Raw genomic sequence first — 72,089 nt, 5'->3', positions numbered from 1 at the left:
CTGCAGGTCTTTTCTCCACGCCGCTGTCTCAGTGAGGCCTCCCGCCATTCTCTCTAGAATCGCAGCTACTGGCCCTCCAAATTCCTTCTCCTTGCTTGCTTGCTTTCTCCTTTGCATTTACCACTATCTTGTTATTGTTGCTTTCCCTTGTGAAGTGTAAATTCCAGGAAGGTCAACATGTGTGTCTGTTCGGTTCACAGCCTCTTTTTGCCCAGTGCCTAGAATGATATTTGCACACAGTAAACTCTCAGTTAGTTCTTTTATTTATTAGAGAAGTTGAGGATTTACAGAACCATCATGTGTAAATACAGAATTCCTATATACCACCCTATTATTATTAATACCTTGCTTTGGTCTGGCACATTTGTTACAAGTGATGAAAGCACATTTTTCTAGCTGTACTATTAACCACAGTCCATGGTGTGATTTAGGGTCTATAGAGTGCAGTGTTTCGGGTTTTGTTGTTGCTGTTCTATTTCCATGTCTACAATGTAACATTTCCCCTCGTAACTATGCTATTGTAGGTTCACATGCTGTGCCGCCACCACCGCCATCCATTACAAACCATTCCCACCATTCCAGATAGGAAGCCTGGGCAGTTTCAGCCTTGACTTCCCATTCTCTATCCCACCCATCTCCTGGGAATCTGCACTCCACATTCTGACTATGACTTGGCTCCTAATTATTTCATGTAAATGAGATCATACGCTATTTGTCTTTTTGTGTCTGGCTTATTTCACTCAACATGATGTCTTTAAGGCTGAGGTACTATAAGAAAATTATTATTAAGACTGTGAATTCATAAACTTTCTAATCCATAGTCTGCTGTTTTAGCCTGGAATAGTGAGTGATTAACTTGTCCTTTGTCCTTTGGAAAGTTATAATACTGCTATGCAGGCAACCCCATTATCCATTACCCCAAAAAAATGTTTGAAAGGAACAAATTACCAGACGTGTTTGTATCTCCTGTAAAACTAAAAGCTGAAAACTTTCATGGTCCTGTTCAGTGCACCACGAGTGGGACAGAGCAAAGACCCCCAGAGACACCGCGCCCCCGCTGGGCGGATTCGGTTGCTTTCAATGGGTCACTCTTCATGAGTTGCAAGACTCATTGGAGTTCTGAGGTTGGAACCCCTTAAAAGGGGTAGCCCCCAAGCTGCCAGTCGGAGGCTCACCCAGGAGGGGCGCTCTGCCCGGGGCCGTGTTTCCAGTCAGGACTCTGGTCAGCCACAGAGGGACTTCCCGGCCTCGTGAGAGCTCGGATGCTGTGTTTCCCCCATGTGACGAGTGGTTGTATATACTTCCATTCTTTCCTGTGTCTCTAATTAATTGCTCCTCTTTTCTGTGTTGCCCAATTGTTATAGCATTTGATAGAAACTCGTTTGACTGACTACCGCTGCCTTTGCAGAGCAGTTAGAGGTCTCCTTTTCCTGAGCAGAACAAAGGCTCGTCCATGTTGTCACAGGGATCAGAACTTCATCCTTGTTTACCACTAAATAATATCCCATTGTGTGTATATACCCCATGTTATTTATCCAATCATTGGTGGTTAGACACTTGATAATGCCGCTAGGAACATCAGTGTGCAAATATACTATCTGTTTGAGTTCCTGCTTTCAATTCTTTTGAGTATATACCTAGAAGTTGGATTGCCAGATCATACAGTAATTCTAGACTTAGCTTTTTGAGGAACTGCCAAACTGTCTTTCACAGTAGCTGCACCATTTTACAGTGCCGCCAGTGAGGAATGAGTGTTCCTATTTCCGCACATCCTCTACAACACCGTAATTTTCTGGGTTTTTTTAAATAGTAGTTATTCTAGTGGGTGTGGAATGGTATAACATTGTGTTTTGATTTGTACTTCCCTGGTGGCTAATTAATAATTACTTTTTGAATGAATAAATTAATTTATATATCTGAATTTTGATAGTCCTCAAATGCCACCATTTTGGATGCCATACTCTTATTATAATGATGCTGATACTATTGAAAATTTTCCTTCTAAATGATTATCTGCCTTCCTTATAATTTTAATGTAAGGTCTGTGAGGACAAGTACTTCAACATTTGCAGAACCCAAAACAAGGACAGGTGCAGAATAGCTGTATAACTATTGGTTTGATATGAAATTATTTTTGAAACTCCTCTTTTGGAACTGTATTCAAAACCAGCTCCAGCTTGGTCAAGCCAATCAGCCTAGTGTTTTCTTAGTCACACGTTGCCTTCAATAGACTGCTAGGCTTAGGGAGCTGGTCAATGGGTCCAGAGTTCCTGTTAGGGGGATGAGCAATTTTGAAAATAGATAGTGGTGATGATTGTACAACATTGTGGATGTAATTAATGTCACTGAATTACACACTTAAAAATGGTTATAAGGCAAGTGTTGTGTTATATATATAAGCCAATCAGCCTAGTGTTTTCTTAGTCACACGTTGCCTTCAATAGACTGCTAGGCTTAGGGAGCTGGTCAATGGGTCCAGAGTTCCTGTTAGGGGGATGAGCAATTTTGAAAATAGATAGTGGTGATGATTGTACAACATTGTGGATGTAATTAATGTCACTGAATTACACACTTAAAAATGGTTATAAGGCAAGTGTTGTGTTATATATATATCACCTCAATAACAGGACAAACCAAAAGAAAAATAATGCCCACATCACAACTTTGCTCATGGACAATCTTCCAGGCATCATATTTGGACAATAAAGGGTGGAGAGGGAAACAAAACATCTAAATCCTGTCAGGTGACAGTCTCACAAAAATTGGCTTCAATTTAATATCTAGGGCCATGTTTGGGTGATGAGCAGCTGGCAAGTGCCTTATATTTTGCTGAGGTGGGTAGCACAGAGTAGCTGAGATCTTAGCTTTTAAAAACCCTGAGGAAGAGAGCAAACATGAAATATTAGAAACCTTTAATGATGTCTCCTGAGTTCATTCTGCTTGAAGTCAGATTGTCAAAAATATTCCTACCTCTAACATCAATGTTCTTTTATTTTTAACTAAAATACCAGGAATGTAAAGCAAGTGTAAACCATGTTCGATGTCTTAACATGATTCATTTGATTTCTGCTCACTGCTGATAGTAACACATTTATATTTCATGGTTTCTGACTTCAAAATACTGTAATATTCAGATGTGGTTGACTGCTTTCAGGACCAGATGATAAACAGCATTGTCCCTTGAAGTTAGAAAGTGATACTGAAGAACAAGTCATTCAGCAGCAAATCAAAAGATTTATATTAAGTAGGAAAGTCATATTAATCTTGCCAAGGTATCCCTGGTATTGGAAACTTATTTGAAAGGAAAGTAGAGAGCATTTAGATGAAGGAAATGGTTTAGACTGTGGCCGGGAGGGAAAGTGGCATCAAAATAAGACGAGGGACAATATATAACTTTATACTAATATTTGAAAGCTAGATAAAATGGAAAACTTGGCATCCGTCTGGTTCAAAATCCATTACTCACTTCAGTTTTGCCAATCGGGAGGTAAAACATTTTGGAATGCCTCATGATCTAGAAAGAAGTCTTCGCTAAGGGCACAATGCTACTAAATTATAGCAAGCGCCCTCCGGTGAGTTTTCTGTAATCTGAAGTTTTTTAAGTGCCGTGGTGATGAAAATGCTCACACTAGATCACATGGCTCTCTGCTGCGGAGGATTATTTCCTATCATTGACACCCACGATTGCTGTGAACCTGACAACACTGCAGATAATGATCTAATTCATGCATGAGTGTTTTGAACAGACAGAAAGTTCTATAAGAATTCAAGGTATGGTGGTATTCTCTTTTGTATTTTAGTATACACTTATAAATATAAAAAGAGTGTTTTTATCATTTCCTTGCAGTGCAGTGTTAAGCCTGAAAAGAATATTTGGTCTTCAATCTTGGCAAGCATAGCTATAAAATCGATGGCAGGGGAGCTATGCAATAAGAAACTTCCTACTTGGATAATGAAGAGTGTCTAATGCTTTCCTGTATCATTATTAGTATATGTTTACATTCTCCTTTCCTAAAATAAAGTTAAATTAACTGTACTTGGTTTAGCTGAAACTCAAGCAGAGACCAGCAGTAGGATAAAGTCTAAGACAAAGTTTGCAAAGTAAAACTACATTTTCTTAGACAGCAACTCACAAGTCATCTTTTAAATCATGTTCTTAGGTCATCTCTTCTTTTTTCTTGGCACTTTAATCAATTCTGAGAAATCATCTTAGTTTAAGAGATCTTGATTGATCTCCCTTTTAAAAAATAAATCTCTCAAAGGAAAAAAAAGGAAAGAGGACACAAAAATAATCATAAATGAAAATTGGGATATTACCACTGACCTCACAAAAATCAAAAGGATCATAAGAGGATAGTATGAGCAACTGTATACCAAGAAATTAGATAACCTAGATGAAGCAGAAAAATTATTAAAAACACAAACTACCTACACCAACTGAAGAAGAAATAGAAGATCTCAAAAACCAATAACTTATTGAAAAGATCAAGTCAGTAATCAAAAACCTTAACAAAGAAAAACACATGAACAAAGGGCTTCACAGGGGAATTTTCCCACACATTCCAAAAAGAAATAACACCAATCCTGCTCAACCTCTTCCAAAAAAACAGAAGATGAAGAAACACTCCTTAACTCATTATATGAAGCCCACGTCATCCTCAACCAATGCCATATAAATTTACCAAAAGAAAACTGCAAACCAATCTCCCTTATGAATACAGGTGCAAATATCCCCAACAAATACCAAATCCAATAACACATCAAAAATAGTATATACCATGATCAAGTGGAGATTATCCCATGTATGCAAGGGTGGATCAACATAAGAAAATCATTATATACAATAACCACATTAACGGAACAAAGAAAACAAACCATAGGATCACCTCAAATTGGTACAGAAAAGGCATTTCACAAAATCTAGCACTCCTTCTTCACTAAAACATGTAGAAAACTAGGAGTAGAAGGAAAACTTCCTCAAGATAATAAAGGGAATACATGAAAAATCCACAGATAACACCATATTCAATTGAGAAAGATTGCAAGCTTTCCCTATAAGATCAGGAACAAGACAAGGATGCCTGCTCTCATCACTGTTATTCAACATTGGACAGGAAGTTATAGGTAAGGAAATTAGGCAAGAGGAAGAAATAAAAGGCATCCAAATTGGAAAGAAAGAAGTAAAACTTTTCCTATTTGTAGATGACTTAATTCTATTACAGAAAATTCTGAAAAATCCACACAAGAAAGCTACTGGAACTAATACACAAAATCAGCAAAGTGGCGGAGTATAAGATCAACATGCAAAAGTCAGTAATAGTAGTTCACATCCTAATAATGAACAATCAGAAGAAGAAATCAAGAAAAAATTCCATTTACAATAGCAACTAAAGAGTCAAATATCTAGAAATAAATCCATCCAAGGATGTAAAGGACTTATATGCCAAAAACTAAAAATATTGCTCAAAGAAGACCTAAATAAATGGAAGATTATTCTGTGATCATGGATTGAAAGACTAAATATTGTTAAGATGCCAGCCCTACCCAAAGCAATTTACAGATTCAGTGTAATCCCATACAAATTTCGAACAGCCTTCTTTACAGAAATGGAAACCCCAATCATCAAATTTATATGGAAGGGTAAGGGACCCCCAAATAGCTAAAGTCAGTTGAAAAAAAATCAAGTTAGGAGGACTCACACTTCCCAAACTTACAACTCATTCCAAAGCCACAGTAAACAAAATAGCATGGAACTGACACAAGGACAGATATGTAGACCAATGGAATTGAATTTAGAGTTCAAAAATCAACCCTCATGTGTAGGGCCAACTGATTTTGACAAGAGCACCAAATCCACTCAATAGGGAAAGAATGATCTCTCAAACAAATGGTGCTGAAAAAACTGGCTGCCCTTATGCCAAAGAATGAAGATGAGTTCCTACCTTACACCATATACAAAAACCAACTCAAAATAGACCAAAAACCTAAACAGAAGAAATAAAACTATAAAACTCCTAGAAGAAAATATAGGAAAGCATCTCCAGGACCTATACTAGGCAATGGCTTCTTAGACTTTATACCCAGAGCACAAACAACAAAAGAAAATATAGATAAATGGGACCTCATCAAAATTTAAAACATTTTTTTTTCCTCAAATGACTTTATATGAAAGTAAAAAGACAGCCTATTCAGTTGGGAGAAGATATTTGGAAACTATATATCCAATAAGCATTTAATATCCAGAATACATAAAGAAATCCTACAACTCAATAATAAAAATAATATCAACCCAATTTAAAAATAGGAAAAAGTGTGGGAAGGGGAGGGGGCGTGGTATATGGGAATCCCCTTATATTTTTGTTGTATCCTTTATGTAATCTAAAGCTTCTTTAAAAATAAAATTTAAGAAAATGAGGCAAAACATTAAAAAGAAAGCTTTACAATATTTTTCATTTTTATTAATGCACCAATTTATTTTTACTTTATCTTAGTGTTGCTAAATTAGTATATATTTCTAATCTTTAAACCCATCACTATATTTCATTTTCCTATTAATTGAGTTTGGCAATATATTAGGTTTCATTGTTGAAGAAATGTTGGACTACAGAGAGGTTGAACTATGGCAGGGGAGGAAAACTGGTGTGGGGTGTTATTGATGGGGGGCACATGGTTGGGAGGGAGTTCTCCAGGGCATGTACATAGGGGACATAATAATGTTCTGATGTATGTTGAGTATTTTCATAGTAGTTACAATTACAAATGACAACTGAAGGAGTGCTGAGTTCCTACTCAGGGGAGCTCTGTCTCTTTCCCCAATGGAACAGTAATAATCCCCCAAGTCCAACAGCAAAGACCAACAAGGAAGGAAGATCCAAATGATGAGCCCTTGATACTAATGAGGTTGTGTGCCTGAAATATGAACTAGGCCTAGAGCTGCAGGATGCCTAAGAGTTACCTCCTGAAAGCCTCCATGTTGCTCAAATGTGGCCATTCTCTAAGCCAATCTCAGCATGTAAATGCAATACCTTCCCCCCCAGTGTGGGACATGACTCCCAGGAATGAGCCTCCCTGGTGCTGAGGGATTACCACCAATCACTAACTGGTGATGCAGCTAGAAAGAGACCTTGAATAAAAGGGTCAACTCAGACCAGCAGAATATCTCAGCTACATGTATGATCATGTGTTAAAAATGGCTTTTTGACCTTGAATAAAAGGGGTAAATGGCAGAGAAATGAGTTTATATGGCTAAGAGTCTTCAAAAAAGAGTCAGGAGGTCATCAGAGGGGTCGCACTTATGCACACCTCAGCAGGACCCCAGAAACAGCTTAAGTAGATACAACCCTAGATACTGGTTCTCCTGAAGGCTACGGAGACCCACAGGGTCATAGCAGATTGATTATGAGTTCTGTACCATGTCAATGGGCCCTGCTATGGAATTTGTGCTCCTGAGAGTGATGGAGCTGGACTCAGATGTGACTTTTCTACACATGCCTCTACTGTCACTTTTACTGAACCTGTGGTTGGTGCTAGGGATGGTATATACTCAAGGAACTTGAATCTCTGGACTGCCTATGTAACAGCCAGTCCCTGAGCCTCAGAAGAGTTACAACCCCTACTCTCTGGTTCGTTGGACTTACCCAGGTCAGCTAAAAGGGAGGTGAAGATGGTCAACCACCACACCAGGGAACCGAGAGTGCCTACAACTGCAAACAGGAGAATTGCATCCATCAGCCATGTGGAATCTAAGCTCCCTCTTGATACAGAGGTAGAGTGGACATCACCATCCCAGGGTCCACAGAATGGAGGAAGGAAATATGGATTAAAGTGGATTTTCTGATATTCTACTATAAAACTATTGTGACTAGTAATAGAAGAAATTGTATCATTGACGTGGAGAAAGTGGCCATGGTAGTTGCTGAGGGCAGGGAGAGGGAAGATGAGATGTGATGAGGGGGCATTTTGGGGACTTGGAATTGTCCTAAATGATATTGCAGGGTCAGATGCTAAACACTATATATCCTGACATAACCCACTGAATGTACTGGGGAAGAGTGTGAACTACAGGGTAAACTATTATCCACATGGTGCAGCAGTGCTCCAAAATGTGTTCACAGAGTGCAATGAATGTGCCACAATGATGGGGGAGGTTGTTGGTGTGGGAGGAGGGGGTTGGGGGTGGGGGGTATACAGAACCTCTTATATTTCTTATAATGTAACCTTTTTTGTGATGTATGTATCTTCAAAAAAGTACAATTTACAAAAATGATGGGGGTGGGGCATGGGGAGTGGGTTATGTGGGAACCTCTTATGTTTTTTTAAATGTAATGGTCTATGTGATCTATTAACTTTAATAAAAAATGTGTTAATAAAAAAATTTTAAGAAAATGGACAAAAGACTCGAATAGACATTTCTCCAAAGAAGATATACAAATGACAAATAATCACATGAAAATATGCTCAACATCATAAGCAATTTGGAAAATGCAAATCAAAATCACTATGAGGTACCAGTTCATACCCCCAATAAAGACTATTTAAAAAAAGAAAATTACAAGTGTTGTAGAGGATGCAGAGAAATAGGAACACTTATTCATTGAGGGTGGCAATTCAAAATGGTGCAGCCACTGTGGAAGACAGTTTGGCAGTTCATCAGAAAGTTAAGTATTGAATTACCATATGACCCAACAATCCTACTTCTAGATATTTGCCTTAAAAAAAGCAGGGACTCAAACAGATATTTGTACACTGATGTTCACAGCAGCATTATTCACAGTTGCTAAAAAAGGGAAGCAACCCAAGTATCCATCAACTGAAGAATGGATAAATAAAATGTGATAGATACATACAATGGAATATTATTTAGCAGTAAAAAGAAATGACATTCTGATACATATGACAACATCAATGAACCTTGAAGACATCATGTTGAGTGAAATAAACAGACACAAAAAGACAAATATTGTATGATCTCACTGATAAGAAATGATTAGAATAAGCAATTCATAGAGTAAGAAACTAGATCAGTTTGCCAGGGGACAGGGTGGGGTTAATGGGAAGTTAAGGCTTAAATTGCACAGAATTTCTTTTTGAGGTTATTGAAAAGTTTTGGGACTAGACGATGGTGATGGTAGTAACATTACAAACATAATTAGCAGCACTGAATTATATATTTGAATGTGGCTAAAAGGGGGAATTTTAGGTTTATATATCTTACTAGAATAAAAATTTAGAAATAAAACATAAGACAGTATAACACAAACACTGAAACCTGTTGTAAACAATGAATTAGAGTTAATAGTACAATCGTAAAAATGTTCTTTCATGAACTGCAACACCGTCATGAAACACTAAAGCAAGGTGTCAGTCATGGGGGGTATATGGGAATTCTGTACTGCTCTATAAAGCTACAACTTCTCTAATTTCTAAACAAGAATGTTTATTCTGGTTATCCTGCTCAACCATTGTATCAGGTTGGGAGAAAATAGGTAACTAGTCTTTTCAGTTCAGGGATCTATGCATCAAGAGGCACCATGTTTGGACCTAATGAAGAAATCCTTGTGGATTTTCCCCACTTCCACATTTAGAGACCACCATACATTACCCAAAAATCATAGACTTTTACTTCCTATTGTGACTGGATAGAACTTCTGCATAAGTAACTTTTGAATGGAAGTCACATACATCACTGCTGGGCCAGAACATTTAATTGCCAAGACTTGATTATCCACAGGTCTTTTTTTCACCCTTCCATGACTAGTGACAATATTCCACCAGCCACCTGCTCTGAATCGAATGAGGTCATGCAAAGCAGAACCCTTCCCACCAAGATGGACCCGTTGCATGAGTGAGAAATATAACTTGGTAATTTTAAGTCCCTGAAATGTGGGGAATATTTGTTACTGCAAGCATGTTAACATTTCCTTGCTGATTTAAGGGGAATACTATTTTGACTTAAATTCTCTCCTTTTGCTAGTTTAACAAATGCTGTTTCATTAGGCTATCATAAACAACTGAAGAGATTTCATCTAAACTCTGTCGTGACAGATAAAGCACAAGAAATGTTTCCTGGATCTTTAGGAAATGTGAGGAAACACAAGTTGAGTGAAATCTATGGTGGGGGGTGCGGGGGTGAGATTTGTCCAAGAAAGGATAGCTTGATGTTTCCTTGCAATGTGCTCTTAGCTCACCCACCCCACTTTGCTCTTGTAACTTCTCTTTCTCTGGACTACATTCCTCCAGGAGTGGACACTGGGGACCAAGCCTTTTTAAGACTCTCTTTCATTTCTTGTAGTAGATGTGAGCATGCGCTTTCCCAATTTTAGTATGTTCTTTCTTTTCCCTTATTTTGTTATATTTACATATTTTTATAGATCTTTCTTTTCCTCTCATCTTAGTAAGAAGAAATCAGTCTCTGACTATAGAAAAGATACATAGATGTCACTGGATTGTTTCACTGTTGATTTGTGTGTTCTTACGTCAGATTACCTTCTCATACATTAATATTGGGCATATTAATGTGCCCAAAAATGTATTTAATTTCCAGGATGTAGCATGTCTTCATCCATAGTGCTACTTGTTTTAATAAACAGAAGGTAGAATTAGTCTTGATGAACTAATAGTCTGAAGCAATGGAATTCATGGAAAGCTATAATTTCTAGAAGGTACCATTTCCAATCAATTCCTCTTCCCAAATTCAATCTTTTATTGTGGTATAAACACTTCCACAAATATAAATAACCATTACTAGGTTTCCCTCCATCCTGCTCTGTTGTTTTCTTGAAGCTGTAGTCTTTAATAAATGTAGAAAGAGGTGCATGGGAACACAGGAGGAGGCAGACCAAAGGTCTGGTGGTCTCCAACAGCCGCTCCTGTGAGTGGCACTGGACCTTAGATTTTTGGGGGGTGCCAGCCAGGATTCGTCGCAGCAGCAGACACCGCCAGGTGAGGCTGCTCTGTTTCACAGAGCAGGCGGAATTCTCTTCTAATTCTAGTTTTCTGACAGACCTTTTGCTTGTATACACAACAGACATTTTTCCATTCTCCATTGCTAAAATAGAACCACGGTTGTGTGTGTGTGTGCACACGTAGCAGTGGACCTGTCCTTAGACTGTTTGTTGCTCATAACAGCTCTATTTACCTTTGAGGGGTTGTTCACGTGACCCAGTTCTAGGCAGTGACGTAAAGAGAAGTCTATGGCAGGAGTAGGAGAATATTTTTCCTCCCTAGTAAGGTAGAAGCATGTGAGAGAAAAGTCCCCTTTTGCCCCTTCCTCTTGCTTCCTGCTTGAGATGCTCCTGAATTAGAAGGTGACACTGGAGCTGTATCAGCTATCTGGGGACAAATGGGCCAAAAGGCCACGGACAAGATGCCAGCAGATGGAAAGCAGCAGTAAGAACACAGGGAAAGAAGCTGGTAGGGCCTTTGAAGTAACAGGGAACCCCTATCTTCAGGCTACTTAAGTAAATAAGAAATGTCCTTGTGGTTTAGACCACTGTTAGGTTATTTTATTATTTGAAACTGAACCCAACTCATAGAAATAAAATTATCCTCTGGCTTATCCAGATTTTGGCGATTTTTATTCTGAGTCTTTGTTTTCAATGCTGCTCCAGGGTTTCATCTTTTTTTCTTTACTTCCTCAAGTTTTTAGTGGAAATTTAAGAAAGTCTACACTAGCAGCCACTAGCCATGTGTCACTTTAAATTAAAATTCCATGGTTAATCTGTTTACTTTCAAAAGGATGTGAAAGTTCTGGAATAGGCTCTCCCCTCCTCCTCTCTTCCTCTCTCCCCTCTCTATGCACTCAGGCACAAATAATCATCCTGTCTTTCACAGGCCTAGTTCCTTACAAAGGGATTTGGCATGCATTAATGCAATCAGTCCTCATTTCAAATCAATCCAAAAATATTTATGGTATACTTAATCAGCGCAAGGCCCCGAGGTAAGTGCTGTGCAGATACAAAGGTGAGGTACAATTTTGCTTCCATGTAGCCTGAAGCTGGCTGAGCCAAGGATACACATAGACCCATCTCTAACATGACTGTGACCACAACACGTATAATCTGAAATATAAGCACAGTGCTTTCAAAGCCTGAGTTAGGAATTAATTAATTCTCCACAGGGGAAAATCAATGAGCTCACACCACAGAAGGATTTGCCATCCAGATATTAGCTGCCTGCTTGCCCTCGTTACCCCACCACTAAGAGTATATTCCTGCACATGCTGTAGTGAGCCATGGGGAGGGAGAGAAGACGACTGAGCGTCCCTGGAAGCAGTGCCCTCTATTGGCCCTGTGATCAGGCACGAGGTGCACAACCACGCTGGGCGCCTGTTTATTCATCGGCAACAAGGAGCCAACACACCTGCTTTTCAGGCTTGTCGCAGGATCAAAATAAGGAAGATGGGAAGCGGACTTGGCCCAAGGGATAGAGGATTGGTTTACCACATGGGAGGTCCAGGGTTCAAACCCAGGGCCTCCCCGCATAGGGGAGCCCCACACTTAAGGAGTACTTGTGCGAAAAAACCACAGCCTGCCCAGGAGTGGTTCTGCACACATGGAGAGCTGATGCAGCAAGATGATGCAACAAAAAAAGACACAGATTCCCAGTGCCACTGATAAGGATAGAAGCAGACACAGAAGAACACACAGCGAATGGACACAGAGAGCAGACAATGGGGTGGGGGGGGCGGGTAAGGGGAGAGAAATAAATAAAAAATAAATCTTAAAAAAAAATTAAGGAACATAAAATACTTAGTACATAGTTGTCTTATAGCAGGTCTTTTATTATTATTTGCATTGTTGTTGTCATTATGGAAATGATATTCTGTACAGAGAAGAGCAGCACATGAGAAACAGGTTCAAAATGTGAGGCTGGGGCCAAGAAATGAAGGAGAAAGTAAAGCAAAGCGAACAGGAAATTAATTAATTACACCCGGCCGGTGCACGTCTTCCTCTTCTCAGCTCAGCCCCAGTGCGGTCCTGCTCGCATGCTCTTTGAGGTGCCTGGGAAGGCCTTTATTCTACCAGTAAGCAATGGTATTCTGTAATACCCCCAGAGAGGCGGATCCAGAACCTTCCGTCCATTCTAGCTTGTTGCTCCTGCACCTGCTGTGATCTAGGAAACTAGAAGTTCAAACATAAAAATACGTGAAAAGTAAAAAAGAGATAGAGTTACAATGAGTGTGGGCTATTGGAAAAACTTTCCGGTTCTCAAGAATCAAGTACATGAGACCAAGCCCATACACTACTCTGCTCGGGAGTTTTGAGGTGCATTTCCTGTTTGCTGACATGTTTCAGATGATAGAAGCTACCAGTTAAGTGATTTACCTTAATTGGTGCCGTGTGTCACAGAAAATATCCCCATTCCATCTCGAGGAGCTCGTTCAAATCCACCCACCTGAAATGCTCAGTGCCCCTGTGGTGGGAACACACTTGCTGGCTCCAGACACCTAAGTGACCCCCAAACTGCACAACAATATTTTTGTCATTTTAGTTGCTCCTGAGCTGCGGAAGGCCCTCGGATCTTTTAACTTAAATTTCACGCAGATGACTACCCTGTGCCTGCAGCTATTTTCAACCCCATCACTGACCTGGGGAAGAGCGAGCTCTTCATCACACTCGCAGGTTACGTGGCCACCAGGGGGAAGAGAGGGGTGAGCCGCGCACCCTGAGAGTCAAAATTCGATTTCCCAACGACCCTGCAGCCCCAGGAGCCAGAAAGAAAAATGGTGACTTTCAACTAGTGCAAAAGCGCCTTTGAGATGAGAAGCGAAGCGCAACGCTCGAGATGAGCAAGAGCCGACGTGATGAAGCCCAGAGTGACAGGTGCATGGGCGACCTCCAGCAAAACCGGGCTCAGTGAAAAAAAGGGGGTTCTTCTTGGGATGCACAAACAGGAAGTAGCAGCACGAAGCACTCAAGGGCATTTCTGGACTTGGAACTAAATTAGTTCAAGGGGGATGTGCAGAATTTGGAGAGGATTCAAAGAGAGGAACTACATTTTGTTTTACTTTTTTGAAGCTAAAAAAAAACAAAATAGTTGAACTGTAAGAACAGAAAGTTCACTGGGATTCTCCAGTGCCGGCTTCTTCCATACCCAGAAGAATAATCGCCTGCAGGGTTTTAAGGTGCTCTTGCCAAAAAATATCTTCTGCCCCGTTGTCACAGATCTGCAATTCTACCACTCGAGCTTCTTATTCGTAGAACCACAAAACAATGGAAACCAATGCTCTCTGAAAGAATACACAAGAGATGAACTGTAGTTGGGTTTTCTAGAGAAAGAGCCAACACGAGGTGTGCGTGTGCATAAATATTTATGAGGGATTTATTTAAGGGATTGGTTCACACAGTTATGGGGCAGGCAGGCCCGAATTCCAGAGGGCAGGCTGGCTTCCAGGGGCAGGGGAGTCCCTGGGGGAGTCACGCTGAAACCTTGAGCCCTAACTCCTTAGGGGCCTCTAGCAGGTTGGAGATTCCAGGAAGGGTTGATTTTGAAGTCTGAGCCTGGTAGGGGAGGCCAGCAGGCTGGAACTGAGAGAGGAGTGGAGGGCATAGTCTTGGGCAGAATTTCTTCTTTTCTCTGGACTCTTCAGCACTTCACCCACCCACTTTATCAAGGGAAGTATTCTTTACTCAAAGTCAACTGACCTTGCGGGTACTGATTCCATTTACAACATGGTTCTGCAGCCGCCGCTGGGCCAGCGTTTGAGCCCACGATTGCGCATCATGACCAAGACAGGTTGGCATAGAGCACTAACCATCGGACTATCCCAAACTGCAGCCATCCAGCCCCTGGTCAGATGCCTCCGGTGATGGAGTGCTCACTACCTCATGGAAATGCTCCTGCCGCTGGTGATCGCCCTCATTCACTGACCGCCTGCCGTGGCTAGAAACTACTCTAGGTGTCTTACAAGCCTGGGGGCTGCCGCCTCAGCTGTGTGTGCCCCAGAAGCCGCGGTGGGCTCTGTACCCAGCAGCACAGCCCTGACAGGAGAGGAAGCCGCTGAGAAGGAGGCCATGGCTCAGGTATGGGGGCTGTGTCACCTTGGTGTTTTGTTTTTCTGGCCGCATGTTCCATGTATGGTGACTTGTGGTTGGGGGTTCAATGTCCTGGAAGCTTTCCATTTCATTCAAGAAATCTGTTCTATGTTAAAATCCTTGATTTAAGAGGACATTTTTATAATTTAAAAAAAAAAAAAAAGCATGAGAACATTCAATACTATTTTTCAATGGAGAAACTGGGTCCTAGAGCAGCCGGAGCACCTGCCTGAGGCCACACGTTGGTCAGCGATGGATGGGCATCGAGCGTGCACGCTCTGGTTTTAGGGGTCTTTCTAGTGCAGCTCCACTAGGTTGCTTCCCATCCAGTAGCAAGATCCCAGGCTGGGGGGAGCGACGGGACACGCCAGGGACCCTCTGCTGGTGGACCCCAGCGCTTGGACAACGGGCATCTAACCCCTGTGCACTCACCACCAGGCCACACTGCTCTCCTGCTGACATTCAGGAGCAATCCTCCCTCGCTGTGTCCCCCGACAAGCTTCTACTGTACAGAACTGTTATAATTTTTAGAACATGAAAGGCTCCTCATAAATTTCCGCTGAATAAATATAATTGAATTTATGCAATAGCAAGCTGTGTTAAGAAAGAATTATCATTATGAGAGCTATTGAAATTAAGGTCCGTGAAGAGAAACAAATCTTTTTGCTGCGCCATCTAAAGAAATACTCTATTTTACCACAATTTCCCAGGAAATTTACAGAATCCAAATCCTGTACAGTGATCTGTGTAACCTCAAAAGGGGTTACTGTAAAGCTCGTCCCTGGTGCACAGCTGGCTCGTTTAGTGCGTGGTGGCGGTTGTGATTAGGACAAGGCAGGGACGTCCACTGAGGAGCGGGCGGGCCTGGCCAGGGCACTGCACCTTCCCCAGAAGCTGCCGTCACCAATGTCACTCACTGTCAAGCCGGACGCCGACCGTGGCCCAGGAACCAAGACCTTCCAAACCTGCTCTCGGCCCTCAGTTGAGCCTGACTTGACACATCCTCAGCCAAGACAGCCACGTCCGAGTGTCTGGTGAAACACTCCCTTCCAGAAGAAATGTGAGTTGGAGAGCAAGGAAACCTAAAGGCAGATGAGTGGACTGTGAAATTCTCAAATAGAATTATAAACTCGAGAGTGTGTCTATTCAGTTCTGATCGGTGTATAATCACTTAACTAATAGAAAGAACTAATTTGCCCTTACAGCTGTTTTGAAATTCCTTGTAAAGGCAGAATCGCCGTGCACTGGGAATTGCAGGCAGGGAGCCACCGACTAGATTTCAGCTTTTTTTAAAAAAGATTGTTGCCATCTTGCTTCTCTATTAATAGTGACTACAAACAGTAACTAAAAACGGAATTAGCATTGAAGCCGTGCAGCAGCAGTGACTAAGTGAACACATTGTCACGATACTGCAAGCCTGTTTTGAGAACAGGCTAAGAACGACTTACAAAGCTTTGATAAGGTCGAGCTCGCGGAATTACTGTTTACTGTGGTCCAAAGTATTGGGAATGCTGGCAAAATTCCGTCTTATTCCTTTTATTTTTGCCAAGGAGAGCACACCTGTTTTTGAGAGCAAAACACCAGCTTACAACATTGACAAGTTAAGAGATGGTGGCAAGCAGAAGTAACTCAGTGTTCGATGCTCCTGATTCGGTGTACATTCACGCATGTAGAGTTAAGTGACAGATGATTCCTACTTCCATGTGCAAGGCAGCACCTTTACGTAAATCGACGTTAGAAACCAGGGCTTCGCAGCCTGGGTGCTGGGGACGCTTCGGGCCTGGTAACTCTTCGCCGTGGGCTGCCATGGGCCCTGCAGGGCGCTGAGCGGCGTCCCCGCCTCTGCCTGCTGGAACCCGTGCCGGACCCCTCAGCACCCCTCACAACATTGTCTCCCGACGTTCCCAGCCGTCCCCTGGGAGGCCGCCCCGCCCTTTGAGAACCACTGTGCCGAGGAATTCTATCCACATCAGCACTTGATGACAAATTCCAGGATCATCTCATTTTAAGTGATTGGATTAACAGCCACACATGATTTAATACCTTGGGAGAAAACTGATCAGTTATTATGACGACAACTTGAGAGTCTCAGGCATCTACTTACAGCCTGGGGCTAGTCATTTAGGAAACAGAGGTTAAAATAACCTTAGTGTCCAGCAGGGGAGGACCGGGCAGGCAGAGGGGTGGGGAATCGTGCTTCCCCAGTGACGACTGGTTGCAAAGGAGCTGACCGGCTGGGTGACTCCATGGCCCTTGACCTACACACCCAACTGCTATTTTCAAGTGAAGTCAACACTTTCTATTTTGAACTATAAGTAAGAAAATGTTAATCACACCATTCCTTCATTTTAAATATCACAGTCCATTCCCTTAGTCCTCGCAGCCTGTGTGCTGCTGAATCCAGAAGATAAAGCTGGTTTTTCTACACTGATTTATAACAGACTTTTTATGAACTTGAACTACTTTTCTTTATCTAAAGTCTTGCCCATCTTTTAAAAATTGAGCCAATAGCATCAACATATTCCCTTCTCCCTAACAGTGGTCACACATACCTTTCCTAGGACCTTGATAAGATATTTTAAAGTTCTCAGTGGTCAATGTAGAAATAAACTGCAATATGAAACTATCAAGTTATTCCACTATATAGACTGTTTAGAGAAATTCATAATGAATCAGTAAAACATGGCCAGTTTCTTCAAGGTGATGGTATGAATCCAATGCCTTCTGATCAACCAAACCAAGGTGTGAGATAGGGACAGTCACTTGCCCTAGATGTCAACAAGCCTTGGTAAGTCCTCATTCTACAACTGGCTGGCTACATAGACAGTCATAAGCTCTTAACCCTCACTTTCTCATTGTTAAAATTAAGTAGGCAGAATCAAGACTCTCCAAAGTGGTTTCCCACCCTGACAGCCCAGGGCTCCCTGTGTTTGTTTCCCTCCTGCCTCTGCTCACCACGAGTAGTCGTGTGGAAGGAAGAAGAGGAACGAAAGATCCTGCTCAACTACCTTGGAATCTTGGAGACATAAGACAAATGTCATGACCGAGAATGAGCAGAAGGTAACTGTTCTTTCATTAAGGAGTTTACTGAGTGTAACAGGAACCCAGAGAAAGGCGATGGCCAGGGCTGGAATGGTTCTCAAGCCTCCTCAGGTGGACGATGGGAACATGGAAGGCTCTTGGAGAGACCACCTGGTCACACCACAGGTGAGGAAACCGGGTCTGAGTCACAGGCTGCCTCACCCCAGCCACAGCTGGCGAGGGTGGAGCGAGAGCCCAAATCCCTGCCCCACTTGCCATTTATCTGAAAACTCTTCCCGATGAAAAGGCTGGTATAAACTTGTGGAATTTTTGACTCGATTATTCAGGAGAATGCATGGCCTCAGAATCAGGCCTAGGAAGATGCACAAGACGATGTGGACTATAAGAGGAGATACTGTTGAAAGAGTAACATGACTCTCTATTCCAGCCATAAGCCTGGAGACTTCCGTCATTCCAAATTCAGCTAACACTATCGTCACTGATTTTATTTGTGGAACGAAACGAAAAACAGTCCTCAAGTTCTGCTTTCTGCATATTTCGCAGTGATGACTAACTAGAAAATCAAACAAAGTATTCGTGTAGTGTGATTCGACTTAAGGCTCTCTACCTGGCTGCACGACATCCTCTCTTGTTGAGCCGCCACCTACGGCATGTGAAATGAGAATCTCTGGGTATTGGGCCAGGGAGTCTGTGTGTTTTGTTTTTTTTTTTTAAGATTTTTTTTTAATTTTATTTATTTAATTCCCCTCCCCTCCCCCGGTTGTCTGTTTTCTGTGTCTTTTTGCTGCGTCTTGTTTCTCTGTCCGCTTCTGTTGTCTGTTGTCGTCAGTGGCACGGGAAGTGTAGGCGACGCCATTCCTCGGCAGGCTGCTCCCTCCTTTGCGCTGGGCAGCTCTCCTTATGGGTGCACTCCTTGCGCGTGGGGCTCCCCTACGCGGGGGACACCCCTGCGTGGCACGGCACTCCTTGCGCGCACCAGCACTGCGCATGGGCCAGCTCCACACGGGTCAAGGAGGCCCGGGGTTTGAACCGCGGACCTCCATGTGGTAGACGGACGCCCTAACCACTGGGCCAAAGTCCGTTTCCTAGGGAGTCTGTATTTTTAAAGCTCCCACAATGATCTGATGCATGCCCCCCAATTAGGGACCATTGAATTCTATTTTTTAAATGTTTCCTTCAAATCCGGGATGCCTTGATTCTCTGTCTTTAAGTAGAATTGAGCGTGATTTCTCAGCGGTGTCCTGCCTGATAGGAGACAAGCAGTGGGCCAGCACAGGTGCAGGCTGGGAAGCTCCTGACTGGGACACTGTCCCTTAGGGAGACCTGCCTGGTGAGCTCCCAGCAGGGTGCCTGCAGGACCTCTGGGAAAGACCACTTGAAGGGTGGAGGCCTCCTGACATTTGGAAGGGTTAGTGCGTTTGCTACGTGCCGCGCCTCTGTGGTGAGAGCTTCTGACCCCCTCTCCCCATTACTTTTCACCAGAAACAAGATCCTAGAAAGAAAATCAGCAGGAAAGGGGGTCTGGGTGACAGGGAGAAACTGAGGCAAAAAAAAACGATATTACATGATCATACAGCTCCGAGTGTGAATCCCAAATCTAAGTTCTGCTTTTTCCTAGAGCAAGTTATTTAAATGATGTGGATCTCGGCTTCCTTGTCTAGAAAATTGAGAATAGCTCTGCTCCTACATGGTAAAATGGTTGTAAGAAACAAACGTAAGAGTTCCGGTGCCTCCACTCCACACTCTGCCCGCGCAGGCACCCTGCACGGACCATCATCGTTAACAGCACTGGACTCTCCAGGGAGGTAGGACACTGTGGAAATCCAGGGACCACATGCAGGACATGAGTGTGGAAGGCCAGCTAGAGGCAGCAAATGTCCCCCAAAACGTCATTCTGTCATCTTCACGGCTTAGCCGATCTTCTAAGTAAAGTCTTAACATTGCACGGCAGAGAGTCCCTTTCACTACTTACACACACTCATCGCCCTTCTCTCTACGATGAGGGCCCTCATCCTGGAGGGCCCAGGAAAGAAATAGACTACGGCATCGTTGAAGCCCAGCTAGTGCAGCTGGCAAACAACAAAGCCTTCTGCCCCCTGAGCCACCGCTGTGTTCGCAGAGGCTCTCGGGCGCAGGATCCCCAAACGATGCTGTCTAAGAGACAAAGCAGGGTCACCACCAGCAGGTGAAAGCAGAGGAAACGTGTCGTACACACGGAGCGCAGCGCTGACAGGAAAAGGCTGGGAGATTTCACCAACACTTCTGCAGCCACTCTGGCACGCAAACCTTAGAAAGACGGGGTTTTCTGATCCAAGACAATCAGCATCTTTGGTAGGTAAAAAGGCCGAATGCCAAGTGGCCACAGCTCGCAGTGTAGCTGCTGTATCCATGAGCCAAAGCACAAGGCAGGCACCCACTGCCAGCCTCAACCAAACACCTGCTAGTCTGCAGGAGAATATTTACAGGTACTAAAATTGTCATGTGCCAAGGTCTGCAGGCAAAATGCTTCCCGAGAGCACGTGGGCCTGCTGTCATCCTTGGGGAAACTTTCAGTGGATGAAGTTTGCTTTTGACAGTTATCCGCTGACATTTTTAACTCTGTGTAACTTGTCTTATACCCCCTCCTCTTCTCTCCACTTAAAAAGCATGCCTTTACTGGGCTCCTATTACTTGCAAGATGCCTGGGTGAGTGATAGGGATACAAAGACCAATAAGCCTTAGTTGTGGACCTTATTATATCCGTGGCATCCAAACAGACAGTGACAGTACAATGCAATATGTGCCCAGAAGAGGAAGAGTAAAGTGGGAAGGAGGGAGATTAATTCTGCCAAGGAAATCAAGTAGCCACCATGGAGGTAGACACTTCTGTGATGGCATTCAAGGAGCAAATGCATTAATGGCTGGAAGAATGGAGAAAGCCATCCAGGCAAACTCCCATAATGGGAGACTGACCACGTTCTAGATGGGATTTGGTACAGGAGTGTAGGACCCTGTAATGCAAGAAGTTTTGGGTTGCCAAGGCCTTAAATGTCCATAGGCTCCCACTGTCACGATCTGCCTCTTCATTTGCTCATACCTGCTGAGTGCGCCGCACGTGCCAGGAATGGTGTAACCCACAGCTGTGCATGGGTATTTGCAGTATCCCCATCCAGCCTTTCCTACACCTTCACACCCCCAGCTCAGTAAGATGCCCTCCTTGGACTTTCTGGAGCCTCAGTGGATGATTTCCTACGGCATTTGAAAAATAATAAACTTAGCTTCCTTATGGGCTTTTGCATTTTAGAAGGCTTGTATTGACCCAAATGGAAAAACGTGGATGGAAATTTTTTATTAAAAGAATCTTTCTGCCATTCTTAGCTTTTACTCTTAGATGTGACATCCTCCACTTAATATTATCTCCACACTAGAAGAGCCAAAGTCCACCTGCCTTTGGCACTCCTCCTTTAATCTTTAATTTCTCTCCATTAAAAGCTACATCAGTTCTTACAAGAGTTCAACAGATTCCTCCCTGGCCCTGCTACCTAGCCATGGTGCAGATGGAGCCCTGTGTAGTTACTGGACCGCCACGTGTGCTCCCTCCAACACGCTCCCACCTAAGGAAGCATATTGGAAAGAAAGCCAGGCGGGGGCGAGTATAGGAATGATCTTGATTTCACTCTTATTTGTAGAAGAAGGAAATTCTTAGCAAATGTTACTTCATTACTAGTATCACACTGCGTGGGACATGACTCTCTAGAGTGACACAACATCAAGTAGGAAAATCACCGGCAAATGTCCATCAGAGAAGTGTAGACACATTTCTTGCTAGTACACTCTGGCAGAGATTCATGTACAGCTCTCAGAGTGTCCAGGTTACTCTCAGAGAATACGTTGCCATGGTTCGCTCTGACTCATTATTTCACTACAGATAAATCATGGGGTTCTACCAAACTAAGATGCTAACCTTTTATTATCTTATGGAATTGTCTTTCAGTTGGAAATTTACTGTATATGCAGTTTCACCATCAGCAGGTGTTTTCTTCATTTTAACAAGGAAGAGTAAATTCCATTTAAATTGGCATATAAGCTGAGAAATTTTGGAATGTCATATTTAAATGACTGTTCTTTAAAAAGACAAATTAATATATGTATGTGTGCCATCTCTCCTGAGCAAAAATGCAGAAGTAATCTCAGACAAGGCCTCACGCCCTGCATCGGTCGACTCACTGTGCTGCAAACAACCCAAAAACCTCAGCGGATTACAACAGCAAACATTTATTTTCTGCTCCTGTGTCTGCAGCTGTGGAATGCATGAGGGTACGCAGCTCTGCTCCACTCTTTTCCAAACGTCCTTTCGTTCCAGGGCCGCAGGTAAAGGGGGAGACCTGTGCGGCAGGTGCTCGTCTTTACGACACAGACTAAGATCAGCACACGTCCCTGCCTTAGTCTCTGCACTGCCACGACAAATACCACCAGTGGGTTGGCTTACCTGATGGGCTCCCAAGCTGGGAGGCTGGGAGACTTGACTCGTCCTGGGTGGTAGCACCAGCTGGCAGTGCCTGGCTCCTCGGCGCTCCTGTCACGCGGTATGTCCTCTCCTTGCTTCTCCACGTCCCAGCTGGCTTCAGCCTCCACTCCCCCCACGGTGTCCCTGTTAGCCCTCCAGGAATATGTTCAGGACTCATCCTGATGCAGGTGCCGCCCTTAACCAAAAACGTCCCCAAAAGGTTCTGCTCACAGGGGGTTGCACCCACCAGAAGGGGAGTACGATTGAGAACGTGTGTTTCTGAGGCATGTAACTCGGTACAGCATAGTTCACCCCTGGAGCTCTTCCCACATGCAAAACACATCCATCCCATCAAAACATCCCAAGTGCCTTAAGCCATTTTAGAAAAACTCTAAATCCAGACTCATCAAAATCTGTTGGAGGCGTGGTGGGTGCTGGGACAAAATTCCTCTGTCTGTGGATCTGTGAAACCGAGGAAACAAGTTATCTGCCTCCAAAAGAGTGTAAGGTAAATAATCCTATTCCAACTACAAGGTGGACCACTGTCCATGTGGAGCAGCGACACTCCAGGATGTATTCGCCAGGAGCAGTGGATGTGCCGCGATGATGGAAGAGGTTGTGGATGTGGGAGGGGGGTGGAGGGGTGGGGGGTATATGGGGACCTCATATTTTTTTAATGTAACATTAAAAGAAAATAAGGAAGGAAAAAAATAATAATAATCCTATTTCAGAAGGAAGACATTGGGAGGAAAACAGGGGTCACGGGTCCCAGCAAGTCCAAACCCGAGCAGGGTGAACTCCACTGGAGTCAAGGTCTGAGAGTCTCTGGGGGACCAATGCTTTGTCCTCTGCGCCTCCTGGAGGGTCCCCACCCTGCCCAGGGCTCATGCGGCGGCCTCCAACCTCACGGAATGTTGGGCTGGCAGCTTAGATGGCCCAGGGGCAGGGGGCTGCCCCCTCCAGGCCCAGGGCGCACCTTACTTTTCCATGTTCAAGGGCGGGCCCATGCCCTGGCCCCACTCTCTTGGCCTGAGGAGAACTTTCCACCAAGGCCCTGCCCCCTAGTTCTTCCCTTGAAGTTATCCTTGCTTCCGTTCATTCCCTCCCTGTCCCCTTCAGTCCAGACAGGCAATGCTGCTGTTCATAAAATTTTGAAAAACCTGGCCAGCATTGCAAGCAGTGCGAGGAGGTCCACATCTTCACACAGAAGGCCTTTCCACACATCCTTGTCTGCTTTAGTTTCCCGGCTGTGGAACAAATACTATACTGCGGGTAGTATTTTGACTCACAGTTTTGAACCTAAAAGTCCAAAAACAGAGGCATCAGCAAGGCTATGCTTTCTTCCTGAAAGTTGTGGCGCTCTGGGGCTGGCTGCCAGCGATCCTTGGTCCCGGGCTTTTCTGCACATGGCCATGAGCCATGTCATGGTGGCATCTCCTTCCTCTGCAGGCCCCTTGACTTCCAGCTTCTCTCTTGTCTGGCTTTCCCTCTGTGTATACGTGACCCCAGCAATCTGGATTAGAGTCCCCCCTGGTTCAGGGGCCCTCACCTCATCTGGAGCAGCAGTTGGAGGAGATCTTACTCACAGTGGGCCCATTGTAGACACAACAGAAGATAGCTGAAGTCAACCGTATGTCAACTAGGTACACAATCCAACCCACCATGATTTCCAGTCCTGGCTTCCTTGGAGACGCATGACCAGATCCATTTCAGCTACACCCTTCTTAGGAAAGGCTGCTCGGCTGAACCCACACATGGAGACTTGTTCTCTGGGGGCTAGCTTCCAGAAGCACAGGGGTCCTGAGTCCCAGAGCATGCTACTGCTAGGCTGAGAACCTCCCAAATCAACAGCTGGATCCTTGGTGTCGAAGAGTTCATTTCTTAGCTTATCCCTTTCTCTTGAATGCTAATATAAGCTGCAAGGGGAAACCTGGTTGCACTTTCCATACTTAGTTTGGAAATGTCCTCAGCTAACAATTGCACTTTTAATCTGATATCAGAACACAATATTGCCAAATTCTCTGCTACTTTTTAACAAGGATTGCCTTTACGCCCATTTACAAAAACACATTCATCATTTCCTTCTACGGACTCATAGAGGTAGCCTTAATGCCCATATTTCTATCAACAGTGTCTCCAAGGAAATCTAGGCTTTTTTTATTATACTCCCCACAAGTCTTCTAGCATTTGCCCAGTACCCAGTTCCAAAGCTGTTTCCACATCTTCACTTATTTGTAATGTCAGCAACCTAGTTGCTGGTACAAAAACAAAAAGCAAACCACAAAAACAACAACAACAAAAGCTGTGCTCACTTCCTGGCTACTGTGACAAATGCCACACAAGGAGTTAGTTGGCTTAAACAATGGGAATTTTTTGGTGAAGCCATTTCAGAGCCCAGAGGCTTGGGTCCCCGTGAAGCCGGCGGCAGTCCCGCTGCCTGACAGTCCTGGGGTTCCCTGGCTGTCCTCTCACTGGCCATGGCCTCTCCTTTCTCCTCAGGCTTGCTCACTTCAGGCATCCAGCTCCTCCCAGTAACCTTCTCCGTATGAGGCATCCAGGCTTAGCTTTAAGACCAAGAGAGTCCACAGCAGCAAGCAGAAGAATTCCACCCATCAGCCACGTGGGAGCTAAGCCCCCTCTCGACTAAGAGGTGGAGTGGACATCGCCACCCCAGGGTCCACAGGATGGAGGAATAAAATATGGTTTAGAGTGGACTTACTGGTATTCTGATATAGAATTATTGTGACTCTAGCAATAGAAGACATTATATCATTGATGTAGAGACGGTGGCCACGGAAGTTGCTGAAGGCAGGGAGAGGGATAAAGAGGTGTGATATGGGGGCATTTTTGTGACTTGGAGTTGTCCTGAATGATATTGCAGGGACAGATGCAGGACATTGTAGCAGTTTGATATTATTAATGGATTCCATAAAGAAATATTGGATTATGTTTGGAAACTGATCTTTTCCTCTGGGCATATTAGAGTATATTGGGTTCAGAGGTTTATTTGCTTAAGAAATCAGATAAACCTCTTGTGCCAATAGGGAGCTCAGTCCCCACCCCTTGGTGGGTGGGGATTCACAGATAAAAGACATGGCAAAGGACAGAGTTGGAGGGTTTTCGATGTTGGAGTTTTAATGTTGGAGTTTGATGCTTAAGTCTTGAGCTGGAACATCAGGAAGTAAACACACAGAAGAAAGAAAAGCAAGCCCTGGGAAGAGAAGAACCCTGAGCCCAGAAACAAGCAAGACCCTGGAAGGGAGGAACCCTTACAAAAGTAGGCAGCCATCTTGCTCCAACACATGGAAATAGACTTTGGTGAGGGAAGTAATTTATGCTTTATGACCTGGTATCTGTAAGCTCCTACCCCAAATAAATACCCTTTATAAACACCAACTGATTTCTGGTATTTCGCATCAGCACCTTTTTGATTGACTAATACAGACAATTCTATATCCTGCCATAATCCACTGAATGGATTGGGAGAGAGTATAAACTACAGCATAAACTCTAATCCATGCTGTGTAGCAATGCTCCAAAATGAACTCATCAAATGCAATGAATGTACCACACTAATGAAAGAAGTTGTCAATATGGGAGGAGTGGGAGGTGTGGGGAATGGGGTATATGGGAAACTCTTATATTTTTTAATGTAACATTTTGTGTCATCTATGTGTCTTTTTTTAAAACAGATAATAAGAAAAAAAACCTATCTTGTAAAAAAAAAAGACCCATCCTGACTCAGTTGGCCATGCCTAAACTAAAAATAACATCTGCACAAAGACCTATTTACATCCACAGGAATAGGATTCAGATTAAGAGCATGTTTTTTTCTGAGGTACATCACTCAATCTGCCATCATCTCAGTGAGTCATATCCTATTGGCATAGTCCAACATCAATTGAGCAAGACAATACATTCTGCCCGTGGTGGAAAAGGGAAGTAAATATTTGTAAACAATAATACAACCTATCACAGAACACCTTCTGTGGATATTCACTTCCCTTCCTTTATCATGCACAACTACTCACCCAATTCCCAAAACATACACCCTAAAGTCTTGTCTCATTATGGCATCAGGTTCAAAGACATCATAGTTTCCAAATCTGTTATAAAACCATCCGTGCACACCCACATACAATGGTGGAACAGAGACAGAGCTACAATAAACACCCCAATTCATAAAGAGTTGGGGCAAGAGCCACTCAGCACTGACGGGTGGGCAGCAATTTTGAAATCCTCCTGGACAAACACGGAAGCCTCCAGCGCTCCGGCAGCAGGCCCCAGTTCTGCAGCCCGGGGGAGCTCTCCAGTCACTGTTGGGTCTGTCCTCCAGGAAAGAGTTTCCTTTCCATTATCCCTGTTGGATGGATGCATCTAGGTCATTGGAGATTATACAATCCCAGGGGGAAAATCAACTTTCTCCCTCAGCTTCTTGCCCAAGAAAGTTGTGGTAAAAACAGTACCCAAGAGTCACAGTGTCTTTTAATTCAGGATGATAGTGCTTTTGGCAGTACAACTCCTGCACAGATTTTGTTAGCCATTTATCTGTGTGGTTCAGTTTCCATGTGCTACCACACAGTTATTCCATAGACCTGCATTTTTCTCTAGACTTAACTAAGAGTACTGTGGACTTCGCCAGCTACTGCAGAATCATATCTTTAGGAATAGTGGTCATACCCATAACGACCACAATGAGGTTATGGCCTAATCACATTGTGGCTTAAAGTAATTTTCAATTATACTTTTTTCCAGTTGAAAATTAAAAACTGTTCCATTTTTCAGTCCTGAAATGCAAAAATTTGGAGCTCTCTATTTTCTCTTTCATCCCTTCCTACAAACAGGTCAGTTATTTTATGGATTACTTCATTTATTCAAATACCTTATCAAATGCACTTAATAACAACCAACTCACACTAGTATTATTCTTTTTAAGTACCTTTCCAGCCAACACTACAAGTTCATTAGTTACATTTGCTGCCTTCCAGGTTATTGCCACTATAAAAAGCTAAACCAAATTTTTAAGTTTCCTTGAACAATTTTCTCTCCACTTACAGCTCTATCCTGAAGCAATCACCATACATTTTTGGTTTTTATACAACAGCACAGCATTCCTTGCATCAAATTCTATAGTATTCGGCTTACTTAAGAAACAGCAGCTCAGAACTCCAGTAGTTACTACTATAAACACATTTCTCGCCCATATTCCATGTCAGCAACTGCCACTTGACTCTGAACACTTTGGCTCTGTTCCACATACCTCCACATTCAGGGTCCCCAGCTGAAGGGGCAGCCACAACACACGGCATACTCCTTCTCAGGGCAGAGGGGAAGAGCAAGAGGCATTAGATCCCTTGAACGGAGCACAGCTCCTTCTGCTCACATCCCATTGGCCAAGCTCAACATGCATGGAATGGGGAAGGGTTTTCTTCCCATTGGGATGAAGGTAGAGCAAGTATTTTTAAACAATATTACTATCTACCGCATGCCTTCCTGAAAAACCACAGCCATAAAACCTCAGAGTTGGATTTGTGCTAACCAAAATCCAAACAATTAGTTGAGTGACCAGTATTTTTGTGAGATCAATGATTTATTCATGACTCTGCAAATAAAATATAAGAAGATAATGAACTATTTGACTTTGTGCTGTGAAACATCACACAAAAGAATAGCACCCAAGGGATTATTATTCAAATTGCTTCTACAAAAGTAAAAACACAAAAGGAGAAGCATAAAGTTTCTTGCTTTGTCTACGAGAATAAAAGTATTAGGATAATGAAGTATGTTGGTTTGTAGCTGCATAGGGTATCTGAACTTGCTGAGTCCCTCCAGCTCACATTTGATGCAGTCAAGGACTTTGCATCACAATCAGCAGACACATTAGAGAAAAAAAAAATTCTCTCCAGTACTGTGGGGTTCTTCCAACTATTTTTAAACAATTCACAAACGTTAGTGAATGCACGGTTTCTCTTTGAATGGAAGGCAGCTGGGCTAAAGGCTTCATAAAAATCACTGGGTGAACAGCGCCCTCTACTGGTAAGTCAAAGCATTTAACTTGTAATCAGAAGAGAGCCCGAGCATGTCATTTTGCTTCTTGACCTGGATACTAAAGGGACAAAAAAGTATAATTTTAAAAGCATATCCAATAGCACTTTAAAAGTCCCCTACACTGTTGTCTGAAATTTTTTTATTTGCTATTGAAGGGTATCAATTCAGCTGTCCTCACATAATAATAGAAGAAGTTATTTAGTCTGCTATTTTTTCATCCTTAAACTGTCACAAACATAGACTTAATTTTATTTTTAGGAAGAAATAAAATTTTTACCCTGAAGACGAAGTTTGAATAATTTGCAATTTAAACTTTGTTGTTATTGATTATAGCTTGGTACAATCACCGAGAAATACCTAACTAGTTTCTAAGTCCTGATATTTCCAAAATGATTACACATTTCATTAATCCAGGTCATGGTCAACTCATTTTACTGGTGTCAATGAAAACCTGATGCTTTGTGTTAATTAGGAATCACGTGCCAATGAAAATGGATATCTTAGATGCTACTGCTGTGCTTTATGTGTGGGTTCCAAATGCCCCCTATTGGGCAAAACACAGTAGGTGAAAAAGCTGCCAGTGTTCTGCTTCAGTCCCCTCCCCTGGAGCCCCTAGTCAAGCTAAACTTCCATTAAAAAGACAAAGGAGATCAACCCACGCAGAGACTATAGCACCAGGGCTCATATTAAAATCTTGGAAGGAAAAGTTCATTAAAGTTTTATTATAGGTCTATGAATAGTTTGCAAATACAATGGTTTTCTTTACTACTGAAATCTTGTTTCAAACATGATTACCTCTGTGAGAAATTAGCAACTATTAGAAACTAAGCCATGGACGATATTTTAAAATCTGACTTTTCTTTTCAGAACTCTGAGTTGTACTTCTTTTTTCACCTAACAGTTGTACAGTCCAACTTACACAGGTTTTACATCCCCAGGGAGACACAGTAATTATGCTGAAGTGCTCACCAAACTGCCCTGAAGGCAACGCCTCTACTATGGACTTGAAAATGTTAACACTTAAAATTCTGCGCTCAAGTTTTAGGATTGATACAGTCCTGGAAAGAAAATGAGGGACAGGTTCAACCAGGAGGCGGCATCTGTCACTCCACGGAGCTGCTCCCCGACATAACCATGAGTAACTAGCAAACACCGGCAGAGCCGTCTTCCTTAAAACTCCAGAAAATAGTTGAAGGGTTGCAATAACCGGGGGAGTGCCAAATCAAGAAAGCTCAGTCTAAAAAGCCGAGGAGAAGCTGAGGTGCTCTTGCTGACTCCCCTCCACCCGCTTCGTAGTGTGGTGGGGAGCCATCCTTCACCACCCCTGTGGGTCCCTGGTCCTCTACTCAAGGGATCAGAGGAGCCCCTCCATGCACAAGGCTCCTGCCTGAATGTCAGTGTCCATCTATCCTGTGGCAGCCTGAAAGTCTGAACCAGGAAACTCGTCTCAGACTTGCCCTCCCAAAACTTACCCTGCAGGCAGAAGCAGCTTGCAGACCACTAAAGCAGTATGAGAAACAACTAAACCCAAGATGACCTCTAATCGATAAAACAGAGCACCCAGGAGGGGAAGAAGGTCTACTTCACAGGGAGTAGAGGGAAATTTGAATTCCTGGAAATGGGGGGATTCCTAAGGCCACAGCAAGCACAAGTCCAGGACAAGACTCAAGCTCAGAAAAGACAGAGAGCACTACACTTCTCATTTGTCTCTACCTCAGCTTCTTGATGGGGGGCTAAATGCTGAAAAGAGCATCAGGCAATGCACAGCCAATTTGCAAAGATTGTAAAAGGTATTTTTTTCACTGGTTTGTTTTTGTTAGCTCCTGGCATTCAAGGATATCGCTGTCATATCTCTAGCTGGATACAAACTTGTGTAGTAGACAGCACAGGGACTGAATCCCAGAATTAAAGCTTTAAAATATTTAAATGTACTGTGTGCAACAAAAGATTAGAAGACAAGAAAACCTGAAATGATGGTCCACCCAAAAGAAAAAAGTAAAAATCCAGAAACCACCAATGAAAAGACCAGACTTTGGACATACCAGACAAAGACTTTTTTTTAATTAAAAATTTTTTATATATTTTGCTTGAGTTTGTGGGCATTAGATATTTTCACCCATTTTACCATCTTATTGGAAATATACACTATTACTATAATAATCACAGCGGTCACATATTGATCACTTAATATACTATCCAAAGCAAAGCAAATCAGTTTTTTATGAGTTAGGACACAGAAAGTTGGTAAATATATATATTTCACTCCAGGACGTTTCATGTTTCTTCCCTTGAATGATTCTACTTTTCTGATTTCCATGTTGTTTCAAGTTTTAGGGTGAACTTAAAAGTGTTGAAACCATATTTGGGGTTTCAGAGGCTCATTGAGACCGTGTAGATGTCTTGTTCCAATATGGTCAACTAAATATTTTGGTTATACCCAGTTCACAAGGCCAATAGCCAAGGTGTTGATGTGATTTTGATGACATTCATAATGGTTCAGACTGTCACAGTATCTTAATCAGACAAGCCATTAAAATACAAGTGCTTTAATGCCACATACTTTCAATCAGAGTTACCCATCCCTGAGACCATGGTAGATGAGACAAGGCTAAAGCCATGTTGCTTTGCTCATATCAGCATTGGGTCAACTGATTCGTTTAGATTCTGATCAGGATGAGAACTACATATTTTCCTTTTGCATTTGACTGAATAGATTATGTAAATGCTTCTCATTAAGAAAATTCCAGCAATGACTGAGAAATAACTTCTGTAAATAGAAAACTGAACATTGACAGGAAGCCCCAGGCCTTGGTTATCAAACACCATCACAGTCTTGATGGCCCAGATCACCAAGGCAACAAAGATGTTGATTCTGAACACCAGGAATAGCGTTCCCTGCTGAGACTTACAGCTATTTGAAATGCTGCTATGGTTATAAGAAACATAAAACTTGACTTGAATTTCAAAAGACCAGCATAGTACACCCAAATAATAGTTCTGTAAGGAATGCATGAGAAATAGAGAACCCACATCTGCTGCTAAGAAGATCCCCAATACCACCTCTCTCAAAAGATCCCAGTTGACTTTCCTATAGCCTACTGTTAAAGATGCCACAGCCCCTCCAAAGGCTGCAAGGGCTTTACTGCTCCTTTATATATTGTAGAACTTCTGGATGGTGCCTTGTAATCCCACAGGATTTGAGCATATTTCAAACCCGGGTTAAAACCTACAATGGGAAAAAACCACCAAATGGACTAGTAAAAAAGATGCTTTGAGGTATAGCATTCCTTCAGAACTTGGAAACACAGAATTTGGAAACTCAAAAAGCCATATTTTTTTTACTTTGTGGTGCTCAACTGACATCATCCACAGATCCTGAAATGATGAACGATTCTTGGTGTACTGGTTGGTGATCTTTGGGGCTCATGTAAGATAGCATTGTTTCCTGAATGGCTTTTCAAGAGCTTCTTAGCTGGGTTTTGCATGAAAGAATATACTCTTTTGGGAATTGGTAGAAAAAGTGAGAAAAGTAAGGTCACAGGGACAGAGGCCAAGGATATGATGCTGAGGTAAAGTTTCAGTAGGTTGGCCAGGGACTCCAGGAGCTGGGCCAGCATGGAGGCCACTACAGAGGCCACCAGCATCACACTCCTATAATAGCTGCTCACTCTCTGGTAATGTTCTAGGCTGACCACACTGTAAATGTAGGCATAGTAGGCCACCTCAGTGGTGGAGACCAAGGTATAGAGGAACTCAGCACCTGCATGGCTTCTAGTTCTTGACCAAATATGAGCTGCAGCCCAGTCACAATGAAGCTCATCTCCTGCAAGATGATGACTGTCTCCTAGTAGATATAGTGAAAGAGAATGAACAGTGCCAGGTTAAGGGCATATCCAAAAAGGAAGGATGTCTGTTGTGATCACACTGAGGCTCATATTTTTATCTGGTCTGCTAAATAAGGCACAAAAAAAATGACTCTGATGTTTTCATCACTGAGGAAAATCCAAATAAGCAGAGAATTACTGTGGGAAAAAAAACAAAGAAAGGCTTGGTGAAGTTCAGCCACAATCCATACCTGGTTAAATTTGCTCTAATTGGGCCAAAGGGGATAGTGCAGAAGCCAGTGCTGTGGGGATATGGAGTTGTTTCATTTTAATTTTTCTGCTTTTCTGAGTTCTGTCGGTTTGTATTCCTTTCTGCACTGAGTACCAAATTCTCCCCTTTAAAAAATGATCCTCAGTATGCTCAAGGAGATAAAGAAAAATACAAAGAAAGAACTAAAGGATAAAAGTAAAATAATGAATGAATAAAATAAGAATCTGAATAAAGAGATAGAAATTTTAAAATAGAACCAAACAGAAATACTGGAGATGAAGACGACAATGAATGAAATGAAAAATTCCCTAGAGGGTTTCAACCCTCTAGATTGTAGGTGGCAGAAGAAAGAATCAGTGAATTAAGGAGAAAATAATTGAACTTATTCAGGCTGAGGATCAGAAAGAAAAAAGAATTTTAGAAAGCAAATAAAGCCTACTATTCCTGTGGGATGCTGTCAAGTATTCCAATATATACATTATGGGAGTCCCAGAAGAAGAAGAAAGAGAGGAGAGGAAAGAAGGAATATTCAAAGAAATAATGGTAGAAAAGTTCCCAAATTTAATGAAGGACTTCAATGTGTACCTCCAGGGAACCAACAAAGGCCAAATAGGATAAACTCAGGGACGGCCACACCAAGACATATAGTAATCAAACTGTTGAATGACAAGGACAAGGAGAGAGAACTGAAAGTTGTAAGACAGAAACTACATATTATGTACAAGAGAGACCCAATAAGAATTAAGTGCCAATTTCCTATTAGAAACTATCAAGGCAAGAAGGTTGTGGTGTAAAAATTTTAAAGTGTTGAAAAGAAAAAGCAACTGCTGACCAAGAATTTTGTAACCAATAAGACTGGCTTTCAAAAAAGAGGGAGAGATTAAGATATTCAAAGATAAAATCTGAGGGTGTTCATCATCAATAGTCCTACCCTAAAACAATGCTTAAGGAAGTTCCTCAGACTCAAAAGAAAGGACATTAGACAGTGGACCAAAGGTCATAAAGAGAGAAAGACCTCTAGAAAGTTAACGTGGGAAATTTTAAGTACCAGTACTATTGAATTTTGGGGTTTTTTGATACGTAACTCCACGTTTTACTTCTTACAGTTTCTAAAATGAAAATGCGTAAAACATAATGATAAAACTATTGTTTCAGACATACAATGTATAAAGATACAGTTTATAACAGGTACAACAAAAAGGAAGAGGAACAGAGAGATATAGGAGCAGTTTATGTGCAAGCTATTAAAGTTAAGTTGGTATCAAATAAAATATGATCATTACACATTTAGAATACTACATTTTAGAGCCATGTTTACCACAGAGAAAATACATGAAAAACATAATCAGAGAGAAAAGAGAAGGAATTCAAAATGGTACCATACAAAAAATTAAATTAATATGAAAGAGGACATTAATGGAAGATTGAAAGACAAAAAAAAGCTTAAGAATTACAGAGACCAAATAGAAAAATGGCAGACAGAAGAAAGTCCTGCATTTTCAGTAGTTACTTTTAGTGCAAATGGATTAAACACTCCAGTCAAAAGATAGAGATTGGCAGAATGAATAAAAACATAACATGTATAAGCCATTAAAAAGAGACTACCCTTAAATTCAAGGACAAAAATAGGTTGAAAATGAGAAGATGGCAAAAAATATATACCATACGTGGTGGTTTAAAGTTGTTCTTCTATCTAATCCATCCCTGTGGGAGTGAACCCATCGTAAGCAGGACCTTTCGATGAGGCTGCTTCAGTTAAGGTGTGGACCAACTCAGGATGGGCCTTACTGCTGTTACTGGAGTCCTTGATAAATTCACCCATGAGTGAGAAAGCCACTGAAGCAAGAAGCTGAAATCAACAAAACCCAGAAGAGAAGAGAGAGACCAGCAGATGCCACACGTGCCTTGCCATGTGACAGAGAGGCCAAGGATCACCTGCACCCAGTCTTCCAGAAGAATGTATTTTCATAATGCCTTGATTTGGACATATTCTCATCCTTGAAACCATGAACAAAACAATTCACATTGTTTAAGCCGAACCATTTCATAATATTTGCTTAAGCAGCCCAGGAAACTAAAACTGCACGCAAGTAGTAACCAAAGAGAGGCGAGAGTCTATACTACTTCAGTTAAAACATACTGTAAGTCAAAAACTCTTACAAGGAACAGAGAAGGTCACTTTATACTGATAAAGGGGTCAATTCAACAAGAAGACATAGCAACTACATATATGTATGCAGCTAATGGCTGAGCTCCAAAATTTATAGAGCAAATAACAGATTTGAAGAGAAAAATAAACAGCTTAACTTTAGTAGGAGACTTCGATACACCACTTCCAATAATGGATAAAACATCTCAGCAGAGTATCAATAAGGAAATAGAAGATTTGAACAATACTGTAAACCAACAAGAGCTAACAGACATAAATAGAACACTTTCCCCAAGAACGACAAATACACATTCTTCTCTAGTGCACATGGATCATTCAAAACAAGTCCCAATAAGCTCAAAAATATTGAAATCAAGCAATGTATCTTCTCCAACCAACCACAATGGAACAAAGCTAGAAATCAATAGCAAGGGAGAACTATAAAATTCACTAGTATGTGGAAATTAAATAACACACTCTTAAACAACCAGTGGGTTAAAAAAAACACACACACAAGAAAAGTAGAAACCATTTTAAGCCAATTGAACATGAAAACACAACAGACCAAAATGTATGGGCTGCAGCTAAGGTAGTGCTGAGAGAGAAATTTATAGGTCTAAATACATTAGAAAAGAATATCTCAAATCAGAGACTTAATCTCATAACTGGAGGATCTAGAAGAAGAAGAGCACACTAAACACAAATCAAGCAAAAGGAAGGAAATAAAACAAAGATTAGTGCAGAGATAAATGAAGTATACATTAGAATCAACAAAACCAAAAGTTGGTTCTTTTGAAAGTATCAATAAAAATAACAAATCTTGAGCATACATCAGCCCCAGCACCAACCACAGGTTCTATACAAGTGACAGAAGAGGCATGTGTAGAGAGGTCACATTTGAGTCCAACTCCATCACACTCAGGAACACAAATTCCAAAGTAGGGCCCACTGGCAAGGCACTGAACTCCAGAGCCATCTGCCATGACCGTAGGACCTGGGTGTCTCCAAAGCCCTGAGGAGCACAATTACCTGGGGGCGCATCTACTTTGGCTGTCTCTGGGATCCTGCTGAGACTGCATAAGTGCGACCCTTCTGATGACCTCCCAGCTCCAGCTGGGCCCTGAGCCTCAGCAGAGTTGCAACACTTAATCTCGGGTTCATTGCCCTTACCAGGTCAGGTAACAGGGAGGTGAGGATGGTCAACCACCACACAAGGGAAACCAGAGAGTCTATAGCTGCAAGCAGGAGAATCCCATCCATCAGCCATGTGAGATCTAAGCCCCGTCTCAGTTCAGAGGTAGAGCGGACCTCGCCACCCCAGGGTCCTCAGGATGGAGGAATAAAATATGGATTAGAGTGGACTTGCTGGTATTCTACCATAGAACTATTGTGACTCTAGCAATGGAAGAAACTGCATCATCGATGTGGAGACAGGGGCCACAGGAGTTGCTGAGGGCAGGGAGAGGGAAAAGAGGTGTGATTGGGGGCATTTTCAGGACTTGGAGTTGTTTTGAATGATACTGCAGGTACAGATGCCATAACCCATTGAATGAACTGGGGGGAAAGTGTAAACTACAAAGTAAACTATAATCCATGCGGTGTAGCAGTTCTCCATTGTATTCTTCAAATGCAATGAATGTGCCACACTGATGAAGAGGTTGTTGATATGGGAGGAGTGGGGGTGGGGGGGCGGTATATGGGAACCTCTCATATTTTTTAATGTATCCTTTTTGTGTCTTTACAAAAAAGAAAAGAGGAAAAGAAAAAATAATAAATCCTCAGCTAGACTTACAAAGAAAAAAACAGAAAGGATGCAAATAACTAAAATCACAAATGAAAGGGGAAGACATTATTACTGACCTCACAACTGTACGCCAAGAAGTTAGATAACCATGATGAAATGGACAGACCCTAGAAAGACACAAATTACCTAATCTGATGCAAGAAGAAACAGAAAATCTCAACAGACCTATAGTAAGGAAAGAAAATGAATCAGTAATTACAAACCTCCCAAAAAAGAAAAATCCAGGACCAGATGGTTTCACTGGTAAATTTTATCAAACATTCCAGGAAAAATCAACACCAATCCTGCTCAAACTCTTCCAAAAAATTGAAGAGGAGGGAACACTTGAAAAAAAATACTTGAAAAGATACTTGCACCAACATTTATAGCAGCATTATTCATATTTGCCAAAAGAAGGAAGCAACCCAAGTGTCCATCAACAGATGACTGAATAAATAAAATGTGGTGTATACATGAAATGGAATATTATTCAGCTGTAAAAAAAGAATGAAGTCCTGACATATGCAACAACATAGATGAATCTTGAAGATATCATTTTGAGTGAAAAAAGTCAGATTCAAAATGATGAATATTGTATTATTTCACTGATATGAAATAATTAGGATAATCAAATTCAAAGAGTCAGAAACTAGAATACAGGTGAGCAGGGGTCAGGGTGAGAGCAGGGAATGGGGAGTCAATGCTTAATTGGCACAGCGTTTCTCTTTGGGGTTGTAGAAAAAGGAACTAAATTCAGGATCAAAGTATCTTTTGTCTGAGGATACTTTTTCTCTTGAGAATGATGAGTTTAAAGAACCCCGAGGTCAGAGTCTACCTCCTGGTAAGCCAAAGGAGATATCATTTGAAGGAAAGCAAACTTCCTCTATCAGTATTTCACTACTTAGTTTAGCTACTAAAATATTAACAAAACAATCCAAAATAGGACTCCTAGGTGCTGCTTTTCTGCATAAAAGTGAGGTTGGCATTTCTACGGCTCCACAGTGCACGGCTGGGATGTCCATGATCCTCTCACCCATTTCCTCAAGCTTTTTGCATCATGGTTCATAGAGGGCTATGTCTTCATTCAGCACAGGAAAAGAGTGATGTGACGGTTAATTTTACATGTCAGTTTGGCTAGGTTATAGCAGCCAGTTGTTTGGCCAACACTTGCCTAGTTGTTACTGTGGAGGTATTTCATAGTCAAGCTTTGCATCTACAATCAGTTGAGCTTAAGTAAAGGAGATAATCGTCCAAGATGTGGGTGGGCCTCATCAGTTGAAGTCTTAACAGCAAGAACCGAGGATTCCAGAGGTCAGAGGAATTTCTGCCTCAAGAAAATAAAAAGTGTACATTTCATGAAGTAGTCTGACAATAAGAAAACAAACAAGTGATCTTGCTTTACTTAGATTACCAAACATGGAGAAAACACTTCCTCTCCTCAAACATTATCCTACTCACCCAAAAGGTTATCAATGAATATCACTCCTTTATGTAATAAAATCTGGTTAAGTGAACACACTGAATTCAATGGGAACACAAATAGTAAGATCCCATCACCACCCTCAGCCCTATTCTGTCAACTCTTCCTCCTCCATATCTTGAAATTTCTCAGGAATATCCCATGGCTTTCTAGACAGTTTTGTAAGAAAGAAATCTCCTTCTAGAAGAAAATAAGGCTTACCCTACTGTGGAGAAGAAAATAATTTATTCTCAATCTTGCAAGAAGGGGCACACAATCAGAAAACCGTGGCTGGCGCCCTGAGCAAAGAAAAATTACACAATTTATATCCCTAAGCCTAGCACTTAAGCCCTTCCTCTGTTTCTCCATAGATTGGATACTTGAGAGGTTACAGCCTATCCGAGAAGTCTAACTTTCCCATACAAGTTCCCCAGTTTTTGATCAACAGCTTCTCCCATCACTTTCCAACCATTTTGGCTTTTACTTGCTCCTTTTGCTAAATAAGGTGTGGAATTAAGTGCTGAATTGGTATTGACTTAGCTCTTTCTTGTGCATCCTTTTCCCTGGCTATAGGATTGGCTTAAGCAGGTCTTCTTTGCTCCTGCTTAACCCAGAAGTGGGAGACTGAGGCAGTAGGCAGCCAAGTTACATTAATTAATATTTTCTTCCTTTATGTGAAAACTAAACTGATCCCCATCTCTTACACTTCCTAATTGTTTTCAGCCTTAAAAGTAGTGTCATTTCAATAGTTAAGACTAATTTTTAGATATTAAAATGTTCACTACATTCTAAATTTAAAATATCCGTTTTATAGCTAACTGAATGCTTCTCTCATCCTAACAAGCCTTATCCATCCATTCAAGGAAGAAAATAGTTTAGGCTGCTTCTCATTTCTTCTTCTTTACCCTCTTCTTAGTTTTCTAACATTTGGAAGGAAAAGAAAATAGAGCAAAGGAAGCAAAAAGTCTTTTCAACTGGTGGTGCTTCCAGTACTCTCTTAACTGTGAAATCATTAGAATTCAGATTCTCTCCATCTAATGAAACATTTCACATGAGATATTTGTGGTTTCTTCAGAGGGCCCCACAGGGAGCTCCACATAAATGTGTTATATTCTTCCCCTAAATCTCTCAGTTCCTTTCCCCTCCAACCCCCACCCAGGGTCTAAACCAAATCCTACACTGCTGAGCCCCTTTGCCTCAGCAGGTGGCCACTTAGGTCACGGGGTAATCAATGTTTTGTTTGCTAATCTCACCCATTTCTCCACTGCCCCTTTCAACTAGGGTGGACGTGCTAATTGCTCGCTTTCCCATCTCCCTTGCGCCATGAACAGCCAGAAGACCCCATTCTGGGTCTTACACTATCTGACGGGAGATTTCTGGAAATGGTTTAATTTTCCTTAGAAAAGTATAGGCCAGTGGGCAGCGTCCCTCCTCCTGCTGCCAGCCTTAAGTTCAGGTCCAGAGCTGCATTGCTTCTGTCCCAATAATGTGCAAATCAACACCCGAGGGAAAGGTCAGGCGCTCACGGGCTGTTCATCCTTGCCCTGTTAGAACAGCCGCTGCCCCCCTCCAGCCTTCATCCTCTTTAGGGTAAAGCATAGAAATTGCTTTTACAAACTCCCTCTGCTTTTAAAATGTAAGCGCTCCTTCTTGGAACAATGGCTGGTTGTAGGACTGGAGCAGGAAATGTACAAGATGAGCCTGGAGCATCTTGTAGTGCCAGAAAACAAGGAAAGGTTAAAAATTAAAAAAAAAGAAAAAAGGAATCTGTCAAAGGAGCACAAGAGCCAACGGAAAGAGCTCCCAATGGCCAATGCTGGAACAATTTGATCAACAGAAAAAAGTAGTATAGTACTCCTACTTTAGTGTGAGTATGAAATGAATATCCATGATTCCATATCGATAGAAGTAAACAATTAAATAAATAAATGGGGAGAATCAACAAACAGAATGCCAAATAAGTATGTAGCTATCCCGCCTTCTGGGAGGGGCACATAAGCCCCCCTCCTTTCGCGTGGACCGTGTGTAGTGGCTTCTTTCCAAGAGCGCAGCGTGGAAAGGAAGGGAAATAAAAGTGACTCCACAGTGGAGAAACCTGGCAGACGCGGGCTCCACCAGATAATCCAGCCCCACTCAACAGTGACGTGTCCGGTTGGTCAGACGCACCCTTGAGAGGAGGGGATGAAAATGGCACTTTTCCTCTGTGGTCCTGCTCCCCAAGGCCCAGGAGCCCAATCCAATCAGGAGGAAGATGGCAAACAAATTCCTAAGAAGGGGAGTCTGCAGAGCACGGGCGCAGTCCTCCTCACAACTGTCAAGGACATCAGGTAAGTAACAAACGTTCCAGGAGGAGCCAGAGGAAACATGTCATTTAAATGTAATGTGGTGTCCTGGACAGGATCGTGGAACCGAGAAAAAGGACATCAGGTTAAAAAACTAAGGCCATCCAACTAAACGATGGAGTGAGTTAGTAATAATTTATCAATATTGGTTCATTCATTGCAGCGAGTGTTCCAGGCTAATGTAATGATGTTTGTTAATAATGGGAGAAATTGGGTGCAGGGTATTGTGGACTATCCTTTCAAGGTTTTTGTAAATCTAAACTGTTCTTTAAAAATTAAGTCCCTTAAAAAATGTAAGCCCTCCTGTGAGTACCGTAATGTAAAAGTTGTTTTTCAGATTGCCTCTAACTGAGATGCTTGAGAGGGACGAGGGTTGAATGGGAAGGAGAGGCTGTGAGCTGATGCAGGCTCGGATCTCTAGAAGCTGGGGCAATAACTTTCTTCATAAAACTCTGGCGCCGACTTTAAACCCCACTGGTCCTTCTTCCACATTGCTGCCGGAGCACTATTTGATTATAATCATGGCATCCATCGACGCCTTCCAGATCAAGTCCCAACTCTTTAGTATGGCTGAGAAGACCCTGCATGAGCTCAAATGCAGGGGAGGGGGCCTACTCTGTTGAGAGACGGACAATGAACAGAGTGGTACTAGACTTTCCACCTGCTGGGGTTGCTTACCAGGAACTCTCTTGGCCCCCTACCCCCACCACCCTGAATTAAGGGATTCCGAAGTTAGAGCACGAAGTTCATATAGAGCTCGATGGATTTATTAAAGTCTTTCCATACAGGCCAAATGGAGTGGAGAGGCTTAAATCAGCTAGTTACGTATAAAATATAAAGCAGATGGTTGATTATAGAGCTGCCTTGAACTTTACTAATGCTGATCAATATTTCCATTTCTCTTCTTCTTCTAGGCATTTGAGAGGATTTCACATCACCAACAACTTGTAGAACGACTGTGCAACTTGCTGTGCTGAAAGAAAATGTAAGCATAAATGGCACGTCATTTCCAGGTTTGTAAGAGCCGATACGCAATTTTCCATGTAGCTCCTTCACTGACACATCAATCAAAGCATGTGATGATATAGAGGTGGCAAAATATCCAAGCAGCCCGGAATGCTGAGAAACCCATGGTAGACAACTGCCCTGGAGAGTCACCTGGACTCAGTGCACACTTTATATGAATCATGACCAGTTTTGGCAAAGACTAATTAAGATTCTTTATTACTGCAGCATACCTTAACCTCTCCTGACTAATAGAACAGCTCCACCTAATTTGCTTCTTCCCTTAGAACACACATATGCTTCTTCCTCTGGCACACTTTCCCGGCATACCTATGCAAAGCACATCACACTTCTGTCTTAGGCCAAGCACTGAGCTGTGTTCTTCCCTTAGTATTGATAAGCATCAACATTATAAGGAGTAAAGAGCTACTCTTGATTAGGCCTTATTTTGGACCAGGTACCATTTGTTACCTCTTTGAATAACCATATAACCTAAGGCAGCAAGAATGATTATTTTAATTTTAAAAAATATTATTGAACATTTACATATTTTTAAAATAACAAATGCCACAGATCACTGAGACAGAAAATAGAAGAATGGAATCCATTCCTGTCTAGCTCTAGAATCTTCTTCTCTTAACCGGCTTGCTTCCCCATATGCAATGTTGTGTTTCACCATTGTGTATGCACCATTCTAGCTCTTTATCTCTGTTGCAAGAAACTCTCCTGCCATCTCTTCTGTCCATAGTCAATCTATTCCCATTTCTATGCCTCTATTCCAGTCTTCAATTCATGGAAGTTTATTTCTAGGAAGGAGAGACTTTCTCTTACCCTAGTAAAGAGGCTCATTTCCATTTCATATACTACACTTGCCCCTTTACAAGCTACTACATCTTGTAAAAATCTCTCTGGTGTTTTTATCAAGCAGTTGTACTCCCCTTGAGTATATTTGGGAGTCAGTCCTTAAAATATGCTGGTAATGCAAAACTCTCAAAAAGGACTAGGCAGCAGTTCTGCCAATAGGTAAGGATCAAAACTAAGGGCCCTGTTTTAATTGCCTTCCTCTTCCGCAAGATGTGGTGTCGGGGCCATGGTCAGGCGTAGCCAGCGGTCCTCTCTGCTTACATCAGAAGTGAGCTGCCGTCACCAGCACCAAGCCAAGCACCGTGCTGAGGGCAGCCACAGAGAAAGCGCAATGACGGGGCTCTTTAGAGAGCACAAATCAAGATGTACAATTATATTTGACACATGTTTCTCTCAAGGCCATATCAGCGAAGAGGTACAATTTGGAAATAAGATGGTGCTAAAATATGGTTCAGCCTCAATGCCCACCTGAAACGGTTCTAGTCTCCATCTGAGCACCAGCTTCCCTCTTAAGGAGAGGTCCCTTCCTCTGAGATCCTTCATCTTGTCACCCTAACACTCTACGTATTCCCTTTTATCATAATATTCACTTATGCTGCCCACTAGATTGGCCCCTGAGGAGAGTGGCTACGTTTTATTCACTGTTGTCTGAGCAGTGCCTAGCACGGGCCAGGAGAGAGGGCTTGGAAAATGGCTGTGATCTGAAGGAGTGAAATGTCTCACAAAGGCGTTCGACCCCTGGCATGGCGCCCGACCAGCTCAAAAGAACCTGCGCCCCGGGTCAAGCCCTGAAGCTCGCGGTGTTTCAGGGCAGTTCCCAGCAGCTCTCAGGCCACTGTCTCTTCTGCAATAAACTTGATGCCAGGCCCCAAGCCTGGGTAGCTGAGTGACTTACTCTGAAGCAGGCTTCCCAGGGAGTTAAAGTCTCTTTTGGGATTGTGTTTGTTTCTTACTTTCCAACCCTCGCACCCTGCCCTGTCCTTCCCTTCCCTTCTAGAGTAGTTAGCACATGTCACACAAAACCCACTCCTCTGCAGAAGTCCCTCCTCTCCATTTGGTCATCCGCCAGCCCTTGGGGAGTTCCACCAGCAGTATTTGAGCCGAAGCTGATGCTTCACTCTGAACCATTTGCTACAAACAAATAAATAGGCATGGCAGAATGCTGAGGATGCGAGAAGATAATGAAGTATGACAGAGTGCCCTGAACCCTGGGTAGAAAGCATAAAAATGTATTAAAAAGCTATAAAAACACTTCAATTTATAAGGCTCTAGGCTCCTTCCAGACGGGGAATATGTATGTTGCTCTTTGCCCTGGTGCCTGACACAGCATTGGGTACACAGTAGGTGCTGAATAAAGACCCCCTGAATAAATGAATGAGCCCTTGAGCATGGCTGGTATGGTCATTAGGTCTCAGAAAACCTTTACCTACCATTGTTCTTGAGGAAAGGTGTGTGTGTCCCTGCTGTAATTTCCCATGTCTCAAAATGGGAAACTACGGCAGGGTATTCTCAGGTTCTGGAGTGTAGGCCTGAGGTTCTAAGGTGGGTCTTAAGAGTGGGAAAATGATGAGAATTGGGCAGAGATTTTGAAAAAATTCCTTTTGATCAGCAGACACCGGAAGCAGAGCTTGCAGAAGTCTTGGTGAGCTGTTTCATTGGTCTACAGTCTTGTCTTCCATGAGTAGGTATTTCTTCAAGCAAATAGCTAAGTTTTTTACCTGGTCCTAGCACTGCTTAACATAAGGAAAATAAGAATATCTATTCCCAGTGTTGTTCAACATGAGGACAGGAATTTTGTTGATTTCAATTCTTAAAAGCAACATAATTTCTTTCAACTGCCCCCATTTAACAACTAAAATCTCAGTTAATAAATGGAGGGAAGGGACAGTTATACAAAGTAATCCAGCATCTATCCTACCATCATTAGCTACCATGAATAACTGGAAACTGAATAAAGATAATATGTAAGAGGAAGGATAGGAAGAGAATGGCAGAAACTATCGTTTTTTTGGTATAACTCTATATATCAAAAATACTCAGCTAGACACAAGATTATGATAATGATTAAATGAGAAAACATAGATGAGATAAAATCATTATTCATCAGTAAATTTCTAAGGTACAAAAATAATCACAACACTCCACTGTTTATAAACATGTCACATCTCTGAATCCAAACTCCACAAAGTATCTACTCAACTTTCCCCTTCCAGCTCGTCACTTGTGATTCTCTCGTAAAACTCCACACTAGGGGCAGTTCTCTCGGGTACACCCCACTTCTTTAGAACTTTTAATGCACTGATCCTTCTGCCCGCCAGGTTTTGCCCTTCTTCCAGCCTTGCCTACCCCTTGGGTAATTCCCATTTACCTTTCAGCAGTCATCTTAGTACCATACATTTAAGAAAATTTCTCAATACCTCCCAGTTATATTGAGTTAGTTCTACTCGTTTCTGTTCCTGCCACCACGCAGCATTCTCTCCGTTGGCAGATACCCCGCTGAGGTGTGACTGCCACCAGACTTGCCTCTCCGCTACTCATCTGTGAGCCGCCCAAAGCCACAGACTCTGCCTTATTCAGCCAGCGTAGACCGTGGAATACTGCAGTGAGACTGATACTTACTTTATTGAGCTATTTTTATTGAATATACTTGGAGAGTTTAAAACTTCTACATGAAAAGATATTGACTAGAAGAGACTGAAACCAATCCGCATATTGTAGAAAATGTGTTTTCCATACGTGTGTTTTATACTTGGAAAACTTTTTCAGAATCACTTCTGCAAGAGATTGTAAGGAACTTTCTTAATTGTCATAAACCAAATGGAAACGTATTGACTCTCGAGAAAATAGGTTTGCTTCTTATGCACATCACGGCTTAGCCTGGAGGGCTCTTTGTCAACCCCAAATAGTCAATTCTAATTAGGGCAAATTCAGATAGTCTAGCTACCCAAGCAAGGGAAATGACAATATCCAATTTGGAGGATAAATTTCTCAGGCTGCAGGAAATATTATCAGTGCTAAGCAATCAATACACTGATGGTGAAAATAAAGACTGCACTCTGAGACCACAACCCAGACCTCAAGGGCAATCACTTGATAGGATTGCCCAGAGATATAAAACATAAGATACACTTACAAAAGAGTTTGTGTGTAAATGTCTCAACGATATTCTAGAGAATCAGTCATTAGTGAACCACTTTCAGTTCTCCTCATTATATATGAAATCTTGCTTAAATGATCAGCAAGCATGTACCTGTAATTATAAAATAACCAGCATTTTAATGTGCAGTGGTGTACATCTTGCCTTTGAAAGCTCTCTAAGTACAGTGGGGAACAGCCCTTTATCCAGAGATGGGTGTTTGTCCCACCCTCCTGGGCCCCACTCAGCTCCAGGCACTTGTGCCCTTCACGTGCCGGCTCAGTTCCGTCGGGTTCACCCACCAGACGTGACGGGAAAGGAGGTCTAGCAGATGCCTCTGCCCTCCCCTAGCATCTGGTCTCCGGCTCAGGGCCAAGTCCTTCCTTGGTCTTCTGCCTCGGATCCTGCACAACGTTCCAGTTTTCTGCTGGAACAAGAGCTTTTCCAGGAATCCCAACCTGTGCTGATGGTTTGGACTTCGCCCAGAGCTGGGACGGACACTGGCTATAAACCGAGGGCTCACCTAAAACTGTGGTCTATGAGACACGATTCAACATAAACATGAACATAAACCAAGCCTAAGCTCTCCGTGGACGTTCAACAGCAAGTTAGAGCGACAGTGCTCACTAATGGTTAAACACTTTCCCCAAACTATCTCTGAACTGTGATAACATCAGCAGTGAAGGCATTATTTTCCCTACTTTGTAGGTATAAAATACCTTGAAAAAGGCCATGCAGCTACAAAATGACAGAATTGGAACTCAAATCTATGTCTAGACATTCAAAGCCCGATTTCCTCTTACCTTGAAATATTAAATCAGACTACTGATCAATATTCTATCCTCCTCTTCTCCTTCCTCATCTGCCTGCACTCTGGAGTTATAGTTTCCCTCACAGATACACCTGAGTTTTGACAATTATGGACCTGATAGAGAGTAATCAAAATAAATTTATGGGGAAGTAGATTTGGCTCAATGGATAGGCATCTGCCTACCACATAGGAGGTCCAAGGTTCAAACCCAGGGCCTCCTTGACCCATGTGGAGCTGTGCCCTCGCACAGTGCTGATGCGCACAAGGAGTGCCCTGCCATGCAGGGATGTCCCCCACGTAGGGGAGCCCTACGCGCAAGGAGTGCGCCCCTTAAGGAGAGCTGCCCGGCATGAAAGAAGTTCAGCCTGCCCAGTTGTGGTGCTGCACACACAGAGAGCTGACACAGCAAGATGACACAACAAAAAGAGACACAGATTCCAGGTGCAAGAATACAAGCGGACCCAGAAGAACACACAGCGAATAGACACAGAGAGGAGACAACTGGGGGAGTGGGGGATTAAAAATAAAATAAATAAAATAAAATAAATTTATGGAACACCTGTGATCAGACACTGGGTGGGGCACTAGACTGCTGCTGCTATAGCTACATATAACTGAAAAGACAAGTCAGCGGGTTCCGACTGTATTTTGATCATTGTGATCACATTTTGCAGAGCTCTGGGTCTTTGGTTCATGCTCTTCTTATTTAAGTTTCCTTGGCTCAAGAACAAGTCTAGGTCAACAGGTGATGTTTATCTTACTTTCAAAACAAACCCTGAATCCAGCTACTTCTCCCAACTCCCACCACCCTCTGGCCAAGCCTTCCCCCTCTCCTCCCTGGATTGCTGCAATGGCTCCTCACTGGTCTCCCTGCTCCATCTTTGTTCCTCTATCACTGTCCTCTACGTGGAACGAGGGTGATCCTTTCTAAATGTGACTCCACCTGTTGTCACTCCTCTGCTCAGAACCCTGCTCGGGCCTCCCATTTTTCCAGCAGATAAACGATGGCCCCAACAATGGACTCAAGGCCCTCATGATCTGGTACCCTCAGTACTCAGGCTTCCCCCGCTCGGCACCTGCGAGGACAGCCTCCTTGCTGCCCTTGGAGCAGGCAGGTGTGCGTCCACCTCCAGGTGTCTGCTCAGGCTGCTCCTGCTACACAGAATGCCCCTTCCCCATGCGCATCGCCTCCTTGCATCTTTGCTCACATGTCACCTTCTTAGTGGTTTACTCTGAGTCCTTCCCCTCACAGCGCTGACCCCCTTAATTTGCTCTACCTTTTCTTTTTCCATAGCTCTCATCATAATTTTCCACAGTCCTTAACATAATACATTTTGCTTATATATTATGTCTATTAGTTATTTTCTGTCTCTTCCTGCTAGGATTAAAAACCTTAACGTATGGAGAGATATCTGCCTATTTTAATCTGTGATGTATCTCAAGTGCTTAGAACAGCACCTGGCACATAGTAAAGGCTCAAGAAATATTTGTTGAAATAAAGAATGAATGGCAAACCAGGTGTCCATCAATGGAAGAATGGATAAACCAATTGTGTTGTATACACACAATGGAATATTATGTGTATATTGTGAAGCATATGACAACATGGATGAATCTGAAGGACATTATGTTGAGTGAAGCAAGCCAGACACAAAAGACAAATGCTGTATGATTGTGCTATTATGAACTAAATATATTGTGTAAATTTGTGGAGTTAGTTAGAATACAGGCCACCAGAAAGTAGAATGGGGATAGAAAATGGAAGCTGAGGGTTAATCTGTTCAGAATTGGTTAAAGGTTGTTTGTAAATCTTTGGAAATGAATGGAAAAGGCAAGAGCACATCATGATGTTTGTGACTAGCAGAGCTGTTAGAGGGATATGAGAGTGGTTAAAAGGAAAGTGTAAGGTCATGTATATTACTAGAAGGAAACTAATCTAGGACGTATAACATTGTGAAATCTCAGGTAAAATACAAATACAGGTGATATTGCCTATATAACAGTGTTTTACAAAATATAAATACAGGGAGGTAGATTTGGCCCAACAGATAGGGCATCCGCCTACTACATAGGAGGTCCAGGGTTCAAACCCAGGGCCTCCTGACTCAAGTGGTGAGCTGGCCCTGACTAATACACCTCCCCGCCTCCCAGGAGACAAAGGGCCAGAAAAGGCAAAAAGAGGGAATTAAGGGACCCAAGCAATTGATCACCTCCCTCCCACATGGGAGCTCCCATGTTTGGTTCCTGGTGCCTCCTAAAAAAAGATGAACCGAGCTGACAGCAAGCTCAAACAACAGAGGGTGGGGGAATAAATAAATAAATAAAATAAGTAAGTAGATCAATGCAGTGGAAACATAACATTATTTTTTAAAAAAAGAGAGAGAGGGGATTACCTTCGAGATTCGAGGTGCTAAGTTCTGAGTGGTCAGCCACAGTCCATCTTTCCATTACTGGATCCCTGTATTGTACAAGCCAATGCTTTGTGCAATCCATTCAACTTGCACACTCGGCGGCTCTCATTTTCATCACAGACTTGTGCTGTCATCACCTCAGTCAATTTTGGAATGTTTTCCACAAGGAAAAATCCCATATCCCCTGAAATCCTTCCCTATTGTTGTCCCTTAGAATTGATATAATATCTTCTTTGCCGTTGTAGCAAAAATATTACAATATTACTGTTAAGTATCATCTGTTAGTTACATTAGTAGTAATTTTTCTGTGTATCCATATTCTTAACACTTTGTAAAAGAAGACCATTCTTATATTTGTACTATTAACCACAATCTTAATGCACTTTCACTGAGGATGTTTTCATTGGATATAGAATTCTAGATTGACAGTTTTTTGCCTTCAGCACTTTTATGAAATTGTTCCACTGTCTTCTGGCCTCTGTGGTTTCTGACGAAAAATCTGTGATTACTGAAGTCATTAGAACTCTTTATGTATTGTGCCATTTTTCTTCCACTGCTTTAAATACTTTTCTCTATCTTTGGTTTTCAGGAATTTGATTTTATCCTATTTGGGGTTTGCTAATCTTCTTGAATCAGTGCATTTATGTCTTTCACCAAAATTTGGGAATATTTTGGTCATTATCTCTTCAAATTTTTTTTCAATACCAATCTTCTTCTCACTTCTATATGGTATTCAAACTACATGCATATTAGAACTTTTGGTATTGTCTTACAGGTTCCTGAGGCTTTATTTGTTATTTTCAACCCTTTAGTCTAATTTATGTTCTTACATTAGACAATTTCTATTGATCTGTCCTCAAATTTACTTTCTTCTATCATCTTTATTCCATTAATGAGCCCTAATACAGTGAATCTTTTTATTTCAGATATTTAATTTTTCAGCTCTAAAAACCATTTCATGCTTATTCAGTTTCTATTATTTTGCTGAAATTTTCTGTCTTTTCATTCAAAATGTATTTTCCTTTATATCAGAGAGCATAGTTTAATTGCTGCTTTAAAATTTCAACCTCTTGGTTATCTGGGATTGGCATCAGTTGATTAGATTTTCCCTTAAGAGTTGGTCACATTTTTCTGGTTCTTTCTAGGTTGAGTATATTTGTATCGTATCAAGAATGTCATTTCATGTAGACACTGGTCCTGTTTTCATCCTCTGGAGAATGCTGGTACTTTGGTTTTAGCATCTAACCTGAGTGTGTTCAGACCATACTCTCTTCCTTGGCCTTTGTGGCCTTTGCGGTCACTGGTTTCAATCTCCATTCAGGTCAATAATTCATGGTTACACAGGTCTGGATCTGTCCCACGAATGGACTATAGCATTTAGGGCTGAGGCTGGTCTCGTGCTAGCAGCTCCAACCTCAGCTAAGTTCTGTGCTGGCTTGGGTCTGTCCCATGCACACACAATTTATGGATTTATGGATTAGGCCAGGACTTGTGCAGTCAGGGCTCCTTTTCATGGATCTCTCTTCTGTAGGATTCTCCCATATTCTCGGGCTCAAAGAAGGCTCCTTTTCCTTAAAGGAAAAATAAGAGTTTCTTTTGGAGGTTTAGCCATTCACTCTGCCAGCCCACTCTGCCATTGGGTAAAAATTGTTTTATATTTCAGAAGATAGTCATTTTTAATATTTCTCATGTACTTAAAAGAAATGTGTGATCTGAATTTAGACACATTGTGTTAGTTGTTTTTCTCAAACTCCATTACTTTGACTGAATTTTTCATACTTGTTCAATCAATTACTGAGGTATGTTAAAATCTTAGTCCAAACATAAGTTTTTCTCTTTTTCCATGTCCGTTTTTATGTTTATTTCAACGCCATGTTAAATGACATACAAATTTGTGAGTGTTACTTTTTCCTGGTGAATTGATGTTTGTATTATCATGAAATCTCTCTATTCCTAATAAATCTTTTTTGTCATAAATTCAAAATTGTCTTAAATCAGTATTCTACTTCAAGTTTTATTTTTAGTCTTTTTGCATAATTATCTTTTCCCATCCTTCCACTTTCCACCTTTCCATTGTCTTTGTTTTAGATATGTCTCTTTGCATACTTTATTATCTTTATATATATATATGTATTTTTTTTAAGATACTTAGATTACATAACTGTTACATAAAAAATATAGGGGATTCCCGTATGCCTCAGTCCCCACACCTGCCACATTTCCCCACATTAACAACATCCTTTGTTAGTGTGGTACATTCATTGCAATTGATGAACACATTTTGGGGCATTGCCACTAAGCATGGATTATAGTTTACATTGTAGTTTACACTCTCCCACACAATAATGTATGTTATAACAAGATATATAATGGCCTGTATCTGTATACATTAATATTTTATTTTAAACTGATACTCTTGGGCTTCAATCTGGCATTTTGAATTTGCTTTATATGAGTTTTACGTTTTTTCATGCTCACTTAGTCTCCTTTCTTCTGGATGAATTACTGTATTTTATTAGCCCTTTTTTTTTGTCTGTTAAATTGGAAGCTATTCATTCTTTTGTTTTTGTGATGGTCCTACAGATTATAACATGAATCTCTTACTTATCTAAGTCTAAATATAACTGGTCCTTTACCTGATTCCCGTTCAATAGGCAACGCTTCTGGGAAACACTCTCTGAACTCTAGTTGTTTGTGTTTTACTTCTAAGCTTTTAATTCACAACAGACATTATTTTTCTTTTTGCTGCTTTATATAATCAGTATTCACATAATTTATTCACATAATTACAATTTCATTGCTTTTTATGCCTTTCAGAACCTCAAACTTTTGACCTAGAATTATTTCCCTTCTGTATGAAGCGTACTCTATTTTCATGAGTGGATTTCTGCTGCTTACAAATGTTCCCACTTGTTGCGGTCACCCCTCGGGCTGAAGTGTGGTTTGCTGGCCTGGCGGGGGAGCAGCCGCGGCAGGCCAAGCCGCTGCCCCCATAATAGGGTGGCTGGTCGGACTCACCGCCACCCCCAAAGGGAGCTCGGCATGGGCGCAGAGTGCCCTCGGGTCTCCCCTTCTCGGCAGCCATGCTTCCGCGGCCGCCCCTCCTCCCGGATGGCGCCACACGATGCCTGTGGGGCGGCACCCTTCTTCTTCTTTCTCCCTGCGCAGGCGCAGGGTGGAAAATTCCAGTCTGCCCTTTTCCCCTCCCCCGACAGCAGCAACAGCCAGGCGTGGGCGGAATATTCCAGTCTGCCCTTTTCCCCTCCCCCGACAGCAGCAACAGCCAGGCGTGGGCGGGAAACTCAAGTCTGCCCTCTACCCCAGCAACAGCAGCCACCAATCCCTAAACCCTGCCACTTTCCCCAGCAACAGCGACAGCCAATCCCTAACCACCGCCCCTCCCCCGTCCAGTACCGCCCACTGACCTTTCTCCGGCAACCAATCAGAACAGGGCGTGGCTTTGACCAATCAGCCTTCCCCAGCCCCTATAAAACTGTTGCCTCTCCCTCAATAAAGTGGACTTGCGTGTTTACCTTGTCTCCGCGGTAGTTCTTCTGCTGTGCGCCCTCCAGTCCTGAGAGCCCCCCACAAGGGCCTGGCCTCCCTTGTCCCCAGTTCGTCGCCTGCTTCTCCGGGTGACCCCTTCATGGCTGGCTTCGCCGGGCGACCCCGTCAGCCAAACCGCGCAACCCCTGTGAGACCGACCCCTCGTCTGCTGCCGGACCGACCCCTCGTCCCAAGCGGGACCGACCCTCGTCCAGAGCTGGACCGACCCCTCGTCCGCAGCCAGACCCCACCTCTACCGACCGAGCAAGCCGCCGCAACTTGTAATTGTATGGAGGTCTTGAACGTACCTTCATTCTTGAGGAAAACTATGACTGGGTATAGAATTTTAGGTTGACAGGTTTTCTGGTGTTTTTTGTTGTTGTTTTCAATACTATGAAGATATGCTAATATTCCTTGGTTTTCATTGTTTCTTCTGAGAAGTCATCTAGTCTAATTGTTACCTCTTTTTTTCTTTTTTCTTTTTCTTTTTAAGACAATTTATTAGATCACATAAATGTTACATAAAAAATATGAGGGATTCCCATATTCCCCACACCCTTCCCGTCCCACACATTCCCACATTAACATCCCTCATTAATGTGGTACATTTGTTACAATTGATGAACACATATTGAAGCATTGCTACGAACCATGGAATATAGTTAACATTATAGTTTACACTTTGCACCACACACTTTTATAGGTTATGACAAAACGTACAATGGCCTGTATCTGTCCTCGCAGTGTCATGCAGGACTGTTCCAATATCCCCATGTTACACCTATTCTTCCTTCTCCCTCCCCTCAGAAAGTCTAGTGGCCACTGTCTTTAATCAATGATAAAAGTTCTTCCATTGCTAGAATAGTAAGTCTATTTTAGTCCATTGTTCTCCAAAAAAGAAATACAAATGGCTAAAAAGCACATGAAAATATGTTCAACATCACTAGCTATTGCAAATCAAAACTACAATTAGATATCATCTTACACCCATTAGACTGGCGGCTGTTAAAAAAACAGAACTACAAGTATTGGAGAGGAAGTTTTATTAGTCAGCCAAAGGGGTGCTGATGCAAAATACCAGAAATTGGTTGGTTTTTATAAATGGTATTTATTTGGGATAGGAGCTTACAGATACAGGCCATAAAGCGTAAGTTACTTTCCTTACCAATGTCTATTTTCACGTGTTGGAGCAAATGGCTATCGATGTCTGCAACGGTTCAGGCTTCCTGGGTTCCTCCCTTCCTGGGGCTTGCTTCTCTTTTCTCTGTGTGCTTACTTCCTGGGGCTCCAGCTTAAGGCTTCAGCATCAAACTCCAATATCAAAAACCCTGAACTCTGTCCTTTGCCATGCCTTTTATCTGTGAGTCCCCACCTACCAAGGGGTGGGGACTCAACACCCTAATGATGTGGCCCAATCAAAGCCCTAATCATAACTCAGTCATGCCCAGGTACAGACCAGATTACAAATATAATCCAATATCTATTTTTGGAATTCATAACCATGTCAAATTGCTACAGATGTGAAATGTCGGCTGGTGCAGTCATTGTGGAGGACAGTTTGGTGGTTCCTCGGGAAGCTAATTATAAAACTGCCATATGATCCAGCAATCCCACTGCTGGGCATATACCCAGAAGAACTGAAAGCAGGGACACAGACAGATATATGCACACCAATATTCATAGCAGCATTATTCACTATTAATTGTTGCCTCTTCAAAAGTAATGTCTTTTTTCTCTGCCTGCTTTGAATATTTTCATTTTACCATTGTTATCCTGCAGTTCTTCTATGAGGTGATTAAGTGTGGCTCTTTTTATTTATCTTTCTTGAAGTTCATTTAGCTTCTTCAATGTGTATGCTCATGTCTTTAATCAATTTAGAAAATTTTCAACTTAACTTCTTCAAATTCTGTTACACTCTTTCTCTGCTCTCCATCTGAGACTCCAATTATACCTCTCTTAGTCCTTCTCACCTATGATCTATGTCTTTTACTGTCTTGTTTTTTCCATCTTCTTGTCTTTCTGTGAATATTTCTTACAACAGATAACATTGGCTGTAGTTATTTCCTTCTGACATTTTTCCTGGCTCACTAATTTTCTCTTCAGCTATGTTAAACTGAGTTAAAACCTCAGTAATTTCTGTTATTTTATCTTTTAATTTGACAATCTCTAATTGGTTGCTTTTCAAATCTGCAGTAGCTTAGATATGTTCCTGTTAACTTTTTGCACTTGTTCTTGTTTCTTTTGCATGCTGCTTTTTCTCCCCAGATATTTGGATATCTTTGATTGCATTCTGGACATGGTATTTGAAAAATCATTTTTAAAAACAATCCCAGGGCTTGGCTGATGTTTTCTTCCTCTGAAGTAAATTTTTGTTTGCTTCTGCCAAGTGCCTGGATGTTCTAGCAATCCGAGATTACTTTTACCCAATTTTATAGCTTGACGTTTTCTGGGACACCTAGATGACTCCATGATGATCTATGTGTAAGAGTGGGCTGATTTAGTTCTGGTTGACTTTAAAAGCTAGGGTGCATCCATTTGGGGTCGTATGAAGTTGTTCATTATAGTCACAAACTTTGGGATTATGAACTCTGATTTTTATCCCACTTTTATCCCACTTCAATATTCAAAAAACATTGAAATTACTGCTGAGTCTCTCAATTGTATCTTTTAAATTGGCAAATGCTGCCAGGAAAAACTAGGCTCAAATCCTGGGCTCACCTTTTTTAATTTGTCTTCTCCCAGATACTGCCTCATAAGTTTTTCACAGTATTTTCTTTATAAAGGTATCTTAAAATACAATGTATAGATTTTTAAATCTTCAGTTGATAATTTTTTAGAATTTTTGAATTCACAAAAGTGGCTGTTATTAAAATTTGGAAAAATCAGGCACAGAAACGAAAATAAAGTAGTATATTTATTCTAACAGGATGCTTAATATGGATATACGATCAGCTTGTAGAAGCAACTTGAGTCCATTACCCAGTGATCTTAGAGACAAACAAGAATTGAGGGCACAAGTGATTTTCTTTCTCTCATTCAGTCTCAAGAATAACAAAGGTTCTGCAAGAAATAAGTTTGACTCCAGTGTCTGGTGCCACTCTGGCCCAGGCTTCTAAGCCCCTGGCCCAGCCAGGACAGGAGGCAGGTCTAAGCAGCCCAATGGTGGAAGAAAGAGTAAGCCTGAGCTATTCGGCAAAAGGAAAGTATTACTCAGAAGGGTGAAGGCAGCTTCTAAAATCCAGGTTCTCTGGCTCCAGAGACCATTTATGTAATCACTGTACTTTACTTCTAAGAAAGCAAGAGTATAGACAGTTAAAAATAAAATAGAGATGAAGCTATTAAAACTGAGAAGCAACATTGATGGCCAAGTGATACGAAGGTAAAATTATTAGACTCAACAACAACTAGAAATAGTGGTGACTTGAAATTCAGATCCTGTCTAGAGCAGGGTTCTTAACCTTTTGTGTTCCACGGACCCCTTTGCCAGTCAGGTGAAAACCACAGACCCCTTACTAAGTCCACACTATGCTGTGTATTATTTAATAAATAAATCACACCTGCACTAACACATTCCCACAAGATGTTTTTGGGTTTTTTTTTTCATTTAAATTCAAGCTTACATTGACGGCTAATTTCATGTGTCAACTTGTCCAGTGTCCAGCTGTTTGCTCAAACAAGCTGTAAGGGTATTTCATAGATTGACTTGCATGTAAAATCAGTCAAGTGCATCTGTGGCTGACTGTATCTACAATTAACAAAGGAGATTCCCATCCGCAATGAAGCGGATGTCCTCATCCAAATAGTTGGAGATCTTAAGGCAAGAACTGAGGATTTCAGAAGTCAGAAAGAAAACATTCTGCCTTTTCTTCGGCCAACCACCTTCTCCTGGGTAATATGACTTCATCTTCATCAGGATTTCTAGTTTGTCCCACAGAATTTGGAATCGCCAATCCCCACCATTTCCTATAATAAACCTTTTTATCCTATAATAAATACATTCAAGCTTACAGACCCCATGTTAAGAACCCCTGGTCTAGAGCTCCTTAACTCCAACTAATGAGACCTGGAATGTGCCTGAATCTGCAGGCTGGGCTTAAGCAGCCGTGAGGCCAGTCCTTAGCGTGAAGGGGCAGATCACAGACGGGATATTTTTCAACTTTACATTAATCACATTTCCCTTTTCTCCATATACAAATGTAATGTTTAAGTTTGCCAAATTATTATACGAGATGACAGTCACTAGACTTGCTTGTAGAAGTAGTTACCTTTACTTCTAAAAGTTAATATCCTGTACAACCCAATTTCCTCAGTAAATCTGCACTTCTGGCAGATTTCATCACGCAGTTCCTGTAAGTTGCTACAAATTTCATATGCAATTGTTTGATTCACTGCTAGTGTTTGGCTTCAAATGGAAATATTTATCTTAAATGCTATTACTGGTTAGATAATATCAACTAGCTCTAGAGAGGTTAAAAATTTCCACCATCCACATAAAAGACAAGAATTCTGAAAAATTAGTACAATTTGTGCGTGCAACTCTTCTACATAACTCTGTACCTAATAGACCAATGGCTTAACAAAGTTGTGCCAAAAAAGGTTAAATTCTGCTTGAACATATATAGTTTTCTTTGTCTTTCATAGATCACAAATATTGGGAATATTTTAATAGCTATCAAATATCCTCATGAATACTTCTTACATCATGTGATATTAGCCTCCCAGAACTTAAATATTTCTATCTTAAAACTGTTCGTCCTAGGAAATATTTTGTAACCGAGGGGTTCTTAACAAGAGGTATATAAGCTTGAATTGAAATTCAAAAAATCATTCTTGTGGGGATATGCAGCTGTGATACATATATTAAATAACACAAGTATAGTGTGGACTTAGTAAGGGGTCCATGGTTTTCACCTGACTGGCAAAGGGGTCTGCAGGACAAAAAGAAGCCCTAACGTAACCTCAAAGTCCAGAGCCATAGTCGCCCATCCTTGCTTAACAGCAGCATGTCAGGACTTCGCCTTGAAACTGCCTCCACCGGAAGCCGTGCTTTTCCTGAAGTATGGACTTCAACTCACCCTCCACCAGGGACCCCTACATGTGCCCCCACTGCCAACAATTCTGTAAGACTCGATCACTCTGGAGCTGCTGCCCTGCCCCTCCCACGTGGGCATCTAAAGCAGCCCCTTTTAAGCATATTAGAGTCACCTGAGGCGCTTTAAAAATTCCCAACGCCCCAGGCACGCTCTAGTCCAACTAAATCGGACCTTCTGGAGGAGAGGCACACGCAGAATTGCCCTCTCCTGCCCCTGAAAACTGCAGCCCGCCACGGCTTCAGCTTGTGGGTAATTCTCTGCATCACCAGAGACCAGGGTCTGCATCTCACGTTACCGAGGGCGCGAATGGGGCAGGGAATCCATCACTGAACCAGTTCCCAGGGCTCCTGGGGGTGGCAGCTCTTCCTGGAACATCCTCCTGGGCCTTTCCAGGTGCCTGCCCAGGTAGCTCCTAGTCCGCCTCTTGTGGCAAGAACAACGAGCCCCCTCCCCACCTCTGGAAGTGGCCCCAAGAGCATCTTGAGAAGACCCCAGAGGGTCTCAAAGCAGGCGGTCTCCTCCTCGCAGACCCTGAGATTGCGTCTTGGCCCTCATTTGCTCTTCCCGCTCTGACAAGGGGGCACCCACCCCTTTCGGGGGAAGCTCCACTGGCACCCTCCGCAGGGGGTGATCCCACCTCAACTCTCCCAACGACAGCTCAGGTACACACGGGGCCCAGTGGCCCGCCGGAGCCCCACGTGCCGGCGCTTCTCCACGCACAGCCGCCCAGGCCCAGGGCCGGCGTCCAGGAGCCGGCGCCGTCCCACTCTGCTCCTGCCAGGCCTGCAGGCCGAGCCTGTGGCCTCCTGTCCCAACGACCGCCCTCTGAGAGCCACTCCAATATGAAGAGAGGCCTACACTAAGCGAGCAGAGGAGGGACAGTGGGCGCGGCTCCCCAGCCCCCACAACTGAACCCGCCTTCAGAGGACGTCCTTCTCCCGAGGAGGCACAGCGTGCAGAGCAGCAGCTCTGGCTGCTGGGGGAGAAACATTCTTACCCTCTCCTAGAGTCATTCAGCCCTTAGCAAAGGTTATTTACCACTTTCTAAGCGTTCTTTTCCTCATGGTGTTGTGTTGTGCACTGGCATGAGCACACAGGTGGCTTTCCCAGAAGAAAGAGCGCTCTGCAGGAAATGGGCCCCACGCCCGAGCCCCCTGCTCCAGAAGAGGGGTGTGCGGCTCCGACACGCCGTCCTGCTCAGTCCTCAGGCCCTGCAGACTCCCAGAGGCCTTAAAACCACCTTCCGCTCCTGCAGACGCCAAAGCCACGGGGCCTCCCCCTCCAAAGAGCAGCGTCTGCCAACAGGAAGCTTTGCCCACCGCAGAGGCCTGTGCAGCCCAGCGCTGAGGTGACAGCAGAGGCCTGTGCAGCCCAGCGCTGAGGTGACAGCAGAGGCCTGTGCAGCCCAGCGCTGAGGCGCCAGCAGAGGCCGGCTCCGGCCTGCTTCTCCACAGCCGGCTTCAGAAACCAGTGCCTTTCTCCTTCGCAGATGGTGCCTGAGGGGAGCTGCGCGAAGTGCCAGACATCTGTGGGCTTTTACCAAGGGCGTTTATTGGGTAGAAGCTCACAGTCACAAGGCCGTGAAAAGTCCAACTCGAGGCACCATGGAGGTACTTCCTCACCCAAGCTGTTGCCACGTGTTGAAGCAAGACGGCGCTGACGTCTGCGAGGGCCCAGCCTGCCTCTTCCCTCTCAGGTCTCCGGGTCCAGTTTCTCCTGATCCCAGCCGTAGCTGTGCAGGGCTCGGCTGCTCTGTTCTCTTCAGCTGTCAACTATCAGGCGAGAGGCTCATCGCTCTTCCCAGACGCAGGCTCCTCTTTGCGCCTATGGAGCTCCCTTCTCTTCTCTCATGTATCTCTTTCGATGTTCTCCTTGAGGGAGTGTCCATGTATACAGCCCACGAAGGGGGTGGGGCTCAGTCCTCACGTCCTGAAAACGTGCTGGAATCAAAGCTCTAATCTTCACATAGTCGAGTAAACGCAAAACCTTTGAATGTGATACAGTCAAAGGGTATCACTCCCAGAGGAACGGACCAGTTTACAAACAGAATTGATACCTTCTTTTGGAATTCATAAATAATATCAATCTGCCACAGTTCCTGAGCTTTTCTGCCGAGCATTTTCAGTATTCCCTTAGACTTGGCTCAGGGACCCTGCTATAAGGATTCTTAAACCTGACACATTCTTGGTCGATTTTATAAGATGCTCTTATGACAATACTTTAAAAATAATTGTATGTTTCCTTTTCTTACAAAATTAATAATGTGTATTTTTAAAAATTAGAAAATGTATCTATGCAAAATAAAGAGCATGATAAATCTGACGCCTAAATATAACTACTGCAGGCATCTTATAAATCCTTCCTCCCATTGTTTTAGGGAATATATGCATTTTTTAAACAGAAGAAATAAGAATTACATGCCTTTTGTGACTCGTTTCTTCATGACAAAATAAGTTTTTTTTCTATGCTATTAAACATCTTTTACAAGATAATTTAATAGTTGCATAGTAAGTCAAAATTTATTTATATAACCAGTCCTATATTGTTAAGCATTTAGGTTGTTATTTTGTGCTATTGTAAGAAATATCTTTGTACTAAAATCTTTATATATACCCATGATTCTTTCTTTAGAATAAATTTCTCAAATGCAGAATTATTAGATTGAAAAATTATGCAACTTTCTAACGAAAACACAAATGCTAAAATGACTTCAAGGAAGTTTCATCCAGTTTACTCTCCTTTCATTTCAGTGCCCTTGCCAATAAAGCATACTAACTGCTTTCTAATTTGAGAGGTAAAAATAGGGACTCTCGCTCTTTAATTTTTTCCTCATTTCATACATTTTCATATAACATTCAATCTTTGATTACTTGCAGTTGAGCTTTTTAATGTTGTAGACCAATTGTTTGACTTATTGACTTATTTTATGAATTGCCTAATGATGTCTTTTGTCCCTCTTTCTTTTCTCTGTGATTTTTTCCAAATTAGAGATACCTTTCCTATTCTCATGCATTTGGTATTTTCTTATAGATTTGTAAGATCTCTTTTATATGAAAAAGATTAAAAATAGGTGTTTGTTCTTCTGTTATTAATCATGATAGTTCCATAGTAGAAAATCAGTAAGTCCACTCTAATTCAGACTCTATTTCTCCATCCTGTGGACCCTGGGATGGTTATGTCCACTCCACATTGATGTGGAGAAAGTGGCCACGGTTGCTGCTGAGGGTAGGGAGAGGGAAGAAGAGATGTGATGGGGGGGGGGGGGCATTTTCAGGACTTGGAGTTGTCCTGGATGGTACTGCAGGGACAGATGCTGGACATTGTGTGTCCTGCCAGGGCCCACTGGGTGGACTGGGGAGAGTGTAAACTACAATGTAAACCACTATCCACGTGGTGCTGCAGTGCTCCAAAATATATTCACCAAATGCAATGAATGTGCCATGATGATGAAAGAGGTTGTTGATGTGGGAGGAGTGGGGTGAAAGGGGTGAGGGGTATGTGGGGACCTCTTATGTTTTTTTAATGTAACATTTTTTTAAAAATAGAGAAAAAAAAGAAATTGTGACAATGAAAATAAACATTTAAAAAATGTCATTTTAGAAGATGAAACCTGTAGGCAATAAATTTAAGAAAAAAATGTACATCATCTCTTGGCTCTTGCTCTAATGAAGCTAAGGAGAGCACTGAACAAGCAAGGTTTAAATAATCAGCACACTCTCCAAGTGGTTTAATTTTTTTTTTTTTTAATGTACTAGGGCTGGATGTTGACCCCAGGAGAAGCCAGCGCTCAACCACTGAGCCACACCGGCCCCCCTGAGTTGGTTTCTGCATTCGTTTGCTTGATGTTCGTTTTTTGTTTTTAGGAGGCACTGGGGGACCGGAGCTGGGACCTCCCGTGTGGGAAGGAGTTGCTCAACTGCTTGAGCCGCATTCGCTCCCCAAAGTAGTTTAATTTTTATGAAAAATTGTCTGGGTTAAGGAACTGTAGATCTAGTTTTCTCTGTGAATACTCTCCTTAGTGCCTGTGAATAAATGTTAGGTGTATTTTTACCTAGAGCCATGCACTGAAAAACACCGTTAAAAAGCAGAGTCAATATTCTGAAAGACCACAAGATGGGGGTAGTACTCCACATCAAATGTCCTTTTAACCCATTTGACACTTCACAGATGGTACTTGGGCGTTCTTAGTCAAAAATTAAGATTCAAGGTTATCCATGCCTCCAAACTAAGGTACAACAGTACCGGTGCTTTCCACCATGAAATTTGCCAGTGCAGTATGAGTTGTCTCTGCCTCTCTGCGGCTGTCAGCCCCTGTCTTTTGCGTGCAGCTTTGTGTCTTTTTCATCTCTAGGTGTTTCCTGTCTTTTCTGTCACTCTCTATGCCTCTCTGTCAGTGATTCTGTGTGTGCCACTGAAGTCATCTCCCATTAAATGCTGTCTACTTCCCGGTTGCAACCCAAGTATCAACTGAATGTGCATCTGTCTTGCAGACATGTCTGTGCACCATCTTTTCTGTTACTATTTTTCCTGACTGCTTTTCTCCCCATTTTCAAAAAATCTTAATACAGCAAAGGTATCTGGTAGTGCATAAACACGCTAAAAAATACATCTCTCCACTTCTGCCTTTGCTTTACCTTTTTTTCCTCTACCCCTCTATTTCTTTCCCTAATATTAACTAAATGTTTGCTTTTTTAAAAAATAAGCTGCTTTTATTGTACTGAATTAGAAAACAGGAGAACATTTTACAAGTTGTGTGTGTTACATGCCCACACACACATACAATCTTTGGATTTTCTCATTCCCCAGATGCCTTGCACTTGACATAAAAAGAGGCTCCCTATTTTGTTCTCTGCATACCTGGGGCACAGGAGATCTCTTCACTCATCACATCAGTTAGGGAGAATTTTAACTGGGTTTCTCTGAAAAATTTTTACAAGGAACTTGGCTGCATGTTGATTGAGTTTTTATATTCTGATCTAAAGCAGAATTAAATTACCTTATGAAATTCATGAAATAATGAAATTTTTTAAGTAATCATATCACAGTTTTCAAATTTTGTAATACTTTTTAATGGCTATTATTCAGAGTAACCATGGGAAATTAACTGAGTTTTTTTTTAGAGATTTCTCTCCCCTTTCCCTTCCCCCCAGTTGTCTGCTTTCTGTGTCCATTTGCTGCGTGTTCTTCTTTGACCACTTCTATCCTTATCAGTGGCTCCGTCATCTTTTTTGTTGCGTCATCTTGTTGTGTGTTGTGTCAGCTCTCCATGTGTGCGGCGCCTTTTCCTGGGCAGGCTGCACTTTCTTTCACGCTGGGCGGTTCTCCTTACAGGGCGCACTCCTTGCGCGTGGGGCTCCCCTACGCGGGGGACACCCCTGCGTGGCAGGGCACTCCTGGCACACATCAGCACTGCGCGTGGGCCAGCTCCACACGGGTCAAGGAGGCCCGGGGTTTGAACCGTGGACCTCCCGTGTGGTAGACGGACGCCCTCACCACTGGGCCAAGTCCACTTCCTTAACTGAGTTTTAATACAGCATTGCTTAGTTTCAAACAGAACTAAATATTTGGTGTGTCAATCTAGGTAGTTTCATCACCAAAGGAATTTACCTATTACAAGAACTTTTCAGTATCTGCAGGGCCCAATTCCTATTGTTGGATGTGGAAAACTCTAGAAAGCATGTTCTTAACATTGATGATGCTGTCTCAAGCCTAAGTTTCTCGACAGGGATTATATCTTATTTATCTTAACGTGCCCCATCCTATCTAGCCATATGAGTATATTTTTTTCAAGGGTTTGCCAAATGAATGAATGAATGAATGGATGTATCTCATGTGCATTGTACAGCAACTCATCCCTTAGTTCTTGCCAGTGATTTCCAGTTTTTATCTAGGGCCATTCAATAAACTGGATGGTATTCTTTGTACTTCTTTCTCTTGGACTACATTGATCAAAAGGATAATTATAGACTTATGTACAAATTCTTTAACTCAGTTCTGACTAAAAAAATTAACTGGATCCAGAATCTGAAAACCTCCATTAGAATTTTACTTATAAGCTCAAATATGAGAATCTACCCTAGTGGATGCTGTAAGGGTTTACGTCTCTCAAGAAACCATTCTACCCTGTTAGTTAGGTAAAGAGGAGGTTTCATGATTATGTCCATAACACTTGTCATAAAATTGAAGTTGACATTTATTTGTGTCATGTGAAAATCAGAGTTTGTATCACAGTCTATTTCCTAGGAAGGGCGAAACAGTCCTGTAATATAAAAAATGTTTGATAGAAAAAATTCAAAGACTGTGTTGTAAATGTGAAATTTAAGATTTTAAAAAATCATCATAAAAATGAAAGAATGGGAGAGTGAACAAATAGTGTTAGTGGCTGAAAGGAGGAATTACAGAGTCTGCATTTGCAACCTCAGATATTTACCATGTTTTGAACCAATACGTACAGTCAGGCTCTGGCATTCTTCTTTTTCAATGTTTTAAGCTCTCTTTGCTTATTATATGATACGTGGCTTAACCCTTTTATTCACACACCAAATCAGAGGACATTTTTTCTTCCATGCAGTAACTACACAATGCTCATATAATCTCAATTTTAACACATCTCTAAAGGGGGACAGAAACATTTCAGTAAGTTCTCGAAGTATCAAGACAAGAAAAACTTCAACTGTGGTTGAAAATCCTTTCCAGGTATACAAATCTAAGACTTGTAAAAGTTAAGAATGCTTGAAGGAACAGGTAAGAGAGATCTGAAGGGGCAAGGGGGGAGGGATAAATATATTTATTTGTTATTATATGCTAAGAGCTATAGAGAGCTACCGGCTGCTGAATTCCAAGAGCCTAGAACAGTGTCTGGGATATGAGTCCTCAGTAAGTAGTCACTGAATGCTACATTGTTATTAATGCTGCCCACTGAACTAACCACTGAATGACAGTAAACCGCTCACAGCCTTTTAACACTGGCCGTCACAACAATTCTTCCCTACTCCACGCAGTTACAGTTGGGCAAGTCTGGACAAAAGAATAGCACCAAACAGTTATCTTTAGTACTCTTTATTTTGTTAAACAATGGCATTTATCACAGTCATTCATGCTTGGATTTTTTAACCTATTAAGAGCTAAAAATTAGAATAAGGGGTACTATTCTGGTAAATAAAAAATAAATGTTCCTTGTGCCTATTTTTGTTTTGAAGCTTTTAAAAAATATTATATAACTTTCTATATTACCACAAATCAGTAAGAAATATGTTGAATCCCTGGAAAGTAAATTTCCACTTTAGAATACCTACAGGACTCTTTATCAACCCAAACTAGGTTTAGCTTAATTTTAATTAGGCTAAATTTATACAATCCAGTTATTTAAGCAAGGATAATGGCAATGGCCTGATTAGAAGGCCACTCTGACAAGCTGTAGGATATGTGATTAATGTTAAACAATCAACCATGATTGTGAAAATGGAAAACACTCATTAAAGACCAAGCATCTTTGCAACTCAACAGAATATTCATTACCTAGGGAGAGATATTTCATCAAAACTCTTTTAAGATAAAACTCCTATATTAGATATTTTATTAAGATATAATCATTATTGAGCTTTTTCTTTAATTATCTTCAATTATTTGCCTTTGAGGTTTTCTTCCCTTTTTTAAAGCCAGCAAAATAACTCTAGGCAATATAAAATAGGGATTTGTGTAAATGTCTGGAATGTGTTTTCACAAAACAGATGTAAAGCCCAGATTATTTGTATCACCTATTTACAGAAATTAGTGAATAAATATTACATACTACAAGCAATTTCTAAAGATGACCTCAAAATAATTCTGGATCTTAAGAACCAATTAGTATGCTAAAACCTATCAAAATATCATCAGTCTTGCTGAGTATCTCTCTTCAACATAGTTAGTGACTCAGTGGTCTCTGAAGTACTACAGCAACCCAGAGTTTGAGACTTGTGTTTCTAGCTTAGAAAACATCCACATATTTACACATAGGTCCTTGATCAGACACACAGATCTGAAGAAGAAATTCAGGATGATATTTTTTAAATGTTGATTATTGAATAGGTATTTATTTGTAGGAAAATAAATATTTGAGATGAATGAATGAATGCCAAAATTACATAGTCACATCAAAGGAACTAGCCAAACATTTGAATTAAAGGGAATAAGCAATCATCTAATAGGTATCTTATTACTTAATATATGAGATAATATTTTTCCATTAAGACTAGAAAAAAGGAGATTCTACTAAGGTAAAAATATAGCTTAAAAAAATAATCCAAGGATTGCTGATTTTTCCATACTACATTCAATTTTATTTTATTTAAAATATCTGTAAAATACAGAATAAAAATTGACTAGTCCTAAATAGTCATATGAAAACAGAAAATAATTGTGGTACTTAGTTGTATGATCAAAAGCAGAGTCTTACATTCGGTTGCCATGGGGCCCTCATCCAACATTTCCGTGACAAGGATTTTTCTTCACATGCCTCATGCAACAAATGAGCCTGGTCAAACAGAGTCTGTTATAAAGGAGGGAAGTTTTACATTTTCCCTCATACACACACTCACAATTCCTTGTTACTTGTGCCAATTTTTACAATGCCAGACACACACACTCAGGGTCTCTCCTTGTTGTCGTCGTAACACGTGAGGATCCAGGGGTCCCACTGGGGCCAGATGCAGCTCAGCCTGAGGGCTGCTGGGAGGGCGTGTGTCCTGCAGACGGAGAGACCAAACAGAGGTGACTGCTCCCCAGACCTGGCAGTCACACCAACACCATCATATTTTCAAAGTAACCTTCAAGAATACCGTGTCCTCACTGTTACCACTCATTTTTTAGAATTCTCTTTTTGTTTCCATTGATTCAGAAAGCCACGCAAGATAACACAAATGCATGCTACTGACCCTTGCCTTGTCCCTAAAATACCTATCTTGTCTTGGAAAATGCTAACTATCCAAAGTTTGTGACCACCCCTCCCTTCCAGACTATAGAGGTGCAGCTGGAGAGAATCACTCCCTGGTGATTCTCCAGCCCCTTTTTATGGAGGTGGGGCAGGTGATTATTTTCACCAACTGAACTGTGAACTTCAGAGAAGGAAGTGTGGGGAAAGCGTGCCCCCTCCCTCCCTCTTTTCCTATCTGCCGGCAGGATGCAGACGACAAGCCCTAAGGCAGAGGAGCCTGGCTCCAAGTCACCGCCTGAGGGGCCGCTGTGCCCTGCCCACGGGTTATGCCCTCACAAGACTGCTGAGATCCTGAGACAAGAGGAAACGGCTCTCGGTTGAAACTAAAGTGTGCAGGCTTATTCACCAGCCAGCGCCACGCGGATCAGCACAGAGACTGGTACAGTGGAGTGGGTGCTGCTGTGACAAGATCCTAAAATTACCTTCATGACCTAGAAGCAGGCCTCCAGGAAAGAACTCTGAGAGGCTGGAAGATGGAGGAGAGATAAGGAAACATTTTGCAAATACCACCTCCAATAAGGTGGAAAGCAAAGCACCTGTGAGCTTGCCGGGCTGGAGCAGGGGTCTCACCCAGGGGATATCTGGCCGTGTCTGGAGACGTTTTTTGGTTGCCACGGCTGGAGGGGATGCTCCCGGCCCCTGAGGTGTGGAGCCAGGGGTGCTGCTAAACAGCCACAGAGCACGGCGCAGCCCCTCACCCACGACGAAGAGCCCCTGGCCCCAAGTACCAGGAGTGCTGGGGTTGCCGAGAGCTACTCTAGAGGAAGCGGCTGAAAAGAGCCAGAAAATTGATGTTAGTTGTTCTTTGCTGTGCTTAATAAATATTTCATGAAAGAGAAGAGCTCAGGAAATAGTTACAGACAGACATAAAAGGGCTTGGAGAAAGTTCAACAGTTGTGGGGCTTTAAACAAATTTCTCTAGGTTACAAACAGTGGGGAGGAAATAAGACTGAAAAAAGAAAAACCTGGTAAGACTTTCCAGTAAACAAAGTGATACAGATCTGCAGCAAAGATCAGCTCAACACTTGACTCTTCCTACCGCATGTAGCTTTTCAGATGTCCTCTGGGTAAACTCCATTAAATTGAAAGAGGGTTAAAAAGCAACGAGGCAGCACAGCTTGACACCGAATCCAGGACCTACTCCGGTGTGCTGACTGGCATGTGGAATTGACTAGCCTCAACTAGATCATAGGTCTACTAAGTACTGGAGGGAATCGTATTTCAAAAAAGAAAAAAAAAAATTACGTCTGGTCTACCCGCCTGTGACTTGTAAAACCTGAGGCCCTGGATTTGCACCAGAAGGTGGGCTTTATCTCTGAGCACTGCTGCTTCAAATGCGGCCCCAGGGACTGTGATAAAGGAGTGGCCCGGGGGCGAGCCAGGCACGGGCACGTGCCCTCCGGGGGCTCCCCCAAGGCGCTCTAAGGCCACCGGCCACTAGCTGTCCCCACCCCGGCTTTCCCTGATCCAGAGTTTTCGTCTGTCGCCTGCCCTTCACGCTGTGCATTCGTCTTAAGGTGTGCGCCCTTTCCAGGGTGCCAGGCCCCCAGACGTGCGCCCCCAGGTGAGGGGAGCCCTGAGCGCCGCACGGCAGCCTGGCCTTTGAGCCGGTGCCGCCCGGCTGGCCGGGGGGAGTGTGCTCGGGGCATGGAGCGCCGTCCCTGCCCACGACACCCTGGCACACAGCTGCCAAGACACAGGTAGGCAAGCGCCTCAGACCAGCTCCCAGCACTGGAAGGGGCTCAAGTGACACAGGCGCCCCCAAGCAGCGGGCTGCCCTCTCCATCTCCCCCCTGTGGTGGATGCAGGGGTCTCGGGTCACCAGTGTCCACCCAGCTCGAGGGCTTCGTCCTCTTCAGCCTCTCCACCTCCCTGGACACTGTCCTTGCTCGTGTCAATGGCCTCACTAGCGCTCATTAAGTGTGGACTGCACCTTTACCTGTAGCCACTGCAGCACTCCCAGCAAAGTGCAAAGGAGAGGGGAAACTCTTTGCACTCTAAGGGTGGTATGAGCAAAATGCTAGTCAATTTCCAGGCCCGAGTGCTGAGAGCGGCCGGCGCGAGGAGAGCTCTCCTCCGTGTACCCGGGGAGGCCAGCCCCTGGGCGCCGAGCCCCGTGGCGCTGACGTCTGGGCTTGCTGAGGATGGCATCAGACGCAGCTGGCTCTGCTCCTGTTCCTCAAAACAGCCACGTCCAAAATCCCGGTCTTGGTCGTGTTTGCGCAGCACCTCGTCCCACCGGCTCACTCGCCGTCACACCTCTGCGTTGACCATCTCTCCGCTGACTGCGTTGACCATCTCTCCGCTGAGCTCCAGAACCCGATGAAAAAGGACGTTGCCAGCATCCCACCCGAACACAGGCCCTAACCCGAACCAGCTTGGCCTCCCACTCCTCTGCCCGAGGCTGTCGCAGGTTCTAAGCCTCCTCCGCCCTCTTTCTCAACCAGCAAACCCCCACGGCGAGCTGAAACGCTCCCCACAGCCTTCTATCCCTTTTCATTTCGGAGTCACCATTCTAGCTCAGACCACTCCATCTGCCCCTTGAAATGCAATATTAATGCCCCAAGCAGGCCCCTCTCTCTCTCTACACTATGTTTCAGGACCCATCCCGCCCCTCTCCAAACTGTGTTCATCTCCTCAGTGACAGATACAAGTGCCTGGGCCTGGAAAGCAAAACCTCCAGCTTAATTTCCCATGACAGTCCTCTCCATCTCGTTACTTGCTTTTTCTCTGTCCTATGATCATGTCGTCCTTTCTACCTGGAATGTACCATCCTCTTCTTCATATAATGAAGTTCTACTCAAATACAGCTATACTACTTAGAAAGGAGGCACTTCGTCAAATTATTGTATTTCTTGGACCTTGGTTTTCTCATCTATAAAATGGGAAGATGGCACTACTCTACCTATCTTAAAGAACCTTAACTCTTTACGATCATTTGTTAACCAGGGATCAAATGAGCCCTGTGAAAATATTCTGAGAACTATAAAACACCAAGAAAGCATTAGATATTTTTCAAAAGCAGCTTAGCTGTTACCACCTCCACTCACATATCAGAAGTAAAATGCTATCTTGTTACTTATATCAGAATTAGTCTTTCATTTGCGCTGTCAGCGGGTAAGACCATTCATTTTCTGTTTTCCACGTCTCCTCTACCCTGTATCTCTTGGATGCAGTAAGTCTTATCCTTGTAGCCCATACATTTCCTGGATCATGACATACACACAGGAAGTATATAAATAGTGTTTGTTGAGTATATATTTATGGGTCCTACAGTCCTGGATATCTAGATGCTTACAGTTGAGAGTAAGAGGCACACATCACAAAAACAAAACAAAACAAAACACTTTACAAAATAAATTGTAAAACCTGTGGCCTCACAGACTCTTAATTCTCACCTTATGAGGTGTCCACAGCCTCTGCTACCTTTTGGGCATGCTTCTCAGCCCCAACTTGACTGCACAGAACTGCATGAGATGACTTACTGCTTAAATCCGGCAGCTCTTTAAACTGGAAAGCAGGTAAGGGCACATTTCTAAAGAGGGTAGTTGGTCTGGAGAAAGCACTTGAATGATGGTGTTTTAAGGATGTTATAGGTTGGGACAAAACAAAGTTAAATTCTAGTATCTGAGTAGCAACAAAGTTACCAAAAAAAAAAAAGAAAGAAACTCTGGCTTCTCATGGGAGAGGAGCAAGGGCACCTGTGCACATATACCAGGAAAGGCTAAATAAGGAAGAGGACAAATAGATAAGAAAATAATCTATTTTGCTATCTTATGCCAAGGTAGTTAGCTTAATTTGGCATTCAGTTAAAAATTATTTGAACTCTGTCGCCCATACAAGTGGCTCTAACATTAGGAGAGTTCAGCATGGATGAGAAGCAAAGCAAGAATTTGGCTTTCCCTTGCAGACATAAATCCTGCTTCTCAATTGAAAATATGAATCTGGACTCCTGAAGATAGGGTGGCTGGACATAGAGATCTGGGGTCCTAAACACGCAGGCAATGGAAATGCAGGGTGCCACTGAGGGACAGTGGAAACCCAGTACAGAGCAGACCTTCAGATCTAGACTGTAGCCAAGTAGAAGCCAGGGGAGGAATGCATAAGCAAAATCAATCTTGATGGTCTCCTTACATAGCCCTTATCACATTATGTTGGGCTGCTTTATGGGTTTAGAATCAAACCAGATAGCTTAATTTAAAAAACATATGTATGTGTTGTTTTCCATCTTGACTTCAAGATTCTCAAGTAGAGGAAACTGTCTTCCCTTCTTTTATACAGTTTCCTAAACCCACTACCCCTTGCAAAGTCTTAGGCATACAGTAAAACTCAATGAGGTTGTTATTCATTAGATTTGAGCATGGCAGAAACTTCCACTTCCAACCTTCCCACCCCAATCCACCCCCACCCCCGCCAAAAAAAACCTCCAAATCTCTTCAAAGAGCAAATTTTAGATTTTCTGATTCGTCCCCTGCAGGGAAACGTGACCTTGCAGAATTCTTGACTACTTGGGGAGTAGGTTAAAAAAGCCCTTGGTGATCAGCGGCTTTATGAGATATTAGGGCACATCAGAGGGAAGACCTGGCAAGACAGGTGAGAGAAGTAAGGCTACGGCTAGTAACAGAATGCCCAAAAGAACGCTGTGCAGGCCCTGAGGCAGGACTGGGGACTTTGAGCTCAGGCTTGACGACTTGGGGGGCAGATGTAGTTCCTGAAAAGCTTTCGGCATGTCTCATTCTCAGCTTCCTTGCTCAGCCTCAGTTGCTCTGCTTTCTCTCTGAGCTCAGCTGTGGGTGACCAGGCATCAGGCAGATGGCTCATCTCTTCAGCCTTGAGCTGCTCCTGGGCCCAGCCTTTTGGGGGCTTCGTGCCTCTGCTTCAACTGCTAGCAATGGTGGAGTCCTCTCTCACATGCCAGCTTCAAAAGGGCAGAGGTCCCTATTCTGTGTGTCTCTCCTCTCTGTACCCCAGTTTGCATAAGACCCAGCTAGAGGGCAGAGACCCAACCTGTGTCACACCTCACTGATGTAGACCCATCAAAAGCAATTTAATCAAGTGATCTAATCAAGGTCCTTAATCTAATCTAATCTAATCTAAAGCAGTCAAAGGGCCTCACATTCACAGGAAACAATTAGTTTAAAAAACCACCATTTTGGGGGATTCATGAAATTCAAACTGTCACATCCACCAGCTACCCCTCTTCTTTCTCTTCCCCACATTGTCTCATCTGAGGGCTTCATTTTTCTTCCTTCATCTCTGTATGATCTGAGTGTACATGTGTTCACGTGTTATGGTAGTGGTTTCTTATCTTTGGCCTAGCAAGACTCCCACATTGGTACTCTACTGCATTCACTCTTCAATTCAGAGACTGGCTCATGAACTTAAGAGAAATCTTTGCATGAACTGTTTATTTTCCCAATGCTGGGTTTTAAATGATGGAAGTGTAAAGTATCCTCACTGAGCATGGCTACCTGGAAATCAGAAAGTGACCCGAGTTTCAAAAACTGCTGTTGGGTTGCTGATAATCAGGGTCGACTGTTACTACAGAATAATAATGGTGGAAAACTAGCTCCAAAAAAAGGGTGAAGGAAAGGGCAATTGCTGCAACAAATGTATTGGGAAATAGAGAAGTAAGTATGGCTCGTGGAGAAGGGTGGCAAGGAATAAGATCTGAAGATCTGAAAAAGGTTAGGAGCTGAGCCCAGGTTGGATAATGTAAGCTTAAGCTTTGGAGTCAAATACCTGAGTTTAAATTCTTATCTGTAATCTGTGACATTTAGCAATTAAAGGTATGATCTGAGGCTCAGTAT

The 72,089-nt window shown here is 42.5% G+C and overlaps 2 pseudogenes; both read right to left on the bottom strand.

Moving 5' to 3' along the window:
- Positions 1–31,239: 31,239 nt before the first annotated feature.
- LOC139436159 (thiamine transporter 2-like) lies at positions 31,240–31,977 on the bottom strand (annotated as a pseudogene).
- On the bottom strand, positions 31,974–68,065 carry LOC101425275 (thiamine transporter 2-like; annotated as a pseudogene).
- Positions 68,066–72,089: the final 4,024 nt, after the last annotated feature.

This window comes from Dasypus novemcinctus, chromosome 27 (assembly GCF_030445035.2).
Source record: "Dasypus novemcinctus isolate mDasNov1 chromosome 27, mDasNov1.1.hap2, whole genome shotgun sequence".
Lineage (NCBI taxonomy): Eukaryota > Metazoa > Chordata > Mammalia > Cingulata > Dasypodidae > Dasypus > Dasypus novemcinctus.
This window is presented reverse-complemented; position numbering and strand designations above follow the sequence as displayed.